Source organism: Chlamydotis macqueenii, chromosome 22 (assembly GCF_036417535.1).
Source record: "Chlamydotis macqueenii isolate bChlMac1 chromosome 22, bChlMac1.mat, whole genome shotgun sequence".
Classification (NCBI taxonomy): Eukaryota; Metazoa; Chordata; class Aves; order Otidiformes; family Otididae; genus Chlamydotis; species Chlamydotis macqueenii.
In genome coordinates, this window is record NC_141577.1 from 975,410 (window position 1) to 1,032,959 (window position 57,550).

The 57,550-nt window shown below is 60.8% G+C and overlaps 6 protein-coding genes across 12 annotated transcripts in view; 3 read left to right on the forward strand and 3 right to left on the reverse strand.

Annotated features, from left to right (window-relative positions):
• Positions 1 to 1,135: 1,135 nt before the first annotated feature.
• RPL11 (ribosomal protein L11) lies at positions 1,136 to 4,522 on the reverse strand. 2 transcript variants are annotated; one of them, XM_086765179.1, is made up of 6 exons: positions 4,448 to 4,522; positions 3,949 to 4,099; positions 3,508 to 3,614; positions 2,993 to 3,124; positions 2,139 to 2,249; positions 1,136 to 1,211 (listed from the first exon to the last, which is right to left on the reverse strand). In XM_086765179.1, the coding sequence occupies exons 1-6, from the start codon at positions 4,451 to 4,453 to the stop codon at positions 1,182 to 1,184; spliced, it is 537 nt and encodes a 178-aa protein (XP_086621305.1). In that variant the 5' UTR covers positions 4,454 to 4,522; the 3' UTR covers positions 1,136 to 1,181. The 2 variants fall into 2 exon arrangements, with proteins under 2 accessions (XP_086621305.1, XP_086621306.1); XM_086765180.1 differs by lacking the exon at positions 4,448 to 4,522 and adding an exon at positions 4,291 to 4,323.
• A 2,891-nt stretch (positions 4,523 to 7,413) lies between these two features.
• Positions 7,414 to 12,206, forward strand: PPT1 (palmitoyl-protein thioesterase 1). Its single transcript, XM_086765322.1, has 9 exons — positions 7,414 to 7,528; positions 7,817 to 7,926; positions 8,737 to 8,864; positions 9,145 to 9,215; positions 10,032 to 10,134; positions 10,217 to 10,307; positions 10,791 to 10,889; positions 11,105 to 11,176; positions 11,610 to 12,206. The coding sequence occupies exons 1-9, from the start codon at positions 7,414 to 7,416 to the stop codon at positions 11,730 to 11,732; spliced, it is 912 nt and encodes a 303-aa protein (XP_086621448.1). The 3' UTR covers positions 11,733 to 12,206.
• A 165-nt stretch (positions 12,207 to 12,371) lies between these two features.
• On the reverse strand, positions 12,372 to 25,587 carry CAP1 (cyclase associated actin cytoskeleton regulatory protein 1). 2 transcript variants are annotated; one of them, XM_086765319.1, is made up of 13 exons: positions 25,550 to 25,587; positions 20,301 to 20,413; positions 19,778 to 19,878; positions 19,247 to 19,324; positions 17,210 to 17,353; positions 17,028 to 17,113; positions 16,386 to 16,491; positions 16,104 to 16,281; positions 15,318 to 15,505; positions 14,994 to 15,117; positions 14,810 to 14,892; positions 14,129 to 14,272; positions 12,372 to 13,749 (listed from the first exon to the last, which is right to left on the reverse strand). In XM_086765319.1, exons 2-13 carry the CDS (start codon positions 20,392 to 20,394, stop codon positions 13,666 to 13,668), a joined length of 1,410 nt encoding a protein of 469 aa, XP_086621445.1. In that variant the 5' UTR covers positions 20,395 to 20,413; positions 25,550 to 25,587; the 3' UTR covers positions 12,372 to 13,665. The 2 variants fall into 2 exon arrangements, with proteins under 2 accessions (XP_086621445.1, XP_086621446.1); XM_086765320.1 differs by lacking the exon at positions 25,550 to 25,587 and adding an exon at positions 25,396 to 25,414.
• A 5,609-nt stretch (positions 25,588 to 31,196) lies between these two features.
• On the reverse strand, positions 31,197 to 41,003 carry MFSD2A (MFSD2 lysolipid transporter A, lysophospholipid). The gene is made up of 14 exons (XM_086764938.1): positions 40,913 to 41,003; positions 40,704 to 40,826; positions 40,023 to 40,147; positions 36,526 to 36,649; positions 36,285 to 36,363; positions 35,637 to 35,809; positions 35,442 to 35,532; positions 34,729 to 34,850; positions 34,341 to 34,424; positions 33,371 to 33,454; positions 32,949 to 33,061; positions 32,599 to 32,742; positions 32,220 to 32,396; positions 31,197 to 31,860 (listed from the first exon to the last, which is right to left on the reverse strand). Exons 1-14 carry the CDS (start codon positions 40,988 to 40,990, stop codon positions 31,803 to 31,805), a joined length of 1,575 nt encoding a protein of 524 aa, XP_086621064.1. The 5' UTR covers positions 40,991 to 41,003; the 3' UTR covers positions 31,197 to 31,802.
• Positions 41,004 to 48,585: 7,582 nt separating this feature from the next.
• Positions 48,586 to 53,333, forward strand: MYCL (MYCL proto-oncogene, bHLH transcription factor). Its single transcript, XM_086765092.1, has 2 exons — positions 48,586 to 49,090; positions 51,521 to 53,333. The coding sequence occupies exons 1-2, from the start codon at positions 48,586 to 48,588 to the stop codon at positions 52,078 to 52,080; spliced, it is 1,065 nt and encodes a 354-aa protein (XP_086621218.1). The 3' UTR covers positions 52,081 to 53,333.
• A 2,180-nt stretch (positions 53,334 to 55,513) lies between these two features.
• The window catches only part of TRIT1 (tRNA isopentenyltransferase 1), a 16,679-nt gene continuing 14,642 nt past the window's right edge, over positions 55,514 to 57,550 (forward strand). For 3 of the 5 annotated variants that reach the window (XR_015260902.1, XR_015260901.1, XM_086764824.1), the window contains exon 1: positions 55,514 to 55,751. Coding sequence is in view for 3 of the 5 variants with exons in the window: in XM_086764824.1 (XP_086620950.1) it covers positions 55,572 to 55,751 (180 nt within the window). In the remaining 2 variants the exon portion in view is untranslated. The remainder of the gene's footprint in view (positions 55,752 to 57,550) is intronic. The other 2 variants (XM_086764823.1, XM_086764821.1) reach the window with 2 other exon arrangements.

Here is a 57,550-nt window from a genome sequence, read left to right on the forward strand (position 1 = left end):
CGCTCTTGTTTTTGTTACGGGCACGTTCGCACGGTGAAACTCCATCTAGGAAGGCAATGAGCCCCTCAAGGGAACCCTGGCCTGCCACGAAGACGCCAGGACGAGGGCTTCAGCGAAGCAGGCTGGTTTTCACTTCCTTTCGCAACTCAGCAAACCGAGCAGCTTGCAGAAGTTACAGTTCGCCTAAAGGCAAATCGAGCTTTCTCTGAGAATTCACAATCTCCGTTGAGTTCACGTCAAGCATACAGCTGTACCAAGGCAGAACATTTCTGTTCAAATTCTGCTTTCTAGCACGCACGGCACACGCGGCCCTGCGTATTTCGGAGTGGGCTCCGTCCTGAACAGCGCTGGCAGCCACCCCCAGTCTATACTGCAAACAGACCTGCCAGGAGAAGAGCCTGCTCTTGGGACAACGCTCACAATCACGGACGTGGAGCGTGTGCAGAGCAGGAAGTGAGTTTGTTCCCTGATTTTTTTATTATAACTTTTCACTGTAAGATGCAGGAGAGGCCTGAACATGAGGCAGAGGCAAGGGTGTTGCCAAACTCCACCTGTGTGAGCTGGATTGTCCCGCAGGGAATTTTCTCTTTAAGCAATAAAGGCCATTCCCTTGCAGGGGAAACTGGCTGGCTGTGTGATTACAGCAGCATCAGGTCACACTCCTGAAACATTTTAACCAACCAGTCAAGATTTCTCCTCTGCATTCCAAGCACATCCCATAATTGCTTCAGAATTGCTACGGCACATTAAGAGCACCACCACCCGTGGAGCAGAAACAACTCCACCAAGCTCGGGCACACTGCCCACGGAAGCGGCGTGGATCGGGGCAGCCCCGTCCCGAGGCACCAGCCTGAATCCCGGCTCCGGAGCCTGGCCAGCCCCCCGGCACGGCCAGCACCGCAGGCCTTCCCATCCCCTCAGCCCCTTCCAACCCGTCCTCTTGTGCTTGCTCAGAAGGAGCACCCTCAGCCAAGTTTCGGCTTTATGACTCTGCTTGACTACGAGGATGTGTGTGTCGTTCCTTTTGGCTTCCCATTGAACTCGCACTCCCAACAGCTCCTAGAGCAGCCAGTACCTTCTTGCTCCCAGCAGCTTCCCAGGGCAGAAGGAGCCCCCACAAAATTCACAACAGAAGTTAGGGGTTAGAAAAATTTATTTGCTTTTTTGGTAACAGGAACTGCTCATTTTCCAGGAAGGATGATGCCATCATACTGTGAGGGAAAAAAAAAAAAAAAAAAAAAAAAAAAAAGACAAAGAACCAAGTGAGAAAGCACTGTCAGGTGAAGGTGCAATGATAGCACTGCTGAAAAGCAAGCCCTCGTGTTCACTGCCAGCCAGCCAACGCTGGCAGGAAACGCCACAGGAGAGCAGCTGCTGCCCGTCCACTGTGCTGCGGCGCTGTTCACTTCCAAGCGGGGCTTTGTTCCGATGAGCACCAAACTCTGCTCATCAGCCCAGCAAAACACCAAGCCCCACCCTCCACAGGTTGCTCGCACCAGAAATACACTCGTCTCCTTCCCAGTCCCGGGATTTGGCCACAGCAAGCAGTGCCAGGCAGGAGGGAGGAGGAGAGCCCTTCAGCAGGAGCCTGCCCGGGCAGGGCAGCGCTGGGTAGGTCCGGGCAGAGCAGCCGGGGAGGAGCCTCCCGACTGCCCACCCCATCCACCTCGGAAAAACTATCAGCAGCCCCCGTCTCTGGGCACTTCCAGTCAAGCTTTTCTGCCAGTCTGTGTCAGAGCATGCTGTGGACAAATAACCAAATAACTTGTTTGGATCACTGCATCCTCCATGTCTGGCAGCTGAGCTCAGGAGCTGGGTCAGATAAATCCTAACCCTGCCTCCTCTCTTGTGATCCACGCACACAGAACAGCTCCAAAAACTGAGGGGGACAGATTTACACACGAGCTGACCCTTCCAGCTGTCCTGCAAGAGCTGCCCTTTCAAATACAAAAAAAAGGGGCATGAAGAGCACTCACGCTCCAACACAGCTTCTGCTGCCCCGGAGCAGCGACAATCAACCATCTAAGCAGCGATCAAGATCTCCAGCCCAGCGCTTGGTTCCAGCCCTTCCGCAGTGAAGCATTTTGCCAATACTTGCTAGGAAACCCTTGGGGTACAGAAATAAAGGTGGACTTTACCTTCTGCTGAAACCAGCGCATGGCTTCTTCCTTCCCAATTCTGTGCTTGGCTCCAATGTTGCCAGTCCTGCGTTTCTTGTCAGCGATGCTGAAACCAGGCCTGCCGAGCACCTGCCAGAAGAGACCCACAGCACTGTTTCGTTCTGCCATTTACCTGTTTTCTTAAACTTAACAGCTTTCTAGGAGGGAAGGCTAGAATTTCCACATCAGTAATGCCGCAATGCCTTGAGTCACATTCAAGACCGAAAGCATTCTCCTCTACAGCCGCAATGTACACCGAAAACGAAGGAGAACAGACAGGGACGGCTCCGAGGCTGACAGCTCGCACCTGCACTGACTCGGAGAAACCAAAGCGAGTGCAGGAGACACTTCTGCATACCCTCAGCTCTCGAGAACAGATGCACTGCACGGCACTGTGACACGTCTGGAACGGCTTCCCGCTACTGCGGGGACCGAGGCGCAGCAGAACGTGACGGCTCCGCTGTGCCAGCACCGCTGCGGCTGGGTGACCCAGCCCAGCCCTTGGAACACAGAGAGGGCTGCCAGCAGCACAGCCCGTCTCCCAGTCTGCGTTCCTGCGGCCCCTTCCTCCCCCAGACCTAGCACGGCTCTCCAGGGTTATCCCAGGAGCACCGGTAAGAGCCACAGTACTGGCTTCTGAAAAGGCTTTGTGAGGCAGGTCGTAAATCGAGGGTTTTACAGCAGCCCTGGGAAGCCCAGTTAGACTTGCACTCTGTTGGCATTTTCCTGTCTTCCGGCACCAAGCAGCAGGTTACTGTGAGCAGCTGTCGTTCTAGGCTCCTTCTAGAGCTCCCACGCAAGCCCAGTAGCTGCAAGAAGCGGGGAATACGCACCACGTAGAAGTCCAAGCCGTAGATACCAATACTGGGATCGTATTTAATCCCCAGATCGATGTGCTCCTGGATTCCAAAGCCGAAGTTCCCGGTATCTGAGAAGTTGTTTTTTCTCAGCTCGTATTCTCGCACCTGAAACATATTTCGTTACTGACCCCGAGTAGAGTAAGAAGTCCTGCATGTTCTACCAACCGCCACCAGACCCCCAACTTGCTGTCTTACAGGCTGCTGTCTTTAGCTTTAAGAGCCTGCTCCCACAGCCAGCTCATACATCTCAGCAGGAAAGACGGAATCTCGAAAGAATGGAGCAACTGCGCCCAGCAGCTCTTAAATACGGATGAGAGAGCATCCAGGGAAACAGCCTGCGTACCAAAGCTGCCACCTCAACCCTTACCATCCATGACTGACGCGTAACTAGATCAGAGGCAGCATTCCAAAGCACGCCTATTTTCAACTGGTCCAGATTAAGTTTTGTTCTTTCACAAACCAAAGATCCAGACCAGGCAAATTCTCACCTTCAACCCCTTCTCCAGGATCTCCTCTGCTTTGGCCCCGCGAACCGTGCAGTGAACGGCAATCTTCTCATTTCTCCTGATTCCAAAGGATCTTACAGTGTATCGTGCTGTAGGCGGCAATAACCACACTCAGGGGCTACGCGAACAGTTCCCACCCGGGAGATTCAGAGCTTCAAACCCGAGAAACTAGTTTAAAGGAAAAAGGACCGAGGCACCCGAACGTTCCCTCCCTGGGGATGTACGCAGAACAGCGGCGCGAGTCTGGGGGCGGAACAGAACTGACAGGAACGACCACCAGAACCGCAGCGTTTAAGGCCCCAAATCCTCCCGAGGCCCACGTCGGAGCAGTCCCCTCCCCGGGAGCCACGCCGCCACTTCCCCCTCCGCGCGCTGCAGGGCGGCCACCGCCGAACCCAGCGGACGCACCGCTCCCCCCCTCACCTTTGGAGAACACGGGGGTCTGGCCCGTCAGCTGCTCCAGCACCTTGGCCGCGCGGGTGAGCCTGTCCCCGCTCTCCCCAACGCAGATGTTGAGGCAGAGCTTCCGGATGCGCAGCTCTCGCATGGGGTTCTCCTTTTCACCCTGGTCTTGCTGTGGAGAAACGACACGGGGGAGTAACGGGGGCGCCCCGGGAGACGGCCCACCGCTCGCCCCGGGGCTGGAGAAGGCTCCGCCGCGCCGCTACCGAGCCCTGCTCCACCGGGGGCGAACCCCAGCGCCGCGGCCCAGCCACCGGGCAGGCCGCGGCCCGTCACGGCAGCCGCTTCCCCAGGGCGGCCCACCGGCTTCTCCTGGCCCATCCCGGCCCCGCAGCTTTCCCTCCCGGCCTCCTCCGCTTCCGCTCCCGCCCGCACTGGCCGCGGGCCGGCCGAGCCCCGCCGAGGGCGGATGGCGGCGGATACAGACGGCTCGGCTGGGCCCGGCAGCGCCGCCACTCACCGCCATCTTGGGGGCGGGGAAGAGACCAGCACGGCGCCGCCGCGGGGTCTTATGGGGCGGCGCGGCGCCCCCTGGCGGCCGGAGGGCAGCGCTGTGCCGCGGCCGGTTGCCGGGGCAACCGCGGGCGGGCGTGGGCCCGGGGACCCCATGCGGCCGCTGCGTCCCGCGGGTGCGGGGGTGCGGGGGTGCGGGCGGCCCTGCTGGGGCCCGGGCCCGGCCTGCACCACCCTGCGCTGCCCCCTCTGCCCTCGTTCCACGGTGGCGCAGCGGCCTGGGGTCCTGCCAGCACCCCCCCCGGGGGATGGGCCCCAGCGGCCTGGCCGGGAGATGCTGCACCAGACGGTGCCGGAGCTTCTCCGCTCCCGGAGCCTGCCCACGCACCCCCGAGTTCCTTGGACCAGGCCCGGGAACATATTTCAGTTCCCCTTCACTCATTCAGGGAGCGTTTGTGGGTTCCAGATCTCTGCATGGGGTCTGGAGCCTCTTTTTGCACCCTTTGGACTCAGTTTGGAGCAAGCAGGAGTCACAGCCCACTTCCTCGCTGCGGTCAGCTGCGAGCAGAACAGAAAACAGCTTCTCTGGGAAGCGGGTAACTGACTTCAGACCCCTTTTTGAGTCCAAACATCTCTTTCAGTGGCGCGTTCTGAGCTGAATGCTTGCCATGAGGCTCTCGCTCTGAGGACGACACCAGCTCAAGGCTTTCCCTGCTCCTCCCCTTCCCTGCCTCCTCGGGGCCATGCCCAGGGCTGCCAGGTTGAACTCTGAAAAGTCCTTGCTTGTTTTTTACCCCAGTTCTAAAAGGGGATGAAGGATGAACAAATAATCAGCTTGTCTCATTAAGAAGAGAAAAAAAAAAAAAGTGTTAGGAGTCTCTGTGCAGAGGGTGAGAAGCCACTAATTAAAAAGTAACATTACTGCTTTGTTATCGATTTACTTAATCTAAGAACAGCTTTGCTAGAAATAGCCAGAGCTCGGCTGACAACCAGCTTTACCAGCACCCCGTGGATCCATTTAGGATGAGTCCACGCGGCGGCGATCCTTCCTGCGGGCAGAGGCTGAGGGCAGGGGTCCAGGCAGGGCAGTGCGGGCGGGAGGGCCGGGGCCCCCGAGGGGAGCAGGTTGGGATCACAAAGTGGGTGGCGCGGGGTGAAGGTGCTGGGCGCTGCGAGAACCAGGGCGCAGGCAGGGCTGTGTAGCTCACGCCGTGCCCGAGGACGCCACGAGGGCCCCGGGAGCGGGCAGGAACACACGGCTGAGCTTTGCTGCGCCGGCGAGAGCAGGGTAGTAGAGGGCTCCTGCCCGACCCATGCCTGTTTGCGGCCCGTTCCCTCGTGTTCCGTCCCACGCTCGTGGCTCTCGTTGCACGGCAGTGTCCTCCCGAGCCCAGTCTGGCATGGTCCCGCTGCCCAAGGCTGTGTAGAAGACCAGGCCAAACAGGTTGATGGCTGCAGAAAGGAAGAAGGCGTTCCTCCAGCCAGTCTGGAGATCCCAGGAAACAAGAACAGGTCACGATGGTATCACCCTTGCCTTTATCTCCGTGCGGTGACAACCCAGCTACTGCCACCCGGGCCACTGGCCTTAAACTCCTCTCCATGCTCTGCCTGCTACTGGTCCCAACAACAGAAGAGCTTTGCTCAAGTCGAGACATCTGCCAGACCCCCTCTTGTTGGAGAGGCGTTTCCTGCCTCGGCATTTTTGGAAACGTTGTGTGCTGCGCTGAATTCTGGAAGCTTTCCTGCCTGGCACAGAGCTTCCCCCTCGCCCCACTCCCCATCTCTAAGTACATCCAGATGGGGCCCACGTGGAGCTCTTCCTGAGTCATCCCTGTGTCCTCAAAACGGTCCAGAGCTCTGGAGTGCTGGGTGTGACACGGCACATGTTCGCTGGGAGGGAGGTTGGCTTGGAGCAATTTTTGATTCAGGGTGAAGAAAGGAACGCATTTCTGAGAGCAGCCCTGTGCTTTCTTCCAGGGATGTGCCTGTGGTTTGTGGCCCCAAATTTCCTGGCTGACGAGAAGTCCAGCTGCGGTAGGAGCGGCAATTCCTGCGACCGTGCCGAAGGTATTTGTGATTCCTAGCAGGAACCCTGCATATCTGGGGAGAGGAAGCAAAGATTTCTTGAGTGAGGCAGAGAGGAAACTGTCACAGGAGGGGAGAGGAGTAGGTGCTGCCAGTCCTTTCCCTGCTGCTGAGATTCCCAAGCAGAACCGGCGGGTCCTTAGGCCTGTTTAAAGAGAGTCCACGGGCTCACCCGCGTGGATGCTGCCTGTGCAGGAGAAGGGCTGCTGAGCGAGCAGAGGGGCTTCATCCTCCCTGCCTCCACGTGGCGCTGCATCCTCTGCTGCCTGCTTCTCCTCAGGAAAACTTCCAGGCCTGCGGGGAAGGGAATTTCAAACATCACCAAACAGGGGGCAGCTGGGGCCCCCACGGGTGACACCTGGCATTTCCTGGCACAAGCACGTTGTGAGCACAGCGATTTACCACAGTCTCCAAACGTGGTTTGTAACCCTGCCCACAGCAGCCCGGCAGCGCAGCGGGGTCTCTCCCGCCCTGGGGTGCTCCCGCAGACGCCCGGGGGTGCCCGCTCCTCGCTCCCGCCCCGTCCCGTCCCGTCCCCGCAGGGTAGCTCACGTACGGAGAGAGGCGTCTCCCCCCGCCTAGAGGGGGCCGACGAGGGCCGCGGGTCTCCTGGCTCCGCGTGCGGGGCCGGGGAGAGGGAGGCAGCCCCGCGCTGCGGCGGGATTCGGGTTTTCAGGGACCCGGGCGGGATGGGGCAGCGCCGGGGCTCGAACCCGGGTCCCGGGTGGGAACCCTGGGGCCACGCCCCCGCCTGGCCACGCCCCCGCCTGGCCACGCCCCCGCCTGGCCACGCCCCCGCCTGGCCACGCCCCCGCCTGGCCACGCCCCCGCCTGGCCACGCCCGCCCTCCCCGGCCACGCCCCCCGCCTGCCCCGTGCCGCGCCAGTCATGTGCCCAGGCAAGATGGCGGCGCTCACGGCGGCGGTGCTGGCGGTGCTGGGGCTGCGCCTGGGCTGCGCGGCCGCCGCCGCCCCCGCCCCCCTGGTTATCTGGCACGGCATGGGTGAGCCGGCACCGGCGGGCGGGGCCGATCCTCCGGTAACCGCTCCGCGGGCCGGCCGGCGGACGGGGCTGCGCCGGGACCCGAGCAAGGCCGAGGCGAGCTCGCACCGCGCTCCGGTGTCCCGCAGCTCCGCACCGCAGGTTTCTGCGGGGGGCGGGGGGTGCCGACCCTCATTCCCCGGGCCCGCGTGGGCGTCGACGGCTCCTGGCCCCGTTGCAGCTGGGGGGGCTGGCACATTTGGGGCCTGGGCCGTGGCGTGACGGGGCTCCGCCGTGTTCCCTTCCGCAGGAGACAGCTGCTGCAATCCGCTAAGCATGGGCTACATTAAGAAAATAGTGGAGAATAAAATACCGGGGATTTATGTTCTGTCTCTCAAGATTGGAAGCAACCTGATACAGGTAACCGCTGTGGCTGGCTTTTCTGCCGTGCGGGGTGGCGCCCGGCGCACGGAGCGGAAGGTGCGGTGGCTGTTGCAGCTCTGGCTCCGCGAGGATGTGTGTCATCCTTTCCCTGCTATTTTTTTTTTTTTATTTCTTTGTGAAGTAAACAGCTTTGACAGGTAGAAACCAATAAAGTCTAGATAATACCTGCAGAAAAGAATTGGGGAAACCCAAATCCCTAGTCTAAATCGGATTAATATGCAAATCCCCTGATTAGCTCACCGCTCTGGGTAGTACAAAGGCACGCAATAAGATGCCGTGCTAGAGCAGAGCTTTGGCCCTGGATGTCCTCTTTCATTTACAACCATTTATTCACTCAGCATCTTCAGTGTAATAAAGACATAGACTCCTTCTGCGCCTTCCTATTTTTGGCAGTTTGGTGTAGCCCTGCAGAATTTCTTTAAGTAGTCTCTCAGGATAATGGCGATGTGTGGTATTTTCTGGGGTCTGGAAAAGATGGATGAAGGCTGATTTTTAAATATATACATATACACACACACATATACACACACAAAATCTGCAGGGACTCAAATTGGCAAGAAGTTTGGGGAAATGTCCCTGTTTCATATGAGAGAGTTTTGGCAGGCAGAGTCGGAATAAAGGCGCGGGGAAGGGAATATCCGGGTGTGAATTTCCCTTCTGTTGTGTTGTGACAGTGAAGGTCCTCTTCCAAAAGCAGAACCGATAGCAACCTGTTTGCAGAGGCTAAAATAGCGTAAGATGTTGTAAAGGCACAGGCTGTACTTCCTAATCTGGCTGATCCCGCAGGACATGGAGAACAGCTTCTTCATGAACGTGAATGATCAGGTGAGAGAGGTGTGCAGCCAGCTGGCGCAGGACCCTTGCCTGAAGGGAGGCTACAACGCCATGGGCTTCTCCCAGGGAGGCCAGTTCCTGTAAGTTTACACTTCTCTTTCCTTTCCACTGATTTTTCAGGGGTTTTAGGTTCTGATTTAAAACTCTCTTGAAGTACTAAGCGGATGTAAGCTGACAAACCCCTTTGTAAGGGTAGGAGTGCTCCAAAGGCAAGACTGTGTTTGCCTGTAGCGCAGCTCTCCGGGAAGGGTTAATTCTCTTTGCACGCCTTACCCAAGTGCCGAGCCCAGGAAACGGCAGGCAGGGAGCTGCCTGTGAGCTAGCACTGGTGGCCTGGCCACGCTCCGTCTTTCTCTGCAGGCGGGCGGTGGCCCAGAGGTGTCCTTCTCCTCCCATGCTCAGTTTGATCTCCGTTGGGGGCCAGCACCAAGGTAGTGTCCTTTTAAACGACCTCCCCTCCTAACCACTGTGCAGGGTGGGGGGCTCTTGTTGGCAGGAGAAATTATTATTTTGGCCTCTTCCTAAAAACTGACTGCTTTCTTGGGAATTAAATTGTCCTTTTGTTCCTGTCTGAATCTGGTGATCTGCTCTGGCCCAGTTGATAGCCAACGACATTGTCTTCTGTCTTGTCTGCTGAACTCACACTGAGAAGGGACCTTTGTAAGCAGAGGACTTACTGTCTGGGTTGAAGGCTTTTATACTTTGGAAGCACTTGGGATCAGTTCTTTCAGGAGAAAAAGCGTTAACTACAGAGCAACTGGGTCACGAGGATATTCTCCAGCTGGCATCTGGAAGGCTAGAGCCTCAAGGAAAGAGAGGTGCTTTTAGCAGCAGATTAAAGAGGCAGAGTGAAATGGAGTTCATAAGCATACAGTTAAGATGGCTGGCAATGAATTTCAGATACTCTCCCCTGAGACGGTCCATGGCTTGACTCCATTTTTGTAGTGTAGTGGGAAGACTCGCAGGGAGCCGTCCAGGAGCGCACGGACGAGATGGACGGTGTTCCACTTGTCTGCGCGGCCCTGTTCTCCGGAGCAGTACCCTCAGCTCAAGAACATGGTCCGTTATCTCTGTGTGTAACAGTGCCCAGGGGAGGAGGGCTGTCTAATGAGATTGCAGGATTAAAGGCTGTCTGATCCCTGGGTAATGCTTGCCGCCACGCTGTAAGAGGGTGGTTCTTCACCAGCCGGAGGGATTAGGGGATTTGAGTTTGGCTCACCGAGTTGTTACGTGTCTGCACACCCCAGGCGTGTACGGCTTCCCACGCTGTCCTGGTGAGAGCTCCCATATCTGTGACTGGATCCGAAAGACGCTGGACCTGGGCGCCTACACGCAAGCTGTTCAGGAGCAGTGAGTATATCCGTCGGGCTGCCACGGCGGGGGCCGGGCCCACGCGAGCAGCTCTCTGATCTTTGCTTTCTCTCTTTGCCAGCTTGGTACAAGCAGAATATTGGCACAACCCTCTGAAGGAGGAGGACTACAGGAAAAACAGCATCTTTTTGGCTGACATCAATCAGGAGAGGGTAGGACCTGGCTGGTGATAAACGCTAGCAGGAGGGCAGAAGCCTTAGCAGGGAGGTCTTTCCCGTTAGCTCTCCCTGGCAGTAGCTTTGCTCCCAGGAGCATACGAAGTGGTTTTGCTGTTGGATTTATGAATGAGACCTGTCCGCGGCAGAGCGGTTCCTGCCTCACCGCGCTCTTTTGGAGCAGTTGGTGTAGGTACACCACGTGCTCGGTCCACCCGTCACCTTTCACGTGGGCAAACCCGCTCCCTCCCCGGGAAGGCGGGGGGGCCTGTCCCCTCTTTACAGCCTGGAGAAGGGGCTGCATGCCCTGCACGCAGCCAAGGGCGGCCGCTGACAGAAAGGCACGTTCCTGCCTGCTAGGCTGGTGCAGTGCGGGGTTTCCTCTGCAGGTGCAGGGCAAGGTGGGGCAGGTGTCTTCCCTGAGCTGTCCCGGGGGCTTCCCAGGGACTTGCATCTGTTCTCTGTTGCCTTTTCATCCAGGGCATCAATGAGACCTACAAGAAAAATCTCATGGCTCTGAAAAAGTTTGTGATGGTGAAATTTCTCAACGATACCATGGTCGACCCTCCGATCTCCGAGGTGAGGCGGGCAGCGGGTGCTGCTTTTGGGTGGTGTTTTGGTTCTTGCTTGCTCGTTTCTGGTTTGCCCTTTGGTGGCAGAACTTGAGGCTGAGGAGGAGCAGGCGGAGCACAAACGTAGGCCTGATCCTGCTCTGCCTGCAGCAGAAGATGGTGAAAGCCTGCTTATCTCCCAGGAGCCCTTTGACAACTGTTTCTTTATTTTTATTCTGCCAGTGGTTTGGCTTTTACAAGAGCGGCCAGGCCAAGGAGACCGTCCCGCTGAAGGAGACCTCCCTGTACACGGAGGTATGTTCTGCTGGGGGCTGAGGGGTTTCTGCTGTTTCCGCTCTGTAGCGTCCCCGGGGCCTCGAGAAGCTCTAAACCCCACAGCTCTGCTCCGTTTGCTGTCTCTGCGGTTCCTGGGGCGCTGCCTCCTCTTGCCAGTAGCTGTTTGGGAAGGCATTTCCCTCTAGGCTAGATCTGGCAGCGGGAATTACAGTGGTGGTCTCCTGCCTGGCTCAAGATCCCCTTCAGCATCTGATTAATGAATTCTGCAGCTTTTTAAAACTCTGTTTATCCAAAATGCCTTTTTCCCCTCTCTGAGAAACCTTGAAGAGCAGGGGTGGAACCCACTCTAGCCTGCCGGTCACTTCTGCTGCAGCAGCCGTCTCTGCCCACCAGCGCTCTCCCTGGCTGTGGCAGGGCCCCAGGAAGCCACAGTTGCGTTCTGTCCCTGCAGGATCGCCTGGGGCTGCAGGAGATGGACAAAGCAGGAAAGCTGGTGTTCCTGGGGGTGCAAGGGGATCACCTGCACTTCTCCGAAGAGTGGTTTTACACCACGATCCTCCCCTTCCTGCAGTGAGGCCGGGGAGGCACCCTGTGAGAGCACGGCAGTGAACAAAGCCCCCGCTGTGCAGCAGCGCGTCCTGCGTTCAAGCCTGTGGGGATCAGGGGAAGGGGAGGGGGCTTAGCTCCACAGTTCCACAGCGTGCAGAGGAAATACACCTGGTGATGGCGAAGAGTCGCTGTGCGAGAGGCTTGTTCTCCCTCTTCCCCGTTCCTCACGGGTGCAGTAGCAGTGTTAACCCAAACCACTAGTGCAGGAACGCTGCATCTCTTTCCAGGGAGCAGCACGTAGACTTACCTGGCTGTACGCAGAGGAAAGGTGTTGCAGCCTGTCCTTCAGGATGGGGAAAGGGCCAAATGCAGGGGTTTCTGGGGAAAAAGGCGGGTGTTGAATTACACGGGTATTAACAGCTTGACCAGTTTCCAACTAATGGCTTGTTTTACGCACTTTTGTACAGCAGCTGAAACCAATAAAGAACTTTACAGCTAACCAACTGAAAACAAAAAAAGGGTGAGACTGGGCAATTACTGACAACTTGATTCAGGGGGAGCTGAGGAGAGTCTGTATGCCCCCGGGGAACGTACGCAACGCGGGTCAGGGGCATCTGTCCTACCCGAGGTCCCCTGTGCCCCAGAGAGTAAACGAGAGCCACTGTAATGAGCAAGTTGGCATTAACTTTATTCTATCTTCTGTATAATCTTAAGTACATAAGAAAGGTTTTTTTCACAAGCCTCAGGAGAAGACGAGTACAAGTCACAGGACAGTCTCAAAATAAAAAAATTGCATATTTTTTTGTAAGTTTTGTCCTAGAGAAAAAGAACATTGACACTTTACAGAGGAAATGCATGTAAGATATGCTTATGCCACCCGAGACGCTGGAAGAGTGAAGGTCAAAGCAGGCGCAGCTCCCTGTATGGGTCGGTACAGTACTGTGTTAGATACACGCCTCTGCCCCAGGGCCCTGGAACAGAGGCTGCGAGCTTCCACCAAAGTAAAGAGCCAAGCAAGGGGAAGGGGGAGGGTGAGGGGAGTCACTTTATGGGGACCGATGGCAGCGATGAACCGCCTGGATCCAGCTCGGGGATTTCCAATACTGCACGCCTGACCCTGGAACGAAGGAGACCCTTCCTCTGCAGAAGGGACAGCTTCAGAGGAACTGTCCTGGAAGACTGAACCTGAGTCCAGCTGCTCTGAGAAGGAAGCCCTGGAGCAAAGATTCCCTGTGAGGGTGGAGGGCTCGTGGAGTAAGAGGTGCTCAGCTCCAAGCTACCAGCCAGGCTGGGGGGAAACCGCAGCTGCCCCACTGCAGCCTTCCTGGGGTGCTGGTTCATAGCAAGCCTCCTGTCATGGCACGATCAGAAATACACTGAGCTGGTAGGAATGATGAAAGAGAAAGAGCGGAATGCTACGGCCCAGGTCCTCAGCCTTTGGTCCAACAAAGCCATTCCCACGTCCCATGCCACCAGCTACTACACAGAGCTGGAACTGGCAGCTTCCAGGACCTTCTTGAGACATCTGCCATAGCAACGGGGTGCTCTGGCCCCTGCCATAAACCATTACTTGTTAAAAAGGGGACAACATTCCTCTCTCACGTGAACAGTTTGCTTAAAGGCGATAAAAAACAACCCGAACAACACTCTGAAAGCCAACTGCCAGTACTGGCTGTGAAGTTCACCGAAAATCTGATTTGAGCAATTGGTGCAGTTAGATTGGAGAAGGGAGAAAAAAAAATACACCTTCCTGCTAATAGATGTGGACGATAACTCACCCGCCACCTACACCACACCCCAGCCAGAGGTATTTCAGTGACGGCAGGTCGCTGTGTCTCTCGGGTAGAAGAGAAGCAGTTTGAGAGCAGAAAGGTACAAGAAATCTAAGAGAATCATCTGAAAGCAGATTTGTCCCACAGCAGGGCCAAGGGAGGGCATGAGCCTTGGAGATTTTCTGCTTAGCCAGCAATTTCCGTCACAGTGGTAACCAGCTTCTGGCCGTTCCACACCGTCTTGAACTGTTCTGGGACAGGGAATTCAGTCTGGAGGGTAAAAATAAAAATCAGTTGTCAAAAAACCAGTTTATGACTGAGACTAGTGACCACTCTCACTGCTTTAGGCACTTTTTTCCTTAGACAACACACTACGTCCCCTCCTGTACCACAGACACTGCCTGTTCTGCCCCCAGAGATTCTGAGGAAGAAGAAACTCTCACGAAACAGCAACTCTCTCACTGTAAAAAGAAACAGCTCAATTGGCTGGTTGTAGCATCTGATCATCGTTCACAACCTCCGAGTCTGGAATTGTCCCTCCAGACCTCACTGTAACGGCAACATTGCCGGCAGGGCTCAGAATGCAAACCCTGCCCTGCACTGCCCCAGCCTCAAGCAGACTGCAACGATTTCAACATTTAACACTCACAAAGTCACCGCCCTCTGTGGGAACAAGGACGTTCATCTCTGATGACTTGGCACTGACGATTTCGCAGTCTAGGGAGTTCTTGCTCAAGTACACGTGGCAACCGTCTGTCTTGTTGATGGAAATCGTTGGCACTTTACCCATGACCTGGCAGAGTGGCCAAAGCAGCAGTTAGAGGAGCATTAGCTCGAACCGGGCAACCACAGCGTTTTCAAGGCAAGAGGTTTGACTCCAGCCCCCCAGCTGCAGACATGCTGTATTCAAGTGCTCCACCTTTCGCAAAAATCTGAAGTTATTTCCCGTTTTGCTCTCTTCAGAACAAAACCACAGTGAATACTGGGCAAACTGACCATCCCAGCCCAGATAGCAAAGCTGGAATCAGAGCAGATTCTACGGCTGGCCTCCTGCTTTGGCAGTCGCTGCGCGCTGCGCGCTGCCCGCCTCACACAGACTGTTCTATCTGGAGCCCTGAAGCAGCTCAGTGAGGCAAATGTCAGCCTTCTCCTCAGGGCTGAGCAGGATGAGCTGCAGAGCAGTAGGACAGATGGTGTTCCATGAACGTTCTCCACAGAGACACATTCCTGTCCTGGAAATAGAACTACTCAAAGCAGCAGATGCCACAGACACCCTGTCGTATGGCGCATCAGTCACGCTCCAGGCAGAGAACAGGTCACAGGCACTCACCTGAACTTTAACGTCCCTGCTGTTGATGATCTCTACGATGCCCACCACGTCATCGAACACCAACCCTAGCTTCTTACAGTTATCTGCAAAGAAAAGGCAGAGGAGGTCACAGAAAGGTTTTGGAGATTCAGCTTCCGCAAACAGACCGGCACGCAGAAGCAGTTTCCAGGGTTCCTCCGCTTACCGAGGGTGATGGAGTTGATCTTGCCTTTGATTTGGAGTGTGCTGTTTGTGCACTTGAAAACATACGCCACCTGCTTCAGCTCTGTGTCACTAATTACCAGGTTAGGGGCGTTCTCCTGGTTTTCCTGAAAAGGCAGGGAAAACACACTTGATTTTTGGAATGCAGATGAATTAATCCATGTGAGCAGCGGGCAGTGCAGCCCCTTTAAAAGCGCATTGCACGCAGCTTCAGGCCGGAGCCTCTTAGGAGAAAGGTCCTCAGGAGACCCTCCTTCCCTGCCGCAAAACTCCTCCCTCCCCCAACTCGTGGATGCCAGGCACTCACCACTCGCCACTTTTTGCCTTCTAATTCTAGCAATGCAGGTGCCTTTGGAGAGGTTTTTTGGGAGGGATTAGCGTTACAGGCCGGTTTGGGAGCAGTGAAAGGTTTGGGTCCACTTCTCACAGGACCCCCTTGGCTCTTCAGTGCCGGATTCTTGTGGGTCTTCATGTCATCTGAGACATGTCTTAAGCCTGCACGAGAAGTCAAGCCTGAGGTCCAGCTCTCCTCCAAGAATGCAGTTTCACAAGCACCAGACACCAGTGATTACAATACTCATGACAACATTTTTCAAAATGCAAGTAAATTATTGAGACTGGGCCTAAGTCGAGCACAAGTGACAGCAAGTGAAAGAGGAAGCAAGAGACGCTGACACAATATTGACAGGAACCCAGGATGCACTGTAGAACCAGAAGACGCCAGCTCTTCCATTCTGCAGCTGGAAAAAGCCTTGACGAAGCACCTCGCCCTTGTTTCACGGCTGTCGATATGCGAACCAGGTAACACAAAAGGGATCTGCTTTGTGCAAGTCTGAACGGCGGCACAATCGCACCGTTTGTACCGGAGTTGTGCAGGCAGCCAAGGGGCTCACTCTCCGCTCCAGCTAGAGATGAATCTCTTGCTACGCCTGACAGAGGAGGCTGAGAATACCAGCTCGAGGCCAGATGGCCTTTTGTTACCGCAAGCACACCCCCTCAGCAGACGTACTGAAGGCCAGCAGCCACACAAGGATGCCCAGCACAACAGTACTCGCGTGCGGCTGCGCTCCCTCCGCCAGCTATTTCCACCTACCCGAGGTGATCCCTTCTCCCCGATTGATCTGGGCGAAGAGCGCGGAGCGGGAGGCAGAGTCGTCTGCGCCGGAGCTCGTGGGGGCAGGAGCAGGTGGGGGAGGAGGGCCTGGCGGGGGCGGCGCAGCCCCGGCGGGGGGAGCGGATGGTGATTTAGCCCCTTCTGCTGCTACAGAACCCTGGAAGACGGCAAGAGGAAAGACAATTGCACAAGCTCCGTACCTGCTGCAATAACCACGCAATGCTCATCCAGGACGCCCCTGCAGCCGCAGCCAGCGCTTACCGTTTTGTTCCAAGTCAGGCCCGTGGTGTGATACTCTTTGATGTAGGCCTGCAGCTCCGTCCAGATACTCAGATAAGCTTTCACCCAGTCCACGTGCTTTTTATCTCTGCGGACACAAGGAGACCATGAGGAGCGCGCAGGTGCACTTGCCATTAAAACTCCAGGGCTACAAACAGTTCTTTACACCTCTCCAGCTCGCAGCCTACAGCCAGATACAGCTGGGCCAGGACAGCAGCCTCACAGCGCCAGCCCTGCGTCCTAGCTGCAGTGTTAATCTTGCACCCACAGCCACCGGCCTGCCCTGCGCTGTAACCCGTGTTAACTGAGGAGCCTGGTGTTTCTGACACGACCTGCTCCCGAGACACAGCGTGCTGTCCTGGGAAAGAGCTCAGCCAGCAGACGATGCTGGGGCAAGAGCAGCAATACGCCTCCTACCAGAGATGCCAGCTGCAACGTGAATGCAGGGAATCCTGTCCTGAAGGATCAGGAAAGAACAGCTAAGTGAGGCTTTATAAATACGCCCTGCCTTTAAAAAGGAAAATTATTTAAAGACCAAGGCAGCTGTGGTTAGACACTGGAGCAGCCCCTACGCGCCCAGTTAGCTGTGTTCTATTAGCTCTTCAAGAGAGAAGGTGAACTTACACATCCTTGTACTCCTTGAGGATCCGGTTGGTGTAAAACATGGCAGCATCGGTCATCTCCTTCACGTAAGGACCAGGCTTTGGAGCCTACAGAAGGACGGACACATTGGTGTGGGACAGCTGAGCAGGGAGCCAGACTTTTCCCACCAGGCCAAGGAAACCCCTCCCCACTGGAGTTCTTACCATGGCCACCCAGCCCAGGGCTGGGATGCTCTCGCTGACAGCTGATAAGTGATTGAACATTTTGCTACCACGGTTTTTCTCCCTGAGACTCTGCACCACCTGGATTTGCTCTGAAATGGGTTTCAGAAGCGATGAGAACGTGCTCTGCGGGACAAGAGGGATAACGACCATTAAGAACATTAGTACGGCTCTGGGATGGCTGCACACGGTCCTTGGCGGCTCTGCTGAGATGTCGGTCACTCGGGGGAAGATTCCAACTGGCACGAGTTACCACTACAGCTCCTCTGCAGGCCTGGCCCGCCCTGCAAGCCCAGCTCGGTCCCACAGCCTCGCTCCTCCGGGGCTGAAGTCACGGCTCCCAACCGGATTGGTGCTATGGGAGTACGCCAAGAACCGTGACTCACGCTCATTCCAGGAGACACTGACAAAGCTTGTTAGTAACGAGGACAGAAATAGCTTTTGCCTTTCCTGGATTCTTTCGTTCCAAGATAGTTTGTCAATTCTTTCCCCTCCTTTACAACCCTGCCCAGCACCCTCTCTCTCTGAGGGTTTTGGCAGTTTGGGATCTACAGCCTGCGTTACAATCGAGTCACGCCAGTTCTAACTCACCCTGTCAAGCTGGACTTCAGGATTCAAGTTACTTCTCAAGCCAGCCCAAGCCTTGAGTATTTAGGTGATAACAGTTATTTCTGTGTGCTGTTCACTTGGAGCGCTGACTGAAAGTGCTTACAAGTCTTCTGGAGCTGGAGCAGAGCACTCAACTACACGTTTCCAGAGGTGCCTCTCTGGCAACTTTTCTGTCCTCTAAGATCAGAAATTCTCCTGCTGGTGGCAGCAGTGAGGGACAAATTTGGGCAAAACTTGCTTTCCAAAGCCTGCGCTTTTCCATTTGCTGTCCCCTTCCCCTGTCCAGTAGAACAGGGAGGTTCAAGGCCCACTGGCCAGGCTACACTTTCAGAAGCCCCAGCCTAGCACCGCTGTCAAGTAAGAGGATGGGGAAATTCTTCACCACATGCAATGAGAGTTCATGCAGGTTGCATTTTAAGCTGGCTGCTCCAGACCTGACCGGACTCCCGGAAGACAACCTGCAAAGACCTGCACTAGATCAAGGTAGCGGTTTGTTCACAATCCTTTATTTAAACAATGTGCCAGTAGAATTTGTACGCAGATTCGCAGACTAGAGGCTATGCAGCGTCCCAGCAAGCCCAGTGAAAGATAAACAACCCTCCAATGCTGAGTTTGGGGAAAAAGATGCAGATATATTTTGCAGAGAATGGGAAAGCAGCACAGAAATCCAGCTACCACAACAGCAGAAGCCATGACTGAGTCAGACAATAACCGCAAAGAAAACCAAGGGGGGATCCTGTTGCTCAGGAAAAAACAGTTCTCAGCAGGAAAGAGCCAGTACACTCAGGATCAGATTCCCCGTCACACGTCCTGCTGAGAAGCAGCAGCCTAGGGTAACACGTTAAATTACCTGCTAAGGGCAAATCAATCGTAAAAGCCCAGCTATTATTCAGAGACCGTTCAAGAGAGACAAGTGTCTGTTACGCTTTAGAAGTTTAGCACCTGAAAGTCTGTAAGCGCCGCATAATGAAAAGCACGTGCTGCGCAAACCCCGCTGCGGCTCCTGCCTCAGACAAGTTCCTGTCTGCAGGTTGCATCTGCAGGAACAGTGATTGCGCAGTGCTGGTGCCGGGTGAAACTCAAGACAGGTGACGCTCACAAGCTGCTCTGACAGCCACAGACCACTTGGTGCTCCAATGAGTGGGAAGTGCCAGGTCTGCAGCTCTACGGACCAGCCTCTGGAATTGTGCCCAGTACTGGGAGAGCACCCGGAACAGTTCACGCTTTCAGCAAGTGCCACCTCATGGACGCAAGCGTCTCCAGTCCTCCCCCGGTTCCTCGTTCAGAGGAACTGTAACGGCCCAGGCTCCCCCACAGCGGGGGTCATCCCCGACTCTGCGGCAAGGGCACACAAGGTTCCCGACGAGCGATTTCCCAGACTTTGGCCAAGAGCTGATTTCCCAGACTCACCTCTGCCGGCTGCTGATGTTGAGATGCCATCACCAGAAGAGCCCTCTCACTCATCAAGCCCTCGTGAACCATCTCAGCCTAGGAACAGAGAGAAAAATTAGAGCTCCCCTTGTACCCAGCCTAATGCTGACAGTCATTCAAGCCCCGCTGCCCCCAGCTCCCGGTCTGTAAGAAAGCAGCTATGCTGATCTCAAAGCATAAATTCTTGGAGATGCCCATCCTCAAAGAAAACTCCAACGTAACGGCTCTTGGGCTGGGCAGTTCACTGCCTCCTAAAGGCACGCACCGTGAAGAGAGCTAGGCACCTAACAGAGGAAGATTTCAAGAAGGAGGTTTGATTCATAGTGTGTGTAGGTGGCAATCTGCTGGAGGTTATCTCGGCATCTGCATCTGTTTTGAATCCTCGAGGATTATAAACATCCTAGAATACAGCTCTGCAGGAACGCAAACACCACCAGCAAACGTGGCCCGTAACGGCCCTGAGGAACCAGCAGCAGCTATTTAGAGTGGAGGGAGAACGTGAGTCCTTACGTGCTTCTGCACATCCCCGCCAATTTCTTTGCTGATCTTCATGTACTCAGCTGCGGGGCCAGCTAGAAGGGCGTCGAAAGCCTGCACGTACTGAGCCACTCCTGCGGAGAAGGAACCAGAGCACAGGTCTCACCGAGAGGCGCGGGGGGCTCCTGGGCTGGAAGCGCTCACACGCGTGCACTGCACCTCCCACCCGGTCCGCGCTGAAACCCCCCGATCTCGTCCACCGAGCGCAGGAGGCTCAGCTCCAAGCACGCAGCTGAACGCAGCCAAGGAAAGCGTTGCAGCCACGGGAAGTCCTTATCTGAGCAGGACGGTAACCACAGGCTTCTCTGCGCTGGCGCAGTACCTGCTGCGAAACTCACTTCCCCTCTGTGCACAGCCAGGAGCCCTCTGCACGCCCCGCGCGAACATCACCCGCCCTGCCACAGCTGCTGCCGCCGTCCGACACCACCGCTGACGGATGCCTCAGCCCAGGGACTCCCGCGGGACAGCGCTGCTGCGGAGGAGCTCTGGGCCTTACCTTTGGAAGAGCCATCTTCACACAGGCCAGGTCCTTGGCACACCGTCTCCAGACGCTCCACAGCCTTCTCCAACCGTTCAACCAGCCTTTCCATATCTACTGCTGTCCACAGCCTGCACAGACAGACACCGTTATTCGCACCCTCTGACAGCACGGAACTCGTAGCCCAAGGATTGAAGAGGCTTTATCTGCTGTCTGGTACGAGCTCGACCAGTTCCAGAAGAATAATTTCTACCTAGCCCTGCACGCGGATGACGGACAGCAGGGTGCCCTCACGTTAGCAGGGACGTTCAGATTACGCAACAGCCATGCACACAGCCACTTTGTACTGCCCCAGTCGCGCCTCAACGGCCACATCATCTCACTCCCTTGTAAGGGCTTCTTACATGTACAAGGACACTAAGCATGCATATTCTAACCTCGTATTGACATCACCCACTAAAACAGAGCTCTGCACAGATCTCACTGCACTCAGCTCTTGGCCAAAGTCCCAGCCTCGACCATAGAGCAAATCAAGTACGACTGCTTCGCTGGGAGTTCACGCACTTCACATTGGAACTAGTGGTTTTGATTCTGCAAACGCACCCGCAGGGACCGCTTGGAGCCTTGAATTCCTCCGAGGAACATCCGTAACTCCAGCATCGCTACAGTAGGGACCATCAGCGCGCAGGACCAGCCACCCTGGCACACGCTAAGACGAGCAGCTGCACGAGCCAAGGCCACATAGCTGCTTCCACAACAACGCGCCCCTCTTCGCCCCCTCCCTCCACAGCCCTTGGTGTCTGCGCTGCAGAACCCGCCCTGCAGGCACGGCTCAGGAAGGCAACCGAGGCACACATGTCACGTGCAGCGTCTCATCTGGAGGAGTCTTGAGTGTCACATAAACTTCCCGTCAATTATGGCTTTGCAGACTGCACCAAGAGCAAGACGAGTCCCGCTGCAAGCACACTAACGCACAGGGAATGCGGGGAGGGAGCAGCAAGCCACCACCAGCAGTTTTATCTTATCACTCATTGAAAGATCTTACAATATGAATCACCGCCACGGCCTGGACACAGCTTCCTCCTTTCTGCACAGCCTGTGAAAGCTCAAAACCCTGCCCGAGGGAGAACGCCCTGCCCAGCACGCTCCCCAGCATACCTAAAAAGGAAGCAGCCGCGTAAACCCTGCCCTCGACAAACCCATACCGGATCTCCCTCCGAAAAAAACCCTGCAGTTCTACCTAGGCTTCTGCTTTTGCTCACAAGCCTTCTCAGCCCTGCTCCAAAGTGCACATTTTCACCCCGTTTCCAGAGGATGTGGGGCAGATGCAGCCTCAGTCACCAGCGGCGCTGATGTCACAAGACAAACAAGGCCGTTTTCCACCCCTCTGTCGCCTGCTTGCATCAGGAGAAGCAGCACTGATGTGGGGGGCGGGGGCGGAGGAGAGGCCGCCCCCCTTCCAAGAGGAAGACAGCGGTTTCCTCCCCTGTGTGAGAGCAAGCCGCAGGAGATACCGCGCGTAAAACCGGACAGCAGTAGCTGGATGGCTTCCAGCTACAAAAAAAGTTCAGAGAGGCTGGAACTTGTGGGCAGTCGCCCATGCAACACCAGTAATGAATACCTCTTTTTTTATTCTGTACACTGTAGAAATCCTGCCCGCGGGATTGTCGGTGCTCTGCCGCACCCGAGGACGAGGCATTCGGAATGGGGTGCACGTCTACAAGCGGGAGCGCAGCCAGGCGCGGGGCTCTGCCTCCCCCGCTCTCAGCACACTAGAAGAATGGTGGGTTTTTTCCCCGAAGAGCCACCTGTTAAGGAAATTCTCCTGAGCTTTGAGAGTGCAGCAAGATAGAGGGGTGTCACCGGGGGTTTCAGGAAGGACAAAGCTGCTGTTCTGCACCGCCGACCCCCAGCGCATTCCACGCCAGGCTCTAATCTGATCAGCCCCATTACCGAGTCGCAAACTGCATTTCAGATCAGGATCACAAACCAGAAAGTCCGGACGGAAAGCTGCTCCCGACCCCCGGCAATAAAACACGCTGTTGCGAGGAGCACAGCGCATCGGCTCTAGACACGCTGCTGGGATCAATGCCCTTTAACAAGACAGCAGTGCTTGAGCTTCAGATTCCTCCCAGTCGCCCTGCTGGCTGCCACGTCCTCGCTGGCCCTCACTGGTTTCCCTGACAGGAGCCATGAACTCACAGGGCTCCATACGAGCTCTGGGAACCTAGCAATGTCTGGCAGAGGGTGAACCCCTTTTAATTTCTGTTTAACGGGCAGCACTGGGACAGCTCACACGGTGAGCCACTTGGTAAAGTGGCAGCAAAACCAGCACTAAGTGTGGGCAGCACGCAGTCCTAGAGCGGGCAGCCCTGTCTCAACTCACCCTTACTACGCTCTGTGCCGTGGATGCAGCTCTTCCTGCTACCTGCACACCCACCCGGAATGAAATAAAAATATTCAGCTGTACAGATTAGAACCTAACCATCAGCAGCAGCCACAGGCTGCAAGCCAGAGAGATTAATGTTTAGCGACGGAAAACATGAAGATCACAAAGCAGACCAGCTTGCGCTACATCTAAACAGTGTTCTGTGTCCTGACCCCTCTGACTGCAGAGCAGCCTGGCAGTAAGCGACAAACCGACTTCACGGATCTCGGCAGTAAAACGGGATCTCATTTCCCTTCTCACAGATCACGGAAGAGTCACTGTTGTTCAGCGCATCGTCCCGTGCTCAGGAGGAACGCGAAAAGCTTTCACGCGACACCACGCAGCCGGGGGTGAGAGTTCTGCAGCTGACAGAAATGCAGCTGAGATGAAGCTCTCCCTTCTGGAATTTTAGTGCAGGGTTTAAATCTAGGTCTCGTCTAAATGGAATTGAACTTTGACGACCAGTGGAGCAGAAGCTATGGACTCGCAGCAAACGCGCATTTCACCCCGGGCCGGAAAGCCCGTTCATTTTCATAGCACATTTGGTTAATCTATTAACGAGCCTTTACGTCCACCAAAGCTCGGGAACACGGCTTTGAACACCCTGTACAGCAAAGGGGCTTTCACCCACACCCCGATGGCGCTGATGGACCGATCAGAGCAACGAAGGGAAGGGATGTTATTGGTAAAAACACGAGCTCTCATCCCAAAGCCGGGATGTACAACCCCAGTAAGAGGGGTTTCCTGTTTGGAGAACATCAGGGAGTCGGCACGTCCCAGCCAAAGGCCAGTCCCCAGAGAAGTGAGTGACTTCTCGTAAAACCAGCATAAGTTAAATTCGTCCAGTTGCCTGAGACAGCACGCTAACCTGAGGCCTCGCTTCGACATTCTGGAAGGCACAGACGTTACTTTTATAGCCAAAGCAAGGCAAACCCACGCCTCTGTGCAGATTCAGCCGTTGTGAAGGCCGACAAACTGCTGTCAGCAACACAACATTTGCATCAGCTACTTCCTGTTTCTGCAGGCAAAAGGAATAAAGATGGGACAACTAAATTAGGAACATACCACAGTTTATTTCTGAGCTGACACCGGAGTATCTCGGGGGAGCAGCTACCAGATGATTTCCAACATTTATATCTTCCGAAAGCCCAAAGATTTTTTTTTTTAAACGGTTCAGCTCATCGAGCAAGGAACTATTTGAAGCAAGGCAGGACTCAAATGCCTGGCTGCAGTCAGTTGTCAGGAGCAGCCACGAACACAAGGCAGCTACTGCTGCCCCCGCAGCTGCCCGGACGGAGATCTCAGCTGGTTCGGTACAATACGTGTCGGCGTTGCTCCAGAACCGCGGTGTCTGCTGCTGCTACTTCACATCTACTTAATTTAGAATACCAAAAAAAAAAAAAAAAAGAAAATCCATCTGGACCCTATTTAAGCTCTCTCAAATAACAAATCCAACTGAAAATGTTAGTGGACATTTTTCCTCAAACATTAAGAGATGGCTGAAGCATCACTTCACGCTGGAGCAAACGCAAGGACTCCTTCATCACCATTACACGAAACAGGGATCTGCACTTGCCAGACCCTGCTGCTACGCTCCTCTCGTCTCCGTTCCCTGTCAGGGCGATGAATCCACCGGGGAAGGAATGAGGATCTCGGATCCGAGCTAACCTAAGCTAAACACAGGACACAGCGCCAGGCTCCGTATCAGGAATTCGGAGCACGGAACCCCGTCAGCATCCCTCGCAAGCTGCGCCCGCCCGAGCGGAGGCTGCTTGGCTGAACTTTGTTACGTGAATAATAGGGGTATTTTTGGCTTTCGGAAAGCTCAGCAGTATTCCAGGGACACGAGGATCGCCTGGGGAAGGGAAAAGTAGCTTCTCGAGGTCGTCGATTGTTGGTTTTCCCGCGATGTGCACCGATAGCAAAGGCCTGGGGCAGCTCCAGAACCCGATGTGCGAAGCGCTGCGACCTGCCGCCCCAACGCCCGTCAGGTTTTTTCGTTTCGCCGTCACAAAATCCAAAGCCACCACTCGCGCGTTTCTCCTGTCCCCAAAACGCCGAAGGCGGAGGAGGAGCCAGCAACAGGCAGGAGCCGGGCTCTGCCCCCGGCCCGGTAAGAGGTGGGCACACCGGCAGCTGCGGCGGGCGGCTGCATCCGTCCCCGGGCACGCACGCACCTCCCGAGAGCCACCCCCGAGCTGCCGCCGGCCCCGGTAACCCACCGGCCGCACCACCGGCCACAGCCGGCTCTGGACACAAAGCAGCCGCGGGCACAACCGGAGCCCCCGCCAGAGCGGGAGCGTTAAACGCCTCGCGCCGGCACCGGCCCGCCCAGCCCCGCTGCCGGCACGGATCATGGCGGCCCCGGTCATTTCTGCCGCCAGCCGGCGGAACCGGGGGGCAGGGACCGCCCCGGGCCGCCCCCCGCGGCAGGCAGCGCCCCCGCCCCGCGCGGGAAGCCCCCGCCGAGGCCGAAGCCGCCCCTCCCGGTGTCACGGGCGGCGGCGAGCCCCGGCCGGGGGGGCTTTCACCGTTCTGTGACCCACTGAACCGCAAACCACCGCGTCCAGCGCATTCCCCCCCCGCAGCCGAGCCGCCGCCCCTCCCGGCTCCCTGCGCCCGCCCAGCGCGGCCCCGGCAGACGCGCACGGAGCGCGCCCCCCCCCCCCCAGCCCGACCCCTCACCGGCGCCCCCCGGCCAGCCCCGGGGCCCAGCCCGGCCGCTGCCTCCCGGGAGCCTCCTCCCGCCGATACCGGCTTCGCGGCAGGGCCCGCAGCCGCGGCAGGGCCCGCAGCCGCGGCAGGACGCCGTCCCGCCGTGCCCCGCTCCGCCGCTCACCTCCCCGCCGCGCTCCCGCTCCGCCGCCGCCGCCGCCCGGCGCCGCCCAGCACCCCCCGCGCCCGCCGCTTCCGGCCCCCGCCCCGCGCACCGGAAGTGCGCACGGCGAGGCGCGGCGATGGCGGGGAGGAGCCTCGATCGGTTGCCGCCTTGCGATTGGCGGGTGGGGTTGGGGGCGTGGCCGGAGAGAGCGAGGGGTGGGGATGAAGGGGCGGGGTCTCCGTGGGGGGCGGGGCCACGGCGGGGGGCGAGGGACCGGGCGGGGTGCGGGCGCCCCGCGGAGGGGCTGGGGGGTCCGGGGTCCTCCGGCTGCCTGAGGCCCGCACAGAGCGGCTGGGGGGGCGCTGAGAGCCCCGGCTGGGGCAGCTGGGACCCCCCCGGGGCAGGTCTGGGAGCGGGGGGGGCTGCAGTCCCCCCAGGAGGGGCTGTCGGGGGGTGTGGGACCCCCTGCGAGGGGTTGGCGGTGATTTGGGGTGCGGGGGGGGGGAGGCAGGGGCACTGGGAGAGGGGTTGGGTGGAGGTGTGGCTGGGGGCTGCATCCTGACCCCCAGGGCGGGGCTGGACGGGCCGGGCCCGCCGTGGGGAGGGGGATTGGCCTGGCCTGGGCTGGGCGGGGGCGTCGGGGCTGCCGAGGGGTCCCTGGTTGTGTCCGGGGGTCGAGGTCGAGGCCCCCCCACACTGTCTGCTGGGCGCGAGACGGGACAAGGGGCGCGGGGGAGCCGCTGACATCGGAACAGCTACGCCCTCGCAGGGGGGCACCCTGGGGGGCTCTGCGCCCCTGCTGCCCCGCACGGGGGCTGGCGGCTGCTGCGGGCCCTGCGCGGCAGAGGCGGTGTTACCTTTGGGGTGCGCCGGCCCATCCCCAGCGTCAAACAACTCCTGCGAGGCTCCCGTGCTCCCCTGGGTACGGAAGCGTTTTGGAGCCTCGTGCTCACAGACCCTCTGCTCTGAGCATCTCAGAGCACCGGGCGGAGAGCGAATGGAATAAACCGTGTTCTCCCGGCTGCGTTGCTGGAGAGACCGGGGTGGTCAAGGGAAAAGTAGCTCGGAGTCGGGAGAGGTGCCTGGAGCCAGCAGGATTGTTCCCACAGAAGGCTCCGCTGTCTGCTTGTCCCGTCAGGGCAGGACTTGCTCGAAAAAGGCGTGTGCTGCCACGGTTGGAGAAAGGGCGGTGGTCCTCCCTGCCTGCGGCGAGAGACGTGGAGCTTTGCTCAGAGTTTTTGGGTCCAGGCAGCCCCGGGGAGAGAGCTGAGGTTGCAGACTGAGAGCCCGTCCCGGCGAGGGCTGGGACGCGTTGGCAGGACGGGAAGGAGGAGAAAACCCTGCGAGGGCGGCTGACGCTGCCACCGCTTCCTGCCCTCTGCTCTGCTACCGTAGATGGGCACATCTGCCGCAGCGCGCGGTGGCAACGGGGCCCGTCCGCCGCCGCGCTGCCGAGCGCAGACCGGGACCCTGACCGGGGCGAGCGGGAGCATGGCCAAGCCTGGGATGGGCCGAGGGCTGGGAGCGGGATGGCCGGGAGCGGGATGGCCGGGAGCGTGGCTCTGCTGACATCTAGTGAGGTTGTCTGCTCCGGCTTCGTGCTCCCTGCGAGCTGGCGAGGCCTTCAAAGCCCTGTGAGGGTTTGGTTTTTCTAAGCAGCCAGCGAGCAGGAATTGTGTGTCTTCTTGGCGAAGACCCAGCCCACCACTATCCCCCCCCCTCCCCTCCATGCAGCCCTCGCAGCTCCCCGCCGCTGCCCTGGCAAAGCACACGGGGCCAAGCGGGACCTGCACCACTGCCCTCGCCTCGTCCTTCCCGGTCAGGCTGAAGGCCGCAGAGGAGATGAGCAGCCCCCCGCAGCCACTGGTGCTGTTTGCTTGGTTCTCTTGCCTCGTTTCCCCGCTGCCAACACCCCGTCTGCCTCTCGCAGCTGTGTCCATCACTGGCTGCAGCACGGTCAGACACTTCAGGGTCGACTGACGTGATACAAAATAGAACACAAGATACAACCACCTCTTTTCCATGCAACCAGTGACTTCTATTTCATAGCATCCTCCGGAAGTCACAGCAGTGAACCACCAGCCGCGTCCTGCCTCGCTGGCAATGGGGGGGCCGGTAATCCTGGTGGGCAACTCAGGCGGGACGTGTCCTCCCCCGCTGCAGCCGTGAGGAGGAAGCCGTGAGGAGGAAGGGAGGCTGGGGAGGAGGAACTGGGAATGACCAGAGAACGGGGAGAGGAAGAGCGCAGCTGGCTGCGGTTATCGTGACCCAGCCCTCGGCCGGTGTGTTTGCTCCTGGGGTGGGCGCGTTCAGCCCAGCGTGGTTCCTGCAGGAACAAAGATCTGGTTCCTGGTGAGGGTGGGTCCCGGAAGAGCTGCCGGTTTGCAGGGCTGTAAACCAGGTCAGTGCTCTCTGGGAGATCCCAGTGCCCGTAAACCGCGCCAGCCTGGCCGTCACTGCCCTGGCTCCACGGAAATCTCGCTGCCCCATCGGTTTCTGGCTATGTAGCGCAGCACCTTGGCTGCTCTTACGTCCTCAGAAACAGGGGCTTTGCAAAAAATTAACTACAGCCCACCAAAACAGGTCGGTAGCCTTCACTCTCTGTTTGCAGACCGAGTGACCTCAGCCAGGTGGCAGAGACAGAGTGACCCCTGGGGACAGCTGTACCCAGGAACGCGTCCGTTCTGCACCCCTCGGGCTGTGCAGCCAGCCCCGGGTTAACGCTGCCCTCCCCAGAGCCCAGCCCGCCCAGGGAGCAGCATGCCAGGGAGCTGGACCTGCTCGCCATGACCTGTTGGCCAGCACCTCTGTCCCGAGCACGACCCTGCTCCTGCAGTCTCGCTTCTCCCCAGAGCTTCCCAGGCTGAGCCAGTTTCCAGCTGGATCTCTTCCCTGATCCAGCCCCCCGGAGACCGTACCAGCACAGCGGGGTGGCTGTGCCGTCGGACACCCCTTTCCATGGGAGCCTGGGCTTGGTTCAGCTTGAAGTGCTGTGAAACCAGCCCTGGGCCACTTCTGCTGCAGCGCAGGGCACACGAGACCCTCCATCCCAGGGCCAAGGGAAACCCATCCCCAGCAGCAGCTGTTTGAGTTTCATAAGCCTCTCCCGCTGCGAGATAAACCCGAGGCTCTTTGCCCTTTCCCTGCAGATAAGGAGGGAGGTTATTCTTGCCCCCTGCTAGGAGAGACTTTTCACACTTCCACTTATCCCGTCGGGTAAGCAGGCACGGCACGGCCGCTCTTACCTCGGGAACTCTCCCTCCGGTCGCTCCCGCTGCCTCCGTCTGCCCCGGCAGGGAGGGCCCTGCCTCTTTGGCAAAGCCGCTCTCAGAGACAGAGGACGTCAGTCCAGTTTTGCCCTTTGGAGGCCGTGGCTGATGTTCCCCTGGTTCTGTCCCCTCCACGGTCACCTCCCAGGACGACTGCCCTACGGTTGGGGTGAATGCCTGTCTGCGCCCCATCACCTCCCCGGCGCGTCCAGCCCGGATGGCAGGTTGCTGGCTCACCTCGGAGCTGCCCTGCGGTGTGGTAGCATCCTCCTGAAGTGCCCCTGGTGAGTTTTGTGCTGCCAGAGAGGCAGAGCTGCCCACCGGCACGGGCACAGTGCCCTCCGGTCTGCAAAAGGCTCCCTGAGCCCCTGGCACCGGACGGGCAGCCCCTGCCCCAGCAGTCCCGGGAGCCCCTCAACGCCCATCAGCTGGGCACGGGGGCCGATTCCCAGCTCCTGCGCGCGGTGCCTGGCCGGCACAGCACAGCCCGTGCGGTGTTACGGGCACCAGCTCTGCGGGCGCTGAGCGCACAGCTGGCGCCCCGCATTTCCCACGCTCGGCCTTGGATTTCACGGGACCGGCGCTGCCGTACGTCAGCCTCGCTGCGGCTCACCCGGCCGGCGCGGAGCACGCAGCAGCCGTGTAGCTCCAGCTCCCAGGCGCTCAGGCGCCTTTCCCTCCTCCTCGGGGTTCGTGTGGATTAGGCCGCGGCACAGCCGCTGCTGGAGGCCAGCTGTGGGCGAGGGCAGCATCGCCCCACGCAGCGCTGGCCAGGCTTCCCGGGCCGGAGAGGATTTCTTCACGCTCTGCAATCACAGCTGAAGCAAGACCTGGTCTTTCCTTCAAGGCTGGAGTTTTGCCCAGGGCTCAGTGCTATCAACTCCCGTGGTCATTTCGCTCACCCCACTGCCCCCATCTATTTTCTTAAAAGCCCCAAAGAGAAGCGGTGTGCTCAGCCAGGGATGCCCGGGCCCCGGCTCAAGCTCAGTGTGCTGAGAGTCTCTTGAGCTGGCTGCAAAAAACCCGAGCAGAGACTCCTCGTGCACCCCACAGAGCCAGAAAAAAAAGAGGCACATAATAAAATGTCCCCGATCTATGTTGAAACTCTTTGAACAAGAAAAGGCTTAGCAGCAATCTTTCAAATCCCAGGAGACAGCGGCGCTGCCCACGCCCCTCGGAGGCGGCCAGGTCACGGCAACGGGCAGGATGACTCCTCGCAGACCCGGCCAGGGGTCAGCGCGTTCGCAACCATCGCCAGCCCTGTGCCTGGCTGGAGCTCTGCCTTACTCCTCCTCCTCCTCCTCCTCTCTCAGAGGGTGCGCGTGGAACCTGCCTGCCCTGCCACGGGGGCTGCAGAGAGCACTGGCTTTGTCCCACCCTTGCTCCTTCTCCACAAGCTCCATCCCTGGGGAGCAGAGGCCCCCAGGGCAGGGCTGACGCTGCCTTGCCCAGCACAAAGCCAGCTCCCAGCCTCCGTGCGTCCATCCCCCCTTCTGCTTCTTTCCCTGACCCCTCCACGGTGGCAGAGTGGGGCCCAGTTAAGCGTTCCCAGCTCAGGTCTAATCCCTCTGGCTATTTTTAACACCCCATCCTCACTGCACTCCTCCGTACCCAAGCGTGGAACAAAGGAGCAGCCACCCTTCCCCGAGCCCCCCGTGCCCTCCTTCCCCGAGCCCCCCGCGCAGAGGGGCCGCGCTCAGCTCGGGCACTGACCCCGCACGTTTCTCGCTGTGACAAACAGCCTTAACAACGGTGACGGCCCCGTTCCCCGCGCCGCGGCCGTGGGACGGAGCGGCAGGGCTGGCTGTCCCCTCGCACTGGGGATCTGCCCCAGCCGTCCTGGGGGCTGCGTCACCTCCGGTGCGTCCTGCCTGGGCTCCCTCCAGCTTTCCCCCTCTGCCGCCCCTTGCTCCCGCTGAGGGCAGGGCTCTCCCCGTTTCTGCTGCGGAGAGGGGAACATGAGAGCGAGGTATAAATATCCATGAAGATTAGCGCTTGCACAGCACTCTGCCCTCCAGAAAGGGTTGAGTGTCACCCGCAGCCTGCGTTCCCTTTCCCTCCGCTCCCCAACTGCCTCTCCCCTTTCCAGCCCTGGGTTCACAATCTCCGCAGCCAGCGCTTTCACGTCGTTCCTCCCTCCACCCCCGTTCCCTCTTGAAAGGCAGAAAATAATAGAGCCTTTGTGGGGCTGCCGAGGCGCAGGCACCGAGCGCGGAGCCGCACGGGGGTACGGGGCTGCCGGGCACGGCTGCTTGCCTGGATTACGGCATTCCTGAACCTTCAGCTCAGGGAAGTCAATCCTGCACCCCGTGGCGTGTAAAGGGACGCTGGGCTTGCTGGCATCCACAAAACAACAGCCAAACAAACAAAAAAATAATCCTCTGCACCCACGCTGCTGACTTCCCCCACTTTTATGTAAATTAATATTAATAGGTCCTCGAGTTCGGTTTCTGTACAGACATATACAAATAGGAAATAGCTTCATATTTACATCATTAAGTTAATTAGGCTCTGTAAAAAAAAAAAAAAACAAAAAACCAAAAACTAACAGCTTTCCAAATTAGTGTCGTATGTACAGACAGCAGAGGTGAGCTCACGTCCTTGCCGCAGTCACACTGACAGTGTAATGTACACTAATCGCTGCCCCGGTCCCACGGGCAACGGGCCCCCGCGGGCCGGGCACGGGCAGCTGTTACGAGCAGGAGGATCCCGCTCCGGGCTTTTCCGCTCCCCGGGACCCAGCAGGGAACAGTGCTTGTTTCTGGCGAGGCACAGCAGCACCCCAGGGCCCGTCCGTGTAATGTACACTACCAGCGCTCTGTGGATCCCGTGGAAGGCACGAGACCGGCACAGATGTCGTGTTTGAGCCGGTGGATGCTCTGCACAGCTTCTCCCCGGCGCTCCTCGACGCCGCGCGCCTACAGCGGTACGAGGCCGGCCTGGCCCCGAGGGTCCGGGGCCCTTGGAGAGCCCCGGTGTGAGTGGAGGGACCCAGCCCAGGGTCACACGATGCTGGCCAGTTCTGTGTTGTCCGAATCTGAGCTGCTGTTGCTCTCCTCCCTGGGGGAAAAGGGTTGGGGATGAGGCGCGAGCGAGGCGTGGAGCCAGCCCTGCCTCCAGCCAGGAGCACAGGAGCCTCCGAAGGGCTGGAGGAGGACGTCACTGCCTCGCGTGGTCCCCGAACGAGTTTCTTTAGCAACTGGGGCAGATTCCTCGTTGATCTCAAACACTTCATGCCATCTCTTTGGAAGTCAGGATTGGGAAAACAAGCCAGCTCTTCCCTCACCCCACCGCCCACACATCCTGAAGATTCCTGCACAAGTCACGGTGTGTCCCAACCTGTCTGGGCCGGGTCCTGCCCCCACATATCCCATTGGCATGCTGCGCTTGCTGCCTCCACAGCACAAGCTGACGCTCACCTTAAGTCCTGCAGGGCTTTCTTGTTCTTCCTCCGCTTCTCCTCGTCGATGGGGTACAGCTTGAAGAGGAGCAGGCCCAGCAGGATCAGCCCCACGGGCACGGCCGATACCAGCATCTTCAGAGTGAAGTGCACCTCGCGGGGCTGGGAGCAGCCCCGGGTCTGGTACCCTGCAAAGCTGCGGGCGAAAAGGCACCTTCAGGCAAAGGAACCCGAGTTTGCAGGAGACAAACTGCCCCTGCAGGGAGAGGTTTGTGGGGCCACAGCTGGATCTAGACCCCCCCACCTCCCTCCTGGCCCTTGGGAAGCAGAGATGCCTGGATGCGGAGGCACCGCGCTGGCCTCCCTCCCTCTTCCTCAGCTCCCATGCAAAAACTCACTCTAAGCTGAGTGTGGAGATGCCCAGGGAGACTCCAGAGGCAAACTTGGTGAAGAAGACATAGAAGGAGAAGAAGATGGCTTCATGGCCATGGGAGTTGGGCTGCTGCAGCTTGAAGTCATCTATGACGTCTGGGAGCATGGACCTGTGCAGAGAGCAGGACGGTAAACACTAGCACCGAGCCGACAGAGCATCTCCCCTCCCTGCTGAGGGGATTTCCCTCCAAGAGCCCCATCTTGGGCTGAGAACACTGCAGAAAGCGCTCCCAAGGGTTTCTAGTCACTCCGGCAGGTCCTTGCCCAGCTCAGCACTCTCAGGGTGCAGCGCTGAGCACCAGGACCTTGCACTCACCAGGGCAGGAGGAAGGCAGCTGCCACGCTGATCCCAGCTGCAACGGCCACGATGTAGGTGACGATGAGGTTACTGTCCAGGACCACCACCATGATGAGGAAGGGGATGGCAGACTGGACAGGGGACAGAAACCAGGCGGTGTCAGCAGTGCCTGACCCAGACTGCTTGGCCTTTCCCCTTCCCTCCATGCACGCCAGCCCTCCAGCCACCGGGACGGCCAGGGAAGCAGCGGTGCTTCCTCCCAGAGCCCTACAGCCACCACTTCTGCTTGCCTTGGCCACGTCCATGACAGCTCAAAGAGCAAGGTGAGGGACAGGCAGCAAATCATCATCAGCAGCCTCTGCCCAGCTCCGGCCCCTCTTGGAAGGACACCGCTCTGCTCATCCTCACGTGCACCCCTGCGCTCGAGGGGACCCACTCACCGAGATGCCCACGTAGACAGCAGTCTTCTTCCCAAAGCGGGTAAGGAACCACTGCCAGAGCGGAATGGTCAGGGTGGCCGAGAGCTGCGGGAAGAGAAGGAGGTCGTGGTGTCCCTCGCTAGCCGGGCTCTTCTGCAGGGGAAACGCTCTTCCCAGCAAGGAGCAGCTCCTGGGCACAGCCTCCTCCATCACATTCCCAGCTTTTTCCAGCACCTCTGATTTCCACACGCTCCCGGGGCTGGCACACAGCCACGCTGCCTGCTCCTGCCCTCACCCCATCCCTCGCCTGCTGCCGCGCCCGGGAAGGAGAGCTCGCAATTGGAGTGGGTGCGTGGAGCCACCTCCTCCCTCAGCGCGGAGCACCCTGGCACCCAGCACCGCTGTCCTCAGGGCAGCTAGCAGGGGCCAGCACACCACCCAAACCACAGGACTCAGTCCTCGGTGCTGGGATGGGACCTGATCCCGTCACCGCTGCCTGCGCGCAACGTGACCAAGAGCCAGGCTCTGTAGGGACCTCATCACCCTGCCCCTTGGAGCAGGGAGGGCGGGGAGGGCTCCAGGGATGAGGCAAGCTGGAAAGGGCTCTTGGGGAGCTGTTTTGCTCCATCTTCCTGTCAGTAAACACTGAGCTCCTGTTCTCAAGGCGCAGGGGAAAGGAGACAAGTGGCAGGATTTGGACAAAAGGCCCCCTCGGCTCCTGCTCTCCCCCATCTCTGGCCACCTTCACGCCGGAACAAAGGCCGTGCTGTCCTGCCAACCCAGCCTTTGCAGGATGTCTGTCAGCTCCTTCTCCCTCCTGTTCTCCTGGGGGACCTTCAGTCACTGTCCCCACGGTGGACTACCGCAGCCCCACGGCCTCCCTCCCCTCAGCCCACGGAGCAGCCATCCCACACCAGCTCCCGGGGAGGATCCCACAGTCAGCATCCCACCGCAGTCCCAGCCCCGAGGGATGCAGGACAGCCGTACGCACCATGATGGCCAGGAGGATGTTCTGAAACTCGTTGCGGAAGCCCAGGGTGTAGGTGCAGAAGAGGGCAAAATTGCCCTCCAGCAACTGTGGAGGAGGCAGATGGTGGTTAGGGGGGGGAGACGGGCACCCCGGCGGGATGCGCTCCTCAACGCAAGGCTTCTCACGTGCAAGCAGGAGAAGAAAGCAGCTATTCACCGAACCACCCGAGGGCACGAGGCCACATCCTTCCTCTCCGCCCGGGGCAGCTCCGGCTCATTGAGCTAATGCCTCACATGCTCCCAACCCGCCAGCGTCTCATTTGGGCCCCCCACTGCCCACCGCCTGGCAGTCTCCAAGACGCGCTGCTGCCGTTCCCTCTCCCCCAGCCGCCGAGCCCGGCTGTGCTCACCATGAAGGCCAGCGAGGTGAAGAGGAAGCCGGCGATGAGCGTGATGTAGGCACGGTGGCTCATCACCAGCTTCAGCCCCTGGAAGAAGGAGACAGGCTTGTCCGACTGGAGCTCGGAGGACTCTGGGGAGCAAATCGACCCATCGTTAGACCCACGGAAGCAGAACCCTTGGTGGCTCGTGCCTGCTGCTGAGCACCCGCACAGCCCCTGCCCACCTACAGAGTCCAGGCAACGCCTGCAGAGCCCTCCCTGCCCTCGCGCAGGGGGTCCCTCGGCCCCACGAGGGGAGAGGACGGCCTGGCTGATCTGCCTGGGATAAGCAGCGCTGGTGGCAAAGCGGAGGGCGGGAAGGACAGAAGCCACTGGACTTTGGATATCACCTCAGCCCGGGATGCCCTCGTTGGCACCAGCAGCCCCGGCCAGCCAAAGCCGTACGATAACAGTTATCTCTGACAGCGTGGAGCAGAGAGCTAAGTCCTCGGGGCTGTACCGTAACGCACGCCGGCGATGCTCTGGCCTCCTGCCCACAGCGCTGCCCTTCCACAGCGCCTTCCCCGGGCCCTGTACCCGCACGCCAGCTCCGCCTGCCCCTCTCCTCCGGTGCTTGACCCACCAACGAGGGGCGGAGAGCTCAGGCGGGCTCCTGAGAGCCCCTGGCAGGAGCCACGGCGCTTGCACAAGTCCGGGATATTCCAGCACGCCTCAAGCCTCACCTCTCCTCTCCCGCACGCCCACCGACAGGATCACGGCGCAGAGGACGTAGAGTGCCCCGATGACCCCCGCAGCTATCATGTAGGCATTCCTCTGCACAAGAGAGCGGGGAGCGGTGAGGGACAGGGCTCGTCCTGGGAACCAGCCCGGTCAAAAGGCAAGGAGAGCAGGGGCTCCAGTAGGTCACCCCAGCTTACCGTGTCTGTGAGCGACCCGGTGTCGTGGGTCATGTTCAGCTCCTCCAGCGCCACCGAGGAGTTGGTCTTGCCGATGAAGAAGGGGCTCTCAATGCAGGGAGTATCAACCTTGCCCACAATCTGGCCCTGGATGGCGGTGCCCAGTACAGTGCCCAGCACTTCCACCGTCATTCCTGGAGGGAGAAGCCAACAGGACTGAGCACAGCCCCTGGGCACCCAGGGCATGGGTGCAAAACCCTTCTGCACAGCAGGGCCTCCCCAGCTGCGATTCATTGTCCTTCACCAGGAGAAGGGAGCCCACCCAGTTCTCTCCCACAGCTCCCTCCAAATCCCCAAGTGATAAAGCTGCAGGAGAACATCTGCTGGGGAAACGGAGGAGGGGCCATGATTTGGTCACGCTGCTCCCACTGCTGTATGATAGAGCAGGAGGAAGAACTTGGGAGCTCAGATCTCCCCCAGCCCCCCCAGGCACCTGGCCATAACAGACACCCCCTCCCCATCAGCCCAGCTCTCACTGGTCCTTGAGGCGGGGTGTGACCAAACGAGCCCTTCCAGCAGGGCACCTGGAGAAGGATCGCGCCCCAGCGACAGCTGCAGCAGCGGAGCCGAGCACCGGCCGCGGCAAGGCAGGGAAGGAAATGCTCTTACGGTAGGCGGTGGCCGAGTCCCGCTCGCTCTGCTCCCTGCTGATGAACATGGTCAGCGCGGAGTAGGGCACGTGGAAGCACTGCAACAGCACGAGGAGAATCAGCTCAGGGGTGGTGTGACAGCCCGCAGGACCTGGCACAGGGGGGACCGGCCCCTCTGTGTGGCTCAGCAAGGTGAAGGCAGAGATTCATCCTCTCCATCCTTCGCCCACTGTCCTTGGCACGTGCAGAGCCTGACTCACCGTCACGAGGGTCTGGAAGGTGCAGTAGAAGATAAGGTACCACATCACTTGGCCCCTGGAGATGTCCGGCACAAACCAGATGAGGAAGTAGGAGATGACAGCAAATGGAGTGGAGAAGATAATCCTTTGGGAGGACACAGTGTTAGCCTCGCAGGCACGCGGTGCCGGGGTAACCCCCCCAGCCCAGCTCTCCCCACTGCCGCACGTCCAGTGGGGCTCAGGCATCTGATTTTGGGGGGTTCTGAGCTGCCCCAGAGTGGCCCACCCTGCTCCAGCACTTGGACAAGAGGTGGTTGCCACAGGGGTGATTCAGACCAGGCTGAGGGCAGCAGCTCAGGTCTTACAGGGTCGGAAGGTGAAGACCTGACTCAGACTTCCAAGGCAGAGCCGCAGTGGCAAACCCAGCCATCCCCGCTTCCATGGAAGCGATTGATTTTCTCCTGCCTTCGGCTTCCAGTCCCGGCCCTGACCTCTCCCCTGGCAGCCCTGCTGTGTGTTTGGCGGGATGTCATCACCTCCCTCGTCCCGGCAAGGGCTGGGGAGCAGCCAGGCAGCGCAGCCCGGCGGGCCCCGCAGCCAAATGCCCCTTTGCCAGCTCGGCTTTGCTGCCGGCCCCCCCCCGAGCCCCGGTCCTAGGGTCACCTCCGTTCTGCTGGCAGGGACGGGGCAAACCACCAGCCAGCAGCAGGCTGGCTCTTTCCTCCACCCCTGCCCGGCTTCCCAGAGCTGCGGACACAGGGATGCGGGGGGATTGCTCAAGCGCCTGGGCGCTGGCAGCAGTCCCAGCAGAACCAGCCAGCGAGGGCGATCGCAGCGGGAAGCCACCCAGAGCATCTTTCCGCTTCATCCACCGCGTCTCACAACCCTCGTCCTGCTGCAGCCCAGGCGTGGAACAGCTCTACCCTGCACCAGTGGCCTGGGACACCGAAAGCCCCAGGTCCCCCCGTCACTCAGGGGGCACAGGAGGAGTTTCTCCTCCTGGCGCAAAGCTATTGGGGTTCCATCCACATCCGATTAGGGGATGGAATTTGCCTGGGGATTGACAAGCACCCTGCGCTCCACAAACCACCGGACAGAGGCCACGTCCTGGAGCGAAGCCAGCAGAACCAGACGCAGGACAGAGCCACGCAGGGTCAGGGCTGGCCCTCCGCCACTCCACTGCCCAGGTACAGCGAGATCTTTCCATCCGGGCTGACGTTTGGGACGCAAAGTTTAAATTTAAAGTTGGGGAGATGGCGGGGGGAGGGAGAGCGGAACACCAGATCTCCACGGATGGAGAGCCGGCAGCGCGCAGGACCCAACCACATGCGCATTTTTCTGCGCACACGTCACCCCCGCGGGGGGAGGAAAGGGGTGAGCCAGCTCCAGCCACTCCTCTCCAGCGCTTATCATGCGTACGTGGAGCGAAGAAAAATTTTGAATGAGTCACTGCAACCGCGCGTGGCGGGAACCGCGTCACGCTGACGGTGGGCGCCAATCCCCCCCCTTGTGCCCACCCCAGCCCCAGGACGGGGCGCTGAGCGCTGGCCAGGGCTGACCGGCAGCTCCTGGCAGCCGTAGGCGAGTGACTGAAAGTTACCCCTGACCGAAGCCGAGGTGATTAAGAAGCTGCTGTGACGCACTCGCCCGCTCATTGGCCACGAAAGATGGTGTGTTCCTTTGTGCCACGGCCTGCGCACCCCTTCCCAGCCCGGCGGTTAACCGTTTGCGAACGGCTGCCGCTCGGAGAGGGAAGGTCAAAGCTGGGGCTCTCCAGTCACCAACACGTCAAGGGAAGAAAAAAAGTTTCGCCACTGGGAAGTCTGGGGTGGTCGAGGAAACGGGAACCGGCTCGGGGCAGGGGACAAAGCGGGGTCCCCGAGGTCGGGGGAGAGGGGGAGGCAGCCAGCGGAGGAGCTGCTGGGACAAAACGTGCTAAAAAGTTTCAAAAAGAAAGAGCTGAAAGGGAAAGAGGTGAACTCAGGGAAGGTCTCCTCTCCCTTCCGAGGGGCCGGAGCAGCCCTGATCTTTGAGCCTCGCCGGTCAGACCCTTCAGAGCCCAGCAGAAACTCCCGACAATAAACCCTCGCTGGCAGAGGGTTACGCAGGGTCACCTCTCGGGTGCCGAGGGCTGCGGCCAGGCAGCTCTGAGACCGCTCCGCGGCCACGGCCTGCGGCTCCCGGCTTTGCCGCAGGGAAACTGAGGCAGAGAGCAGCTCCACAGCCTGGGGCCACACAGCCCCACACAGCCAGCCCCACCGCAGCGAAAAACCCCGAGTTCGGGAGGTTTAAACTCAGCTCAACTCCATCCACGTTGGACCAAGCTGGTTGCCCTTGAGCCGCGTACCACAGCGGCGAGCTGCTCACAGCCGGGCTGCCCTGGCACTGCCGAGGGGCCCAGCGCAAGTCAAACGCTCCGGCTAATTTTAACGAAGCAGGAGGAATGCAGCTGCTCCATCCCCACCCCCTGCCTGGAGATTAGAGAGGGGAGCAGCGGCGGCCACCCGAGCACGCACGGCTCTCCTGTGCAGCCCGGCCTGCACGCCCAGGCAGCTCCCCGCAGGCAGCCCCGCTCTAATCTCCGGACCCCAGACCCTGCCACACGCGCGGCTGCGGAGAAGCTATTTCAGGCCGTGCGCGGAGCCTGGCTTTAACAACAGCCGCCTGCCGCTGCCCAGAGCTATTCCAGGCAAGCCCGGAAACCGAGGGTATAATCTGCGGGGGGAATGGACCACGTCCCTCTAATTCCACTCCCCCCATGCCCACCCCCTTCGCTGCATTGTATTTCAGCGATCCCGCAGGCACCCAGGGCCTGGGTTATTTTAGCACAGGACACGCCACCATGGCCACGCTTGGGCTTTAGCGCCCTGCAACACTCCATGTCCCGCGCAGGGCAGGTGTTTACAGACACCATAAGTCTGCCCTGGCTGTAGGCACGAACCCTTTGGGGCTTTGCAAACCCTGTCCTGTCTGCTCCAACTCCCCTCGGCACCCCTTCGCTCAGCACCCGGCTCCCGAGGGCAGCGGAAGCACCCACGTGCAGATGCCCGGCTCCGTGACAGCCGTTTTCCTGCCAGAAGAGCATCCTCGTGACTGTCAGCCGGCACCCCGCCACCGCGCATCAGCCGCACGCATCCCCGTCTCTCCTCCCCGTGGGTGCGATGCCACCTGCTCTGCTGGCGACGTGGCCCTGCCGCTGGCCAGGGCTCAGCGGCCGGCACGGGAACAAAGCCCAGCATCGGATCATGGCACGGGGGCAGCTCTCTGGGAAGCTGGAGCTGCTGCAGGCGCACTGACACGGAGGACAACTGGGCCCAGCTCAGGACTGGTCAGAGTAACGGGTACAGACCTGAACCCCCCCCACCATGGGCTTTCTGGGGTGCTTGGTACCTCACCGGGGTGAGACAGGGCGTCAGCGTGCTCTGCCCTGCAAACCTCATGCCCAGGGACACCCAAAGCTGACTGGAAGCGCTGTGACACGCCGGGCAGGGATGCGGGGTGCTACAGGCGGCTCTTACCAGGGCATCAGGCGGCCAAAGCAGGTCCACGGTGTTTTGCTGATGAAGAAGCCCACCATGGGGTCCGTGATGGCGTCCCAGGCTCGCCCCACAAACAGGATGATGGAGGCATAGAAAGGGTCCAGCTGCCGGGAGACACCTCGTGTCAGGACACTCAAACCCCCGCGCCCCCACCTGCCCTTCCTGAGCTCCCAGGACCATCCCAACCGTACCATGGGCCCATCTGGGAGTGGGGGATGGACCCCTCAGCCTCCCATTCGGTGGGATTTTGGGGCACGGTGACCCAGTCCCTCCCAGCACTGCCCCACCACGCTCCTTCCACACCCAGCTCCTGCCGTCTTGGACCAGATCTCCCCAAAACCCACCCACGGGGGCAGCATGAGGGTGCCCCACGGGCACTTCTCCCTCCTCACTCCACACCGTCCCAGAAGGCTGCGGGTCCGCGGGACCAGATCTCGTGGGACTGACGGACACCGCCAGCCCGTTTCGCGGCCCGAGACGCGGAGCTCCCACACGGCTCCCCGCGTGGGGCCGGCCCAGCCTTCGCAGCGACGCCCACGCAGGATCGTGACCGATACACACCGCGGTGGGTCGCAACGGGCGCTGCCGTCCGACGGGAAAAGCGGCACCGGTCCGCCCGACCCCCCCGGCCCCTGTCCCCCGGGTCCCCGTGCCCCGTACCTGCGCCACGTCCAGGAGGTAGAGCTGGAGGAAGAAGCCGAGGGCGCAGCCCGTGATCTGGTAAGGGGCCCCCCCGACGGCGTAGCACAGCTTGCTGCACACCGACAGCCGCTCCCGGTTCTCCTGCAACCGAGCTGGGCGTTAGCGCGGCCGGGAAGGGCCCCCGCGTCCCGTCCCGTCCCGTCCCGCAGCCCGGCCTCGCAACTCACCCTGCGGCGGGGCTGGCGGCAGGCGGGCGGCAGGAGCCCCCCGGCCCGGGCTCGCTCCGCGCCGCCGCCCCCGGCCATGCCGTGCGCGATGAATGGGGCTGTGCCGCCGCCTGCGCGGGCCTTGTACCGGCACCGCCCCGGGACCGCCCCCCCCGCCTCCCGGGACAGCGGCCGCCTCCTCCGCCAGCCCCCAGCTCCTTCCCGCCGTCCTCCGCCGCTCCGGTCCCATCCCGCCTCCTCGTCTCTGCCCCCATCCCTCATCCCCTCGTCTCTCAGCCCTCCATCCCCATCCCTCCGTTCCCCCACCCCTCCATCCCCTCATCGTTCCTTTCCCTCATCCCTCCATTCCCTCATCCCTCCATCCCTCCATCCCCTCATCCCTCCATCCCTCCATCCCCTCATCCTCCACCCCTCCATTCCCTCATCCTCCACCCCTCCATCCCCTCATCCCTCCACTCCTCCATTCCCTCATCCTCCACCCCTCCATTCCCTCATCCTCCACCCCTCCATTCCCTCATCCCTCCACCCCTCCATTCCCTCATCCTCCACCCCTCCATCCCCTCATCCCTCCACCCCTCCATTCCCTCATCCTCCACCCCTCCATTCCCTCATCCCTCCACCCCTCCATTCCCTCATCCTCCACCCCTCCATCCCCTCATCCCTCCACTCCTCCATTCCCTCATCCTCCACCCCTCCATTCCCTCATCCTCCACCCCTCCATTCCCTCATCCCTCCACCCCTCCATTCCCTCATCCCTCCATCCCTCCTATCTCTTCATCCCCCCCATCCCTCCGTACCCCCACTCCATCCCTTCCCTCCGCCCCTGCCCTCCATCCCTCCCCTTTCTGCCCCCCCCTCCGTCCTGCCCCCCGGGTGCCCCCAGGGCCGAGCGAACACAGCCTTGCCCGACAAGGGGGCAGGGCTGGAGGAGGCACCATCACCCCCTGTCCCACGGATGCCCAGTGGCGCCAGCTGGCGAGGGCTGGGGGCTGGAGACCCTCGGTGCCAGCCCCGGCACGGCGCCGCTCTTGACCCCGCTCGGTGCAGGCGTCGCAGGTGAAACGCTTCACACGCCGGTGATTTAGCGGCCGTTTGAGATTTATCAATGGTGTGAGGTAGGTCGGAAGGTGAGTTGAGCAGCACTTAATCGTCAACCAATTTAAAGATTAACAAAGTGATGCAGTAGAGTATGTTGTAATTAAAACAGCGACTTCATTACAGATTCGAGAGTGACGAGATTCATACTAACGCGCTCCAGGGTGTCCGAAATCAACGTGTGTGTGTATAAACACAAAACCACAGACCAGAGGCGTTCGGATCCAATGAAATGTCTGCAGAGGAGACCGGCCTGGAGTTGAAAGTTTCCTCCTCTTTCTTGAGTTTGGAGTAAATACAGCGCGGCGGCTTTCCTCAACGGGCGATAACTGAGCCTCGAGAACTCGAACTTCACCCTGGCCTTGCGCTGGTGTTGCTGGCACATGGTCCCTAAACCCCTTCGGTCGAAGGCGGCTGCACCCGAGAGGCGTCCCAGCTCAGGGGCAATGTGTCCCAGTCTGTTCCTCACTGGCCCTGAGGCCTGGGATGGGAGGAACCGCCCCAAGCGCCGAGGTGGTTGGGGAGAGGGCTGCCCACCTGAGGGGCCGAGGTGAAGCAGGAGCCCCCCAGCCCAGCATCTGCATCGGTGGGTGATGCTGGCTCCCAGATCCCAGCGCCTCTCCCCTGGCCGCCCGTGGTGTCCCCCGCACCCAGCAGCCATGTGGGCATCAATCCCAGCGCCGCTCAGCCTGTGCCAGAGCCGTGTCACCACTGGGACGGCCAGCAAGGGCTCAGGCTACCGGAGTTCAAACATCGCCCGGAGACGTGCCGCGGGACGGGGCTACATAGCGTGGGGCCAGCGTGGCACCCGGTGCTGTCGCCCGATTGCCACCTGGAGCCGGACTTGGAGCTTCCCTTACGTGGGGACAGGGACAGGCAGGGAGGACGGGCTGGCACCGAACAGACTTGGGATGCAGCAGAGCCCAAGCGGGCGCTGGGGACAAGCGGAGCAGGTGGCCCCTGGCACAGAGCGGTGGCACAGAACCCCCAGGCACTCCTCGGTTTCGGGAGCGCTGTCACCCTTGAGTCACGGTTTCCGGCCCCTCGTACGACGTGTGCAGCAGGTTCCCCCGGCACTGACATGCGTCACAGCCCTGTGCCCAGCCGTACTGGGTGCTCAGGGGTGTCACCGGCCGGGGAAGGGGGCCCGTGCGAGGTGTTCAGGCTGTCCAAATTTGCTCAGTGACACAAAATACCTCGAAGCAAGAGGGGAGCGAGGCGTGGGCAATGCCAGTTGCCCAGCCGGTTTGGTAGAGCCCTGCCTCGGGCTCCTCGCCCCGCTGTGCCGCGCTGGCTCGGGTGCATCTGGCATGGGGCAGCCCCAGGGCAGACACCCCAGTGGGAGTTGGAAGTCCCCTGGATTCCCCAGGAGAAAGGAGTTTCATATCGGGGATGGGCTTGTACATCTGCTGGCACACTTGTGTAATGAGTCGGAGCAGCAGAGCTCAGAGGGCTGGGACGGGCACTGTGACCCTGCACTGAAGTGAGCAGCACAGTTTAAGGAGTCTCGGTTTTGGGGTCTGTGCTGCCTGCTTCGCCCGGTGGTGAGAGGGGTGTGTGGCAGTGCCACGTGGCTGTGGCCGGCTCGCTGCTGGCTCTGGGTGCTGGCACGGAGCAGAGGGCCCTGGAGGCTCTCTTGCTGGGGACGATCGCATCTCCGGGCAGCCGCTGGGGACATCCATGCGGGTTTGCGTCCCAGTCCAAAGCACAGATTTGGGTACCCCAAAGCGCTCTGTTCCCCCAGTGCGCGTAACCAGGAATCTGCCGGGGGGGTGTGTTTGGGTCAACACCCTCCCAGCTCGGTACCGGGACTCCTGCTCTGTGCCTTAGTTTCCCTCTCCGCAGAGCTCCCTCTCGCAGGGGAGCAGAGGGGACTCCCACGGTGGCGTGCGCCTGCCCTGGAGGGACCAGGCTCCCTGGAGACCGGTGATTTTGTCCTCAGCTCCCCATTGTGTTTGGCCCCGGCACTTCTGCTCTGCTCCCTTTGTCCCGGGGGCTCCTCAGCCCCCGATGCTTTTGGCATTCCTGTCCTTGAGCTGAGCCTGGGAAGCTGCCTCCTGGGCAAAGGCAGCTTTGGGGGAACAATGAGCGGCCCTTTGTGCTGGAGATGGGGCAGAAAGAGCGCAGATAGGGGATGGGTGGCCCTTCCTTACGTATGGAGTAGGGAAGTAAAAAGACCAAGATTTCCCGGGATTAGGAGGATTTTCTCCCCCAAATCTGGTATTGCACAATTTCCGCTGGAGGATTTTAGACCTTCTTCCCAAACAGATGCTTCAGGGGATCCTCACAGCAACAAATGAGCTGCCGAGGGCTGATCCCAGTGGGGATGTTGGTGCAGCAGCTCCCGCCAGGCTTGGGGTCCCTGGAGACCACGGGTGGCTGGGGCTGGGCCGCTCACGGGGTCACCCTTGGCACCAGGACCAGCTCGGTGTGATGGTCTCACAGGCAGGACCAGAGCTCAAACACCGCTCTGAGGGTGACACCACGCCATCCCGACTGCCACGTCCCTGAGCTGGGGACGCCACAGGGCTACAGGGGTGACTCTTGAGGGGCTGGGACCCAAATGCCGGTTCTGGGGACGTGGTTCAGCCCCAGGGACAGGGATAGGGGTGGGGGCTGCTCCAGCGGATGACGGCTCTGCCATCCCGCCCGCCACCCACGCCTCCGCGCTGTCGCAGATCCGGCACAGCCCGGAGCAGGAACTGAGCAAACGTGAGCGCACTCGAAACCAGACAGCCCTGCCAGGCTGGGCCAGCCGGGACGGGGAGGACGGGCTTGGGGGCAGACAGCAGCAAGCGGGGTCCCAGGGCTGTTAGGGGCTGCAGACTGGCCTCGGCGTGGCTCCCCGGTGCAGGGACAGCTCTGCCCGCATGCCGCAGAGCTTCTCCAGGGCTCAGGGCACCTCCTGGCACCGGGCAGGGTGTCCCGGGGGCAGAACGGGTCCGGGGGGGCGCGAAGAGGCAGCAGGGCTGGAGCCGATGGTGCATTTTCCTTCCCCTTCTCTGGAATTCGGTGCCTGCTCAATGCAGAGAGGGTGGTGGCACCCCCGGGCTGTCAGTGCTGTCCCCTTGCCCCCTTCGGTCGGGCAGTATTTCGTGGTGCTCTCATACCCCAGGGACTCGGGCAAGCGTTCTGCAAGGGCTCAGCCAGCCCCCACGGCCGCTGCCCCACAGCTTCACGGGGACAAAGGGGACACGCGGCACGGCGGCACACGACAGCCACCTCGTGCTGCCCACACCTCTCCCGTGTGGGACCCCGGGGGACACGTCACAGGGCTGAAGGCGACAAGGAAGGGGGCTGGGGAGGTGTTGGCGTGGGGTGTCTGGCGTGGGGACCTGGGACCCCTGTGAGGATGGCAGGGTGGCTCAAAGGCTGCTGCCGCAGCGGGATGGGAACAGCCGGAGGCAGGGCCAGGCTCGGGGTTGTCCCCAGGGGGTGGGGGTGGCCATCGCCCGTGGGGAAGCACTCTGGGGCTGGAGCTTCAAAGTCCAGCCCTGCTGTCACTGGGGATCCAAAGGGCGCTGGGGGCGGGGGGCCGGGAATCGCCTTGCGTCATGCGCCGGAGCCTCGCCAGCTCCCGCCGAGCTGTGCCAACGCCGGCGGCACGTGCTCAGCGCCGGCCGTAGAGCTGTGCCAGCGCCCCGCACTCAGGGGCACGGCGAGGTGCCGGCCCGCCCCACGGGTGGCCCCCCCAGCACCGTCACCCTGCCATGCTGCAGCCCGCGGGGCGCCCAGCCCTGTTTGTGCAGCCGGCGTGGGTGCCGGCAGCGAGAGGCTCTCCCGGCTCCTGTTTGCCGAGCGCCTGGAGAGGCCGGGATGAAAGGGCCACGCGGCCCCTCCAGCCCTCTCCAGCGGTGCCTTCGCGCCTTCAAAGCATCCGGAACCCCTTGAAGCCAGGACGAGCTCCCGCCACACCCTGGGAAAAGCGGGAGAGGTCCCCGAGGCCAGCAGGGAGGGGCAGGCGACGGGGCGAGAGCTGTAGGGTGTTGGAGCCGTTGCTCCCGCGCCCGGGGACGCGCTGGCGTTGGAGCAAGGGGTCTGGGGCAGTGCCAGCTCTGTCCCCGGCTGGGACCCTCTGTCCCCACCAACCCCGGCGGCGCTGGGGCAGGACGAGCCCCGCAGGCCCCGCAGGGTCGGCCCCTGCCCTTGGTACGAACGGGACGATTTTGTAAGAGAGGGCTTCACCCGCGCTTCCTGGGGCGGCGGGAGCCGGGATGGGGACACGGGGACACCCTGGGGACGTGCCCGGGACTCCCAGCCCGGCTGGGGACTGGGGCGACGCTGGGACCGGAGCACAAAGGAGACGTCGGGCCTGGCTCCCGGAGGTCTGGACGCTCGGGGCCGCTCTGGACGGGCCGGGAGGACGTGCAGGGTGCTGCGGCCACGGCGGGGACCCCGTGCTGCCAGCCCCGCTCCTCCCCACCGGGCCGTGGGGAAACTGAGGCACGGAGCTGCGCCCAGCGGGCAGCGCCCCCCCAACCCTCCCCCCCCGCTCCGGGGGTCCCCTCCAGCTCCCTGCTCAGCGGGGTGTCCCCGGCCCGGCCCCGCCGTCCCGGCCCCGGCCCCGGCCCTGCCCGTGCCCAGCAGGTGGCGCCCCGCGCCCGTCGGTGGCCGCGACCGGAGCCCGGGGCCGGGGGGGGAAACCGGGGGGGCTGTGCTGGACCGGGCAGTGCAGCCCTGGGATGTGCTGGTCTGTGCTGGCCTGCACTGGACTGTGCTTTACTGAGCTTTACTAAACTGTACTGGGCTGTACTGGATGTGCTGGTCCGTGCTGGGCTGCACTGGGCTCGTCCGTACTGGGCTGTATCGAGCTGTGCTTTACTGAGCTGGACTGGCCTGTGCTGGGATCATGGTGGGATGTGCTGGGAAGAGCTGGGGTGTGCTGGGCTGTGCTGGGATCATGCTGGGCCCAGAAGGAGCTGGGATGTACTGGGCTGTGTTGGGAAGAGCTGGGGTGTGATGGGCTGGACTAGACTGGGCTGGGCTGGGCTGTGTTGGTCCGTGCTGGGCTGTAGTGGGATTCCTGAGCTGGGGTGTGCTGGGCTGTATTGGGATTCCTGTGCTGGGAAGAGCTGGGGTGTGCTGGGCTGCACTGGGCTGGGCTGATCTGTGAAGCTCGGCTGTGCAGGGCTGTGCCGGGAAGGGCTGTACTGGGCTATACTGGTCACTGGATGGGGCTGATGGCTTCTTGCAGTCCCCAGCCCCCCCTGGCTCCCAGTGCTGCTGTCTGGGGCAGATCCTGTGGCCCCAATCACACTGGGTGGCGAAAGGAGGGTGCGGTGCTGGGGCTGAAGGGGGTCAGCGCACGCTGCTGGGGGGAACCAGCTCCTCCCGGGTGGACTTTTTAATGGCACGGGGCTGCGTGACGACGTCACGGCCACTAGCGTGTGAGGGGAAAGCCCCGCGGTGTGTTCACATCTGCTGAAGGATCACGGCAGTGGAGAGACGCGGCGTCCTGCTGGGCTCACCCAGGTCCCCGAGGACACAGCGCATCTCTCCGGATCCCCGGGCTGGGTGTGCCGGGTGCCACGTGGGCAAAGTTGAATTCGGGCAGAACGACGGGGTAGGAATTCCCTCAGCGCTGGTTTTCTGGCGAACCCACGGCCTCTCCTTGTTTTTAGCCACCTCTGCTGGAGTCGGTGGTTTTCGGAGGGGCAAAGCTCCCAGCTGGGCCTGTGAAGGCTTCAAGGGGGGAGAGACACCTCTGGGTGGCACCTGGGGTGGCACCTTGGGCGGGACACAAACACCAGGTGACCCCGCTGCTGCCCAGGGCCCCATCCGCAGGGAACAGCCATGCAGCAGCGACGGGCAGCTGTGGCAGAGGGTGGGCGTACGGCACCGGTGTCAACCAAGGGGAGGTGGGGGGTGCCCAGGCAGGGGGAGGCAGATGGCAAAGGGTGCCCGGGGTGGTCTCTGGCAGCAGCTGAAGCCTCCGTGTGACTTGTCCCCGCTTCTCCAATTTGCTCTGCCATCGCGCTCGGCCGAATGTCCCCAAGGTGGTGGCACCGCCGTGCTTGGCCTGGCTGCCCCCAGCCGAAACCTTCCTTGCGGAGGAGGGACGCCTCTCCTCAGCACCCGCAGAGGGGGTCCCCCAAACTCAGACCCTGCTAATGGGCTGAGGGCGGCACTGGCAGCGGCAGGATGCTCTTGGGGGCCAGCGAGGGTCGCCCAGCCCAGCACCTGGGCCCACTGCTCAGCATCCCCGTTAGTAGGATGGGGGAACCCTGGGAGGGGGGCCGCGGCATTCCTCACACCGTGCCCCCGGGGGCGGGGAATCGGCCGTAACCCCCGCCCCTTATGCAAATCACACCCCGGCGATTGGCGGGGGCGTGGCCGGGCCCCGCAGACAGGCTATAAGTGCGGGTGGGGGGGAACAATGCACCCGTGGTCCCGGCGCGGTGCCTGGTGCCGCCGCCACCCGCAGCGCCGGGCCGGGGGGGTGCACGGGGGCAGGGGGCTCCCCCCTTCCTCCATGGGGTTAGAGGTGCTCCTTTCCTGAGGGAGGGGGCTGCAAATTGGGCGAGGGGGTGCCTTCCCCCCCCCCCCTTTTTTTTTTTTGCCACTCCCCCCATGCCGAGATGGAGTTGGACTCGTACCACCACTACTTCTACGACCACGAAGCCCTGGAGGATTTCCACCGCTCCACGGCACCCAGCGAAGATATCTGGAAGAAATTTGAACTGGTCCCCACGCCGCCCATCTCCCTCCTGGGCATCCCCGGGGAGAAAGGCGGCGGCTCCGGGGCGGAGGATCGCTCGGGCTGCCTCCCCCATTACTGCCTGAGCGGGGAGGAACCGGAGTACCTGCTGGGCAGCGGGGAGATCTTCGGGAACCTGAGCGCTTTTATCCTCAAGGATTGCATGTGGAGCGGGTTTTCAGCCCGGGAGAGGCTGGAGAAGGCGATGACAGAGAAACTTTCCGCGGGGACGCAGCGGGCCACCCCACACAAACCCTCCTTCGCGCAGGATTTTGGGTTCAGCAGCTCGGTGAGCGAGTGCGTGGATCCCGCTGCCGTCTTCCTCTGCCCGCTGGCCGAGAGCAAGGTCCCCGCATCCTCGGGATCCGAGGGCCAAAGCGATTCCGGTAAGGGACCGAGGTGCGGGCCGCCCCCCCGCTCCGAGCCTTGCCGCAACCCCGCCGTGGAAAACACGCGTGTCCACGCGTGCCGAGAGCCTCCCAAGCCGGGCAGCGCCTTTGTTGCGGCTTCAAGCGAGCCCCGGTCCCGGCCCCACGAACAAAGCGGGTGGGCTGCTCCCCTTCCCGCGGGGCTTCTGCTCGGGGAAACCCCCGTCCCTCGCGGAAGGGTGCGTGGGGCTCGCAGTGGCCCCACGGACGGGCTGGCGAGGGGCAAGTTTGCAGCTCACCGTGGAAAGTTTTGGTTTGGCTTTTTTTTTTTTCTTTTTTTTTTTTTTTTCTTTTCCCCCGAGCGTTGCAGCGTGCTCTGCTGCCGGCTCCTAACCTCGACTGCTTCCCCTGGCGCCCCACGCTCACGGGGCCCACGCGGGACGGGCTTTCCTGGGGACAAAAAGCAAAACATCCCCTGGGGCCGGCAGGTTGCGGGGCAGCGGCCGCATCCCCCGGGGCGGTGGCTCCGTGGGATGGGGCAGGAACATCCCGTATCAGCTGCGGCGCGTCCCAGCCCACCCCCGGGGCGCGTCTGCTTGTCCCGCGTGGGCAGGGCGTTTTTACACGAAGGGGTCGAGCTGGGAAGCGGGTGCCTCTGAAACCCACCAGCCAGGGGCAATGCGGTGCCAGCCCCCCCGCATCCCATCCCGAACCCGCCCACTTTCAGCCCCTGTTTCCAAACATCCCCCCGACTCGAGTCTCCCCAGACCCACTCGCTCCGTGGCGGGGGCCGTTTTCCCTCGCTCCCACGGACGCCGGGCTGACTCGGCTGCCGTGGGGGAGCCGTCGCGGCCCCGCGGTGCCTTGACCCCGTTAATAAATCTGCCGGTGGCAGCGACCTGCGCCCGGTGAGTCACGGTGCGCGACGGGGACTTAATGCCATTAGGAGCCCGCGGCCGGTAAGCGGGTCACGGGCGGTAAGAGGCTTAACCGGGGCCGGCGGGGGATGGGGGGCGGGGGGAAGCGGCCGTAGGGGTCCCGGTCCCGGTGGGGTCCCGATCCGGCCGCGCCACGTGGGCGCCGAACAAAAAAAAAAAAAAAAAAAAGCAACAGATTGCAAACAATGAGCGGGGCCGCGCTGATGGACAGGAGCGTGGACCAATCCGGTATTACAGCAGCCGGCCGGAGTCGTCAGGCAGCCAATGGGCGGCTCCGGGAGGCGGGGCATCGCGGTCTGACTTTTATTAATGAGCGTGGGGGGATGTGTGTGTACACACGTGGCTGAGACCGGTCGGGTTGTGACACTGATGAGCGTAGGGGCAGCGAGAGCCCCCCCGCTCCCGGCAGCTGCAGTGGCAGAGTGGTTTGGGCTTACTGGGCAGAGCCCCCAGAGCCTGGGGGGCCGGGGCACGGGTTGGGGGCTGCAAGCAGGAGGGCGACCCGGAGCCCAGGTCCTGTGGCCACTGCTGGCCCTGTCGCAGGAGGGCTGGGGGCCAGGCCTCTGCCCCAGGTGCCGGTGAGGGTTTGAGCATCTCGGGGGACTTTCAGTGACCGGCTGCATCTTCCCCCCAAGAAAGTCTAAGAAAAATGGTGCAAGTGCATCCCTGCGGTGAGAGCCACCGCAGGCCAGGTCACCCCACTGTCCCCTGGGGCCAGCTTCGTGCTGCTGGGCTTTGCTAGGTCAGGACTAGCCGCACTGCCAACAGGCAGGCTGCTTTGGGTCCAGTTGTGCTTTATTTGGGTCTTGCTGTTCGCAGCTCTGATAACCTCCCCACGCTGACCCCTGGGCTTGGGATGCCTTCGAGGTTCACCGAGTCTGTCGGAGGGACCCCTTCACCTCTCCCTCCCCCCCGCGCCCTGGGGGGTTGTCCCCTCTGTCCCCGGGGAGCCCGGCCTGAATGGGGTTTGTCACTCGTGAAAAGTAACGAGTCACTGAGGTGGGAAACTGCGGCCAAGGGGAACAAAGGGCGGCTCTGCCCCCGCGTCCCTCATTTACAATTCCAATGGGCCATGAAAGTGCCCGACCGGGATGAACTTTGGAGTCAGGCTGTCCCGGGTCCCCAGCATCCTGCTCCTCCTCTCCCCTCCCTGGGCAAGTGGGCTTTTCTTGCCCGTGGTCCTTTATCCTGGACACCCGTGGCTCCTGGCGCAGAAGAGAGGCGGAACTAAAGCCCCATCCCAATATCGGGGGACTGGGCACATGGATGTGGGGGGAAGGCTTCTTCCTGTGCGATGGTATCGGAAAGGCATTTAAACAACATAATCCCTTCTGGAGGTCGCAGAGTGGCTTTGCAGAGCAAACTTTTGTGGGACAACAGAGGGGAGATCATCCAGGGGCTGTGGGGAGCCCTGGCAGGGTGACGAGGGGTGAGCTGGGGCTCCTAGCTGATGGGGATGTTTTTTGGTTGTTTTTTTTTTTTTTTTTTTTTCCGTGTCTGTTTTGAGCAGAAGGCGAGGAGATCGACGTGGTGACGGTGGAGAAGAGACAATCGCTCAGCCTGAGGAAGCCGGTCACCATCACGCTGCGTGCCGACCCCTTGGACCCCTGTATGAAACGGTTCCACATCTCCGTCCACCAGCAGCAGCACAACTACGCTGCCCGCTCGCCGCCGGATGCCTGTCCCCCACCGGAGCCACCCCAGCGGGACGAGGCTGAGCCACCGAGCGCCGCGGAGCCAGCTCCTGCCATCGCGCTGCCTGAGCACGGCTTACCGAAAGCCGGCAGCAGCCCTGGCTCCGACAGCGAGGATGTGGCCAAGAGGAAAAACCACAATTACCTGGAGCGCAAGCGGCGCAATGACCTGCGCTCGCGCTTCCTGGCCCTGCGGGACCAGGTGCCCGGGCTCGCCAGCTGCCCCAAGACGCCCAAAGTGGTGATCCTGAGCAAATCCTCCGAGTACCTGCAGTCGCTCATCAGTGCCGAGAGGAGGATGGCAGCTGAGAAGCGGCAGCTGCGGCTGCGGCAGAGCCAGCTCCTCAAACGGATTGCTCACCTGAAGGGGCACTAGCACCTGATGTGTCCCCCACCCCGGTCCCTACAACCCCCTGGCTCCCTCTCAATTTGCACATTTTTTTTTTTTTTTGGTTGTTTGTTGAACTGTTGGCCCCAGGGGGCTGGAGCACGCGGTGGTCGCCGCATGTGAGGTGGCTGCGGTCATGCTCCAAGCTGTGGGAACGGGGCCACAGCGGGGACCCCCGTGCCGCATCGGCTGTCTGCGGCTGGCTTCTTGGCACCGGGTGTTGTGAGATTTTCCCCTGTGAATCTTTCTCAAGTGACTGCTTCAATTTGCAGACTCAACCCTGTTCCCCCTTCCCCGGCAGCCTCTGCACCCCTCTCTGCCGTTTGCCACCGACAGCATCACAGGGAGCTGCCCTGGGCGTCCGTCTTGCCCTAAAAATCCCGTGGTCTGCTTCGGCTCAGGGAAGCAGGCAGAGGCAGACGCAGAGAGCCCAGCACGGGGCTCGTCTTGGGACAGATCCCCACGCAGAGGGCGATGGCAGGATGTCTCTCTTGCCAGGGTCGACAGCCCCCCGCGGGTGATCCCCTTGCTCGGCTGGACCGTACCTCACTTTCTTACCACTTCACGCAGTAGCTTGTCTTGGACTTTTTTTTTATGTTCTAGAAACTGCTGCTGTAACTGCGAGTCTTATACTGGAGGCTGTGTTTTTATACTGTATTTTTGTACCACTTTTTGAGAAGTATTGGTAAAGAGTTTGCTTTTTTATATATATATACAAACTTTTTTTTTTGGAAGGGGGCTCCTGCTGTGGGGGAGGGCTCAGTCCTGCTGCACTTTAGGGAGATCAGGAAGGGGCTGGCTCCTGCCGGACCCTCGAGCTGAGTCCTCGTGGAGGCCAGTTTCCCCCTTGCAGCTCTCCAAACCACCCATTTGCAATAACAGGGGATTTTTTTCCCCTTTTCCATCCTTGTGAGCATCCTTGTTGCCCCCTTTCCCACCCTTGTGAGCACCCCCTCACAAGCAGCCACTTAAAATCCCCAGCAAAGCTTTGGGCTTTGTGAGGAGCCTGGCTGGAGGGGGCAGGTTGGGTGCCTGGTGGGGGCTTCCCCCCGCCTGCCGTGGAGTACAGGGGTGGGGGAGTCCCCTGTCCCCTCCCGGGGGTGCTGGCAGGGGTGGCCCCGCAGGACGGCACCCTGGGGTCCCCGCTGACCTGCTGAGAACCATTAGCGTTAACACTGTGGTCAGATTTAGCACTTTCTTCATTACCTCACACTTCATAAATAAATAAGTTTGTGACAGCCTGGGTTGGCTTTTTCCATGCAGGCGCTGTGGGTTTCCACGTATCGCGCGGCGATGCTCCCGGGGGGGCTGGCCTGGCTGCTGTGCTTCGGGGTGTCCTGGCCGCTCCTGGGCACGAACAGAAGGGAATATATTTTGCAGCAGGGCTTGGCTGCCTCGCTGCCAGTACGACTGAGCTCTTTGTCCTGGCTTTTTCCCAGCGATCGAAACAGAAGTGGTCGCGGTGATGGGGCCAGGGAAGCGAATCACCTGGATTATTTTTCTTCCTTTTAAGTGGCTTTGTTGGCAAGGAGGGGCAGGGTGCCCGCACTGGGCTTGGAGAAGGCTTTGGTGTAACTATAAACCCCCCTAATGGGGCTGGGGGCAGTCGGTGTGGGGCGACGGCTGCCCCATGGGTCAGGGGACGGGGCCGTGGTTGGCAGTAACCCTATAGGGAGGGGGGAACACAATCCGCTCGCTTCTCAGGGCACCGGGGAACTTCATACACCCAGATTTGCTGAGTGGGTGAAATTATATATACGTGAGTTCTCCCCGCCGCCCCTGAACCCGATGCTTTTGGGTTTCCTTCATACCGGCAGCAAAAGTCTTACTGTAAACGCAGGAGGGACGCGGGATCTTGGATCTTGTTACTGCTGAGAAGACAGGAGAGAGCTGCTGCTGCTGCAGGAGGCTTGGAGGCAGCCGGCCTTATAAAGCAATGATTCTGCACGGAAGCTCTTCAACACTCGATCCCTTCGGTTCCGGCGATGTTTCACGCTTTCTGCGTGTTGCATCACGCCGTGTCGCAGCGGTTCAGAGCGGTATTAGAAGGTGCTCACAGGAACCACGGCTTAAACATGGAGTGGGGTGACCTAAATCTGACACCTCGCTCGCGCACAGGAAACAAAGCCCAGATGTGCCAGTCCCTCAAACGCTCATTTCTGTTGTGTGCACGCTGACACTTGCAGACCGGTCTCTTTTTCCAGCTCAGGGTGACCCTCCCAATAACATTTTTAGTAAGGTGTGCTTTTTCTTTTCATGCTGAAGGCACACAGGATGTTTAAAACATTTTTATTTATTGGAAACGACGTGCAGACGCTGTGGCCTGGGCCGAGACCTTCACTAGTGGAAAATGTACTTGGTCTCAAACCAAACTGAGGAGCCGTTGCAGTTCTGAACAAACCTTTGAGTTCTCCTGTGTGCATAGATAAGTGTCTACCTGAAACTTCCCTGGTTACCAAAGCAGATGTCTCCTCTTGTATTGCCACGGTAAGGACGGGGAGAGCAGCCTGGCTTTCGCTGTCGAGTGAACAAAATAAACACCCAGGGCTTCTCCTCCTTGCTCCTCCAGCGCCGCGATTTGCAAGGATCGCTGTAACCTTCACAGTTCTGCATTTCCAGGCCTGACAGTTATTTTTTTTGATGCATATTGCCCTGATCATACCCTGCTCCTCGGGACTGACCCCTTGCCTCTGCCACCATGCCCCCCCTCCCACTACCGCCTCGCCCCCGCCAGCCCCGGTTTCGTGCGGGGCAGCTGGGCGCGGTGCCGCCTTCACGCTTGGGCTGGCAAATTTTTAGGACAGTTTGCCCAAGGCAGTGATAATCCCTTCCCCTCCGAGGGGGGCCGGCTGCCCGCACCCCTCCCTGGCCCGCAGCCTCCTGCTCCCCGTTGCCATGGCAAAAGATGTGCGTTGCCAGGGAGAATGGTGCGGCGGGGATACCCTCCTCCCGCTGTCGCCATGGCAACCGTCTCCCTGCCTTCCCTCCCCTCTGTTGCCACGGAGACAGCAGCCTGCTCCCCATCTCCCGTGTTGCCGTGGTGACTGGGGAGGACGAGCCTCCGTGGAAGCTGCGGCTGCCACGGCAACACGCTCCTCTCTGTTGCTATGGCAACAGCCCCGCTCCTCATCCTCCTGCCCTGTTGATATGGCAACAGCATCCTTCCCACCCCATTTCTCCCCCCTCCAAAAAAAAGTACCACGTGGCAGAACCCCACTCGTGGACGCGGCCCGGGGCAGGGGGCCGGGGGGGAGGCCCGAGGGACCCGAAAAGGGGCCGGGGGCGTGGGGACGGACCTGGCACGGGGCCGGGGCCGGGGCCGGGGATGGGGACCCAGGCTCGGGCCGGGGCAAGGGGAGGGACCGGGGCTGCGGCCAGGAACCCCGCCTGGCAGAGGGACGCGGGGCACGGGGCCCGGCCCCGTCCTCCCCGCGGGTGGCCCCGGCCCCGGCCCGCCCCCGTCCCGCCCGCCCGTCCCCATGGCAGCCGCCGGGCCGGGCCGGGCCATGGCGGCGGCCGCGCTCAGCTTGGGCCGGGCCCGTTCGCCGCCGCTGCCGCTGGTGGTGATCCTCGGCGCCACCGGTACCGGCAAATCGGCGCTGGCGCTGCAGCTCGGGCTGCGCCTCGGCGGGGAGATCGTCAGCGCCGACTCCATGCAGGTACGGCCGGGCCCGGCCTCTGGGGAGGCCGCGGGTAGGCCCGGGAACCGGGAGACGCCGGGGCCGGGCCTGGGGCTCGGGAAGGGCCGCGGCTGGGCCCGGGGGAGGCCGCGGCCGGGCTGGGACTCGGGGTAGGCCGGAGCCGGGCCTGGAGGAGGCCGCGGCCGGGCTGGGACTCGGGGTAGGCCGGAGCCGGGCCTGGAGGAGGCCGCGGCCGGGCTGGGACTCGGGGTAGGCCGGAGCCGGGCCTGGAGGAGGCCGCGGCCGGGCTGGGACTCGGGGTAGGCCGGAGCTGGGCCCAGGACGCCCAGCGGGGCTCTGGGCCTGGCTGAGGGTGTCGGAAGGCGGCCTGGCCTGGCACCGGGGCCGGGGCTGGTACCGGGGGGGTGGACCGGTACCGGGGGCGGGGGCAGCGGAGCCTGGTCGGCGCCTGGAGAGGCCCAGCCCCGCGGGGCTGCAGACCCAGCTCCCCGGGGACCCCAGGCCCCGTGTCCGGGTGGCTGTGGGGGTGCGGCCCGAGGGACGGATCCTGGCCCCGGTGCCCGTGTGCCGGTGGCCAGCTGTTTATTTTCGAGTGAGCGGGGTTGCAGTTTCCCCTCCTGCTCTCGGTGGGGAGCGTGCTGTGCTTGCTCGTTAGCTCTGAACACGGAGGCACGACCGAAACTGCAGAGCTGGGTTTGTCCAACATCTGCCCGCCCTGCCATAAATTCACTTTTTGGAAGGAAACCAAAGCACGGCTGTTTTAATTTAACCTGCACAAAGCTACCCGGGGGTGTCGGGAGCAGCTGAGGAAGGGAGCGCGGCAGCTGGCATTAACTGGCAGTAAGCAGCAGCCAGGATTGCTCCCGCAGACGCGGCTCTGCTAACGCGGACCCTGGGCTGCGGGCAGCCGCGCGGGACGTGCTGCGAGTCCTGCCTAAGAAACGGCCCTGGATGGAGGGCTTAGCGTGTGTGTGCTGCGGTCTGGGCCGGTCCCGGGCCGGTCCCGTGCGCTTCGCGTCCCAGCTGGGAGGTCTGGTGAGGCTGCAGTGCTGACTGGTGCCGCGCGTCCTTCCAGAGGCCGTTTGACGGATAGAGAGAGAGCGAGGCTGAAACGTGGCAGCCGAAGGCGAGCGCGCTCCTCCTTGGTCACCCAGCAAAGGGGCGCTGAACCCGATGTCTGGTATGAGATACGGGAAAGAACATTAAAAGTGATGTTTGCTACTTGCCAGTGACACGGTCTGTGGTCTCGTCTCTTGTTGCAAGCGGCAGCGTGGAATGTGTTGGTTGTAAGTCAGGGTCAAGGAACGGAGCCTCGTTTTTTTGGTCTTAATTGCGTTCAGCCACAAGAGCTTTGCCGTGAGATGTAGGTTTCAGGGATTTTGTTATTGTTTAGTACAATGTTTTCCTTCCTAATCAACACTTTCACTGTTCTCTTTCTGTAACGCCTGAACCTTCCATCAAGTTTAACGTTTAACATTTATTACACTTTTTTTAAAAAGGTGTTTTCTGCCAACAACACCCTTTGCCCTTTGTGCTGCTCGGAGATGGACTCTCCCTGTGCTGTGGCCACCGCCTGCTTTCCTGCACCGGGCTGCCAGTACTGGTCACTGTTTGTATCCCAGAGAGGTAAATTGGAAAGCTCCCTCTCCTGAATTGGGAGTGAGCAGTTGGAAAGCTTTAATTTATGGAAGGTTTTCCATGAGCTCTTGGGGAGAGGGTGTTTGAGGCCTGGGCTGGACTGGCAAAATCCCGCAGGGGCAGAACGTTCGCGTGGGACGTGGAAGCTTTGTCCAGCGCTGCCTGGCTGTGGGCAGCTG

What these genes read in the sequence shown, in the direction of transcription:
- RPL11 (XM_086765180.1), bottom strand. An exon ending in ACGGCTTGGACTTCTACGTG is followed by an intron (nt 2,250 to 2,992) that starts GTGCGTATTCCC and finishes CTCTTCTGGCAG; the next exon opens with GTGCTCGGCAGGCCTGGTTT. An exon ending in TGCGCTGGTTTCAGCAGAAG is followed by an intron (nt 1,212 to 2,138) that starts GTAAAGTCCACC and finishes TTTCCCTCACAG; the next exon opens with TATGATGGCATCATCCTTCC.
- PPT1 (XM_086765322.1), top strand. Translation starts at nt 7,414, where the DNA reads ATGTGCCCAGGCAAGATGGCGGCGCTCACGGCGGCGGTGCTGGCGGTG. An exon ending in TTGGAAGCAACCTGATACAG is followed by an intron (nt 7,927 to 8,736) that starts GTAACCGCTGTG and finishes CTGATCCCGCAG; the next exon opens with GACATGGAGAACAGCTTCTT. An exon ending in TCCCAGGGAGGCCAGTTCCT is followed by an intron (nt 8,865 to 9,144) that starts GTAAGTTTACAC and finishes CTTTCTCTGCAG; the next exon opens with GCGGGCGGTGGCCCAGAGGT.
- CAP1 (XM_086765319.1), bottom strand. Translation starts at nt 20,394, where the DNA reads ATGGAAAGGCTGGTTGAACGGTTGGAGAAGGCTGTGGAGCGTCTGGAG. An exon ending in CCCTGGGCTGGGTGGCCATG is followed by an intron (nt 17,114 to 17,209) that starts GTAAGAACTCCA and finishes GTCCTTCTGTAG; the next exon opens with GCTCCAAAGCCTGGTCCTTA. An exon ending in CTCAAGGAGTACAAGGATGT is followed by an intron (nt 16,492 to 17,027) that starts GTAAGTTCACCT and finishes TTGTGTCCGCAG; the next exon opens with AGATAAAAAGCACGTGGACT.
- MFSD2A (XM_086764938.1), bottom strand. Translation starts at nt 40,990, where the DNA reads ATGGCCGGGGGCGGCGGCGCGGAGCGAGCCCGGGCCGGGGGGCTCCTG. An exon ending in GGACTCGGCCACCGCCTACC is followed by an intron (nt 35,810 to 36,284) that starts GTAAGAGCATTT and finishes TTCTCCCTCCAG; the next exon opens with GAATGACGGTGGAAGTGCTG. An exon ending in AAAGCCCTGCAGGACTTAAG is followed by an intron (nt 31,861 to 32,219) that starts GTGAGCGTCAGC and finishes CTTTTCCCCCAG; the next exon opens with GGAGGAGAGCAACAGCAGCT.
- MYCL (XM_086765092.1), top strand. Translation starts at nt 48,586, where the DNA reads ATGGAGTTGGACTCGTACCACCACTACTTCTACGACCACGAAGCCCTG. An exon ending in CGAGGGCCAAAGCGATTCCG is followed by an intron (nt 49,091 to 51,520) that starts GTAAGGGACCGA and finishes TGTTTTGAGCAG; the next exon opens with AAGGCGAGGAGATCGACGTG.